The following is a 72,089-nucleotide window of genomic DNA, read 5'->3' as shown; positions in this document are numbered from 1 at the left end:
ATGGCCTGACTTAACCTAGCTGACACCATGGATAAAATTTAACCCATCTGGCCGCGTTATATCAAAGCCCAGTAAGGCCCAATTCAGTACCATTTTGGATCTTCTGCAATGCAGACTTGGCCAATCCCAAATATTAGAATGATGGATACTCGGGTCCGACCACAGCCCGAAAGTTATACAAACAGGCCAAAATGAGGTTAGTTAGGCCAAACCAAGACAAAATTACTATTAAATGTTTGCAGTGATTAGGGAGATTAGGCCAAAATGTTTGCAAATTAAGCCTAGGTATGTAAATATGTAGAGTGTAAAACTTTGTAATTTGGGAAGAATATAAATACAAATATATATAGTACAAATATATACAAAATAATATAAAATATAAAGTTTTGCACTCTACATATTTATATATATACTCCTTCCAAACTGAGCGTAGGATCAATTTGCAAAGATTATAAATACAAATACAATTACATTTTACATATGTGTATTAGTAATCCTTTCAAACTGAGACTTGGAGGAAGACAATGTGCCAAAACAATAAATTTCTTGAGTGGTCAATAACTGCACCTGAATACACCCGACCCAATAACTAGGAAATGATAGGAAAAGAGAAGCGAAACAAAAGAACAATGGCAGGAAGGAAAGTTTTAATTAAATGTGTGAAATTGAACAAATCGGAGTAGAATGAGATGACACTTTTTGTGACCACCGTTCTGAGTAATCCGGATCTATTCTTCACATCAATATCACAGTATGTCCTGGCCATACATCAGGAATATCTCCCACCTATTATCTATATATTAAAGGAAGGTCATCAGGCTAAAGCTTCTTCCATTCAGACACCTGGCCATACAATATCGTAGCTCAACGGGTGCTCCCACTCTTGAAAAAAAAAAATAGGAGCGGTTACATTTTCAAATACAATGAGTCAATGAATTGATTTAATCCTCAAATCAATAAAAATCTAAAAATGGGCACCAATATTAAAAACTGCCTAAACATCAATTTATTCGGCAATTCAAATGGAACACCCTCTAGCAATGTAGGGGCATTAGTTAAGACTTAAGAGATAAAGACACATTTTTCTATTTTCAAAAAAAAAAAAAGACACGTTTTTCCCACACCAATTAAAGACAAAGTTATGACCCACTAAAATTGAAAGAGACTATAAACCCCCGTCTTCTTCTAATGGAATTATATTCATTTTGAATTGTTTTTCTATTATCCTCTTCTTCTTCTTCTTCTCTGATATTTAAACCGTTCTACTTCTTATCTGATCTTTATTCTGTATGATATTCACATCTTTCTCCAACTCAGTTCATACAACTAGCATTTAATCTAAGCAATTTAGACGGGAGGTTCTATCATGAAGATACATGTTATTGAGGTTAATCTTTATAAATCTTACTGAATTTTACATTCCCGAACCATCCACACCGGTATCATTAGAACATAACTGGTAGGAAGCGATGCACAAGTGAAGGGAGAAGAGGAAAAGACGACAGTGTTGCAGCTAGATAGAGATGTAATGGTACATGAACAGAATATCTATCTTAATCAGCATTATCGTCTCCACAATCAGTGTCCCCGACTACCGTCGAAGGTGGAAGAGAACCAACGCCTCGCTCGGATCTGCTTCTGACAATCATGAGAGGAGGTAATGGATGGTTTTTCTATGATGGGTGGGAGAGCCAAGACCAGAAAATCGAAAGAGATTTTTTCATGTAATCCAGTGAGGTAGGCTTCTAAAATATTTTTTCCCCAAAAATGTTCCTTTTTAGTAATTTTTTTTTTCTTTTCAAAACTGGATTAGTTGGGAATTGGGGTCACTGAAACTTGGAGGAGAAGCTTGAGGCATATCTGAAGACATTGTCTTTAGAATGTATTTGCTTCGACTCAATTCCACTGAATTTGCTGTTGAGTTACAGGCAAATCCATTCTCATGATACAACAGAGCCTTGGCAAGAGTCTGCAACCAACAAAGTTGAAGATTCTTTGAATAAACCTTCTGTGAGACAGTAGCAGATTGAACAGAGAGAGACAAGAGTAATTTTCGAAAAGCTTGTGTGTGCATTTGCTTGATTCACGCTCTATAAATAATTTCTGAAGAGTCATGGAGTAGAGGAAGGTGCTGATTCAGAAAATGTTCCTTGAACAGTCAAAATTTCAAACATTGTGACTGTTAAAAAGGTAATTAACAGTTAATGATTGTTAACTTTGAATAGTGCCTCTTGATCACACTTGATCGAATCTTGATCGTCGAAACTAGGGGTGGCCACAAGCCTTGCTCTTCACGAGCTACTTGAGCTTGGCTAGTGAAAAGCTCAGTTCGGCTCGGTTTCAACCAAGCTTCGAGCCGAGCTCGAGCCCAATTTATAGGCTCGTTTATTAATTGAGCCGAGCTCAAACCTAATAAAGCTAGGCTCGTGAGGCTCGCGAGCCGAGCTCGAATAGCTACATATATACATACATACATATAATAATAATAATAATAATAATAATAATAATAATAATAATAATAATAATAATAATAATAATAAGAAGAAGAAGAAGAAGAAGAAGAAGAAGAAGAAGAAGAAGAAGAAGAAGAATAGTAGTAATAATAATGTTATTATTATTATTATTATTATTGTTATTATTATAACAAAATATAAAATTATAGAAAATAATATATATAATAAAAATATTATATATAATATTTTTAATTTATATATAATAATAACTACTTATTATAATTCTTATTTTTTTAAATATCAAATAAAAATATTTTTTTATTTTTATAAAACATTTTTCTCAAGTCGAACTTGAGCTTACAAGCTTTTGACTCGAGCCGAGCTCGAATAGCGCTATTCGGCTCGGCTCAGTTCGGCTCAAATCCACCCCTAGTTGAAACATCAACGATCAGCCTCCATACTCTCCTCTTTATTTCTGAGTATAAATAAACTCCTATTTAAAAACTCAAAACAAGTTGTAATTGATCAATCAAACCCCATTGGATTTAATCTCTAATGAGATTAAAATCCAACACTATCCACTGGTGCACTTTGTTGGGCCACTCAAACTCAGTTCGTCTCTCTTGTGGGGTCTTTGAAAGAATTGATATGAAGAGCATAAAGAGAAAGGAAAAAGTTAAGACCAAGGACAACAAGCTTAAGTAAAAGAATATTCACTCATTTTCTTTTGTTTTCTTAGCAGTTGTTTGGTATCGCTGTCGTTTCCTGGAGCAACGACGCCACATTAGCGTCACATTGGAAAAAATGGTGCTCCATGAAACAGGCATTTGTTTGGAACCATTTTTCCATAAAAAACGGTGCTCCAAGCCATGCATCGGAAATCGGGAAGCCATGGCTTGGGGCAACGCCAAAGTTGGTGTTTCTTGGAGCTGCAGTTCGTTGCTTCCAATAGGGTAGTGATGTGGCAATGGATAATGGGCACCAGTGCTGAAAACGTTTCCTAGAGCAATGGTACCAAACAGAAAAAAGTTGTTGTTGCTCCAAAAAACGTCTTACCTGATAGCAACGATTCCAAACAAAAATAAAGGCACCGTTTTCTAACTCCAAGCCACACATCAGTAGCACCGTTGATAAAAACGAAAATAAGAAAAAATACGGGAGAAGTGGGGAATTCAATTTACCCTCCCCTTATACCAAAATTGGTAGTACTATTCATGTCTTCTTTCATTATCGGCCATTCATTCTCCCTCTCATTTCCAATATTATGGTTTAGGAAATTGATGGTCTCTTCTTCATCCAATGCACTATCTCCCTATCCAGTGAATATTTATTAAGAACTGCTTCCATCATCGAGCTGTGCAAAACACTTGGGGAGATTTTAAATTACCACCATACCCTGTCCTTTTGCCCTACTATTTAGAGGTGTAAATTGGGCTATATCGCCTACGGCCTAGCACAAACTTTGACTGGCCTGGCATGGTCCAATATGACGGTCCATGGGCCGTGCTAGGCCTGGCACGATCATGCGGGCCGTGTTGGTCCTGGGGTTTTAGGTCCACGGGCCGATATAGCATACCAGCCCACAGCTCGGCCAAGCACGGCCTATATATATTATATATATTTTTATGTATTTTTATATATATTTATATATATTTATATAATATTATATAATAATATATAGTATATAATATATTAATAAAATAAATATTTTTTTTAATTTTATTATACTAATTTATTTAATTATTGTATATATAAGCAATTGTATACACAAAATTCATATAAAATTAAAATTTTAAGTTTTTTGTCAATTTTGTTTAAATAAATAAATTTGGCCCGATGAATGGCCCGACCTGGTCCAAGGCTCAGCCCACGGGCCTGGGCCTTGGACCTTCCAAAATTTTCACCGGAGAGGGCGGCATGGCCCGTAACAACCTGCGGGCTAGCACAGCACGGCCTGCACTTTACACAGGCCACCCATGAGTCGTGCCATGCCGGCCCGGCATGGCCCACTTTACACTTCTACTGCTATTCTTGTATCCCTCTTAATTACAAAATTCCTATAGCTTTCAAGGAATCCTAACCAAAAACATAAGCAAAAACATGAAACATTTCAAACTTGGTGGCCATTAAATTCAAATCCATTTGAAACCAACAAAGTTTAAGATATTTAATGGCTGAAATTAATCACCTTGAAGATTAATTAGTTAATTCAATTTTTATACAAACTAATTAGATCGTTCAGTCATCATCAACCCTTTTTTTAGGTAAAATGCTTTGGATTAATCAATACAAATTGGTGAGAGTATATCACATATGACGAAATGTCAATTTGATGTTTCTATAAATAACCTCACACACGTAAACAGTCTTAAACAATATTTGTATGCCAATTTGTATTGGTCAATCCAAAACGTTTGAAGTAGAAACAATAAAGCAGATCTAATCATTTGAGAAAACCTGCTCATTTTATTTTCTATTCAGAATATATCATATATATATATATATATATAATAACAATTTACAAAGGAATCAACTTCAAATAATTTACTAATATATATCCTCTAAGGTAAAATATTAAATATTATTGAAATTAATTTCAAATTTATATTCTATTTATCAGGACGATGAAAAAACCAAGATTTGGTTGTTGGTGTGTGCATTGATTTGGTATTGACATTCCTTAGAAACCTGAAAGTTGTAGGCAATTAGGTGCAAACAAATGATTAAGTTAATTGCAAATAATATTTTCTGGTATTATCAAACCATCAACAACTAATTTATGAGGTCTACATGTTATTTTTTGTCAATCTCCATAAAGTGTTGGTGGTTAAATCCACTTTATTGAAAAGTGATAAGATAAATGCTACATTAATGAAATCGTTAAATAGTAAAACATGAATAAATATTACATAAATTAATTAAAAATAATAATTTGGTAAAATAAAAATGATTACTTAAATGAAAAACATTAAATATAAATGCATTAAAACATTAGATATGAGACTAACTTAAATAAAGACTTCATATGATTGACTTCCATTTTTAGATAAAATAAGTTGTTAATTGCAAATTAAATTTGATTTAATTATCTAAATTAAATAGGAAACCAAAATCAAATTTATCATATAAGCGTAAGTCATAAATCTCAAATGATTTAATAAATGGTGTGGGCCCATTCTTCTAGACAAATATAGTAAGTCTCTTAAATCAAACAAATCTATAAAAATGAAATAAAAAATCTAACCTAAATTTTTAATATAGATGATTTTAAATGAGTTAACCAATGTTCTCATAATTAAATAATAAAAATTTAAAAATAAATATAAACATTACAAAAATTATAAAAAAATTGTGAAAACATTTAGACACATGTTATCTATTTACCATATCAAACAACAATAAGCGTACTAAATAAAAGTATTTTTATTCAATGGAAATGAAATAAAAGATTTAAAATTGACCCAAAAATGAAACCATTTTCCTATCCAAGTGGTGTGGGTCAACGGTTCAATCTTTTAGGTCAAATGAATCAACCCATGATATAAAAAATAAATAAACAATAAAACTTATAAAAAAGATAGACACAAAAATTATTAAAAGAAATAGTAATTTTGTAAAAAAACATTTGGATGCATCTCTAATATTATGTATTCATCATATTAAACAAAAATAAGTGTGATAGATAAAAGTTATTTTTATTAATGGTAGAAATGGAATAAAGAATTAACTGACATAAAAGGAAAACTATTTTTGCATCTAATTGATTATCAGTGGTCCATAGAGAGGCAAATTACATGGACTTAACTCGAGCTCAAATTGACCCAATTCATAATTTTAGATAAGCTAGCTTTGATTTTTCGTCCTCAACTTGGGCCTAGGCCTAGGTTCAAAAGTTTAGGCTTTTTCATTCTTTAGGTTGGGCCCAAGCCTACCCCTTAGGTAGCTAAATTTAGGCCTAATTATATGCATACAATCATAAATACATATATAGCACAAATTTGCATGCATGCATGTACATGTAATTATACACACACATTTTATGTCGAATTTTGTCATTGAGCTAATTGATAGAACCAAGGCAAATATTAAACCAAGTGCATAAAATTTCAATGCAAGTTGGACTCAAGTTGGATAAGTCAAGCTTGACTTTGTTTTAAAGCCTTAGGTCCAATGCATAGGGTTGGGTTTGGTCTATGTTAAGATTAAATTCAGCCCAACCTACTTGACTTGCAACATAATAGAAATAAAAAATAGATATTATAGAAACAAAAGAAAATAAAAAAATACATAAATTTTATAGAAAATTTTGACACATCTTATATATCATTAACTTATCATATCAAACAAAAATAAAGGTGATAAACAAGAATTATATGGAATAAAAATTTAGAGTTCCCAAAATTGAGATTGCTTTTTTCAAGTCAAATAGGCCACAACATGATGTCATAAATATATAATAAAATTTTAAACATAAATAGAAATAAAAATATTGAAAACACAAAAAGTTGTCTATAAAATGGATATTTATCTGAAATTGCCACGTGCAACAAACATGCATATTTACTAGTAGACAATAGAAAGAGAAAAGAGGGGAGGTGAGGGGTCCTCCCACTAGGAGCTCATAAATACCTCTTCCTCCTTTCATTTTCCATACATGATATTTATTTTTAAAATAAATAACAAGACAAAATTAAAACCCACATGGATCTTTATTGTCTCTCATAAAATCCATATTTACTCTCTAATAAGTCCATTCCTCTCTCTCTCTCCACCCACCTTAATAGTTAATCTCTGTAATATATCCCCTCTCCATTAAATCCCTCTTTTCCTCTTAAATCTCTCTTAATCCTTTTTGGCTCTCTACAATAGAGTAGAATTGTAAATTAGATGGATTGGGCTAGGTTAAGGGCCAACCCTAAATATGAGTCTTTAATTATCTTTGTTAGTTCAATTTTGATTGGGGTGGGGGGGTATCCCATCACCCAAACCCTTAACCCTCTAACCTTAATGGTAGTGAGATTTAATCCTAAGTCTTTGCTACAACTGAGCGACCATCAATTGGTTTCCATGCTAAGTAATTGATTTATGTATTTCTCATAATATATTTAAGCTATATGAAAAGGAATAGGTTTGAAGCTCAATAACTAAAAAAATATTTTTTCTATTATTTTATATGTAAAAACTAGAAATATATAAAAATTTTGACGAATCATTGTTACTTCATTTGTGCCAAGATGGCACTTTCCTACTTTCTAGTTTCTTCAAAGGCATTTGTCTTAATTGAACAAAATAACTCAATTGCCCAAACACCACTAAGACTTTTAAAACTCAAGTGCCACAAATTGAAATTTGAGACCAACAATTATTTATTTATTTATTTATTTATTTATTTTTGTATAGTGGGGCTGCAAATATCGGGAAAAGTTAAAGAAAAGATCATCTCCAATCAAACAACCAAGCACAAAGTTAAATCTTGCAAAAGTTTTCAAAACATTGTATATTGAAACATGTGACCAAATTATTGGGTCAAAAGGGTTATGGTTCAATCACCTAGGTTGAACAAAGCGGGTTCCAATTAGAAATAGGGTCGAGTGATGGTTTGAATGGTTTAATTGTGAGAGTCAACATCAAGTTGAAAACATTGAACAAAACACCATAAAAATTATAATCCATCTATATTCCATTTGAAAATAATAAACATTAATTAACCATAGGAAAAGTAATTTAGTAAGTTACTTAAATAGAATTAATGAAAATAATTATTAATTATTGTTATTGATAAAATATTTTTATTAATATAATAAAATAATTTAATTAATTAAAAGTAATAAGATAAATTGAAAACTAATATCAATTTAAAATTAATACAAAACTATTTAACATTTATTAGTTTATAAATAATTCTTACTAATTTAAAACAAACTTAAGTCCCACTAAAAAAATAAAGACTTGATATAGTTAACTAAATTTAATAAAGATCAACAAAATCAAAACTTAATAAAAATTATTAATTTTTAATATAGTTTAATTAATTTAAAATCAATTTAAATTCCATTTAAAATAGGAAAATTTATAAAAACCTGCTTGGGTTTTCTAACAATCTTGTGAAACTCCCCTGTGTTTTGATTTTAAATAAAACCTCCTCTATTGTTTTGAAAAAAGGTGCAAATACTTTCCTTTCGTTAGCATTTCAAATTAAAAATGCTAATGCAATCCATTAATTTTTTAAATACCAAATTTATCCTTAACCAACTTCATTCACATGTAAAATTACTAAAATACCTTAAAAAAATATTAATTTACTTTCTTTTATTTCACTTCGGCCTTTTCACCTTGGTCAATGAAGAGTAGGGAGAATTACTCTTTGAAAGTTGTCTAGAAAAATAAATTAGTGGAGGGTAAAGTTAAAACTTTAATTTGTGTATGATAGTGCCCTAATAGTGATAAAGATATATTAACTTCAATATCTTTGTTATTGAAAAGCCAGAGGAATAGGATATTTGCATTTTTTTTTTCAAAACTGTAAGGGAGACCTTTTGTTAGAATCAAAACACAAAGGTGGTCCATAAAATTGTTACAAGAAGAAGTTTTTTATAATTTTACCTAAAACTAATACAAAAATAATAACAAACCAATAAAAATTGATGGAAAAAATTAACATTAAGATAGAAAATATAATACAAATCTAAAACATAAAAAAATAGAAAATTGCCCACTCTCACTAGAACAACTTTAGATTATGACCGAATAAATTAGACACAACCCAAATATGCATCGCATGGATTCCACTAGTTACTTTTTAAATCTTAATCCCAAACATCCTCTCTGTGGAGGGTCGGTGTGTGAGAATTTATTTTATCACAAAACTGAGTGGGGACGTAAACCTTTGCTAGTACTTGAACCGCCCCCAAAATAAAAAATAAATAAATAAACAAAATATAATAAAAAAGTTTAAATTCATGGAATTGAATTTGATGGGTTGAATAAGGGAATTAATTTACAAGGACCCCACCGCACCTGTGGACACATATTCCCAAACAAGGGAATGGAATTGGACAACCTCAATATTGTCTCCATGTATACGAAAAACCATATATCCTTCACTTAAACACCATCAAATTATAGACAAATCTATTCATTTGTCGACTGAAAAATCTATATATAAAAATTCAAATAATAAACTAGACTGCATACCATTCGATTCAATAGATCGATTTATCTCGACAGGTTGATGGATATCAACTCCTTGGCGACTGCGGTTGTGGACTGCTGGTGCCCGATCCTCTGAAAACAAATAAGAGACCATTTTCAAACAAAACTCTTCTCAATTCTCCTCTGGAAATTGCTAATGAATTCAACGAATAACTAGGCCCATAATCACTAAAGAAGATTAGAAGAATCTCAACTACTTGCCACTTGAATCAGTACTAGGTCGGAGAGTCACCATTGCAGCAGCTGGTTGATGATTCCCAGCTCCTTCACGGTTGGAGTTCAAAACCAACTTTATTTCACCAGCTTCATCCGACTTGTCGGGTATGCCAGAAGCACCTTTGGGAGGATTTTGAAATGAGAGTTGAACGATTTGGTTGGATACTTTTGAGGACCCAATTGATGGTTTTAGCAGATTCGAATGGTGGTGCTGGTGGTGATGCATGAAAAGTTTTGAGGTTGAAGATATATAGACAAAAATGAAAAGAGAAGTAAGAACAGCCAAGGATGTTGGTACGAAGATTAAGCTTCTAAATGGATCCGACAAGCTTGGGCGAGTGAGATAGTAACACAGAAACCAAGAACGAGCCATGGAGGATATAATATAAGCTCTGTGTGTGCCTGCGTGAGAGAGAGAGAGAGAGAGTTTTAACTTTTTATTTCAGTGCCAACTGCATAGCTACGTTCCAAGTCGTGAGAATGGGTCCTAAAAGAGCTGGCAACTTGTTTTCAGTTTCCAGATTTCTTTTCCTGGCTTCTAAAACAAGTCTGCTTATAACAAGAAAATTTTCAAAAATTTGTAATCAAAGATCCAAGTTTAGGCATTTAATTTGTGGTTGAAATTTGTGACAGGCAACTACTATCACATCAAAAAGAGGAAACAACAACCCTAATTAAGAGACCATATATGCATTCTCTGTGATTCTATGTTTCTGGTTTTTCCTTGAAGACATGCTAAACGCGTTCAATACTTTTGTTTAGCAATTAGGACAAAGTCACAAATCAGGTGGTTTTCCTCTTTTTCCAAGTGTGAGAAAAGGAGTGACTTATCAAGGAATACATGGTGTTGTGCTAATATCATCAGAAACAGACTTTGGAAGAATGAAAAAAGCTACTCCATGTCAATTTCTCTCCTCTCCTCATTTGGGTGGAAAGTGAGAAGGCGTGTAACAGGACTGTCTGTTCAATCTGATCAAAAGAAAAGTAATTAATTTGTTATTTCCTTTTTTTATCCTTCAGCTTGGAGCAGATGGGTGAAAGCAGTTGACTTTTCATTTCCCAGTATCTATCTTTAACATGCATGGAACCTTTATAACCTTGCCACAGGTGAGAATCTCTCTCTCTCACACACACACGGTTAAGCATGATTTCTTAAATTATATGACATTCATGTTCTTCCTTAGATGGTAGTTGGTAAGGTGTCGTTTTCCACTTTTTTTTTATTATTGAAAAGTAATTATAATAAAGAGACACCATTACAAACTGGTTCTGCCAGCTTGTGGAGTGAATCCGCATCCTCTGCATCGAGGATGCAGAAATCATAAGATGACACGTCATTTGCAAATTTAAATTTAATCCACTTAACCGTGGTTTGGACTCAAAAGATTTTAGCTTTTAAAAGGGAAATTCTTTAAAATTTATCATAATTTTTTAACATTTCCCTTAAATTCACCATAACTTCAACGTAAGCCTAAAATATAATTTTCATGATCAAACTGCCCCTATATGGCGAAGCAGCCTTATTAAACATATGTTTATGACTAAAATGCCCTTAAGCACCCAACTACCTTGTCCATTTAGTGTAAAACATTTAGGAAATAATAACAAAATTAAATAAAAATATAAAAGAGAAATAGTAAAAAACATAAAATATTGCACAAAATATAAGAAATTTGCAAGAAATTTCAGGAAAATTCAGAGGAAAATGCAAAAATTAAAGAAAAAGTAAGAATTGCATAAGAAACACGAAAAAATATAGAAATTTTAGAAAATACATTAAATGATAAGAATTGGAGAAAACACACAAAGTTATAAAAAATTAAAGACATATGTTTCAGCCAAAATCAAGGCAAATGGGTAGGTTTGGTTAGGTTGGGTGAGGATTGAATATCAACCCACCCATATTGACCCACCAACCCATTTTCCACCCATAGTTATTGACCCTAATGGGTCACATGTGTCACAACCCATCTTGACCCTCACCCACCCTAACCCATCCATCTGACCCACTAACTCAAACTAGACTTTCTTTTTTACTTTTTTAGTTTTTCTCAATGAAACATAGAAATATATATTTCAATTTTACACACACACACAGAAATATATATATATATATATATATATATATATATATATATATATATATATATAAATTGATTAACATTTTCAAAAATATGTATTTCAACTAAAAAAGCAAAACTTGCAAAAAACAAGTACACAAATACATGTGTGTATATTGCAATAATTGTAGAAAATACAAAAAAAATCATACAAATGTCAAATGATTATATATTGCAATAAAAAGAAACAAAAAAATTATAGAAAAATAAAGAAAATGATAAAATTAAAAAATATATATATTTCAAGTTTCAACTAAAAACAAAATTTTCAAAACAAAAAAAAGGAAATTTGATAAAAGTTGTAGGCATTGTGGACTTCAGTTAGTGGTTGGACTCCAAAAATCCGAAGAGAATGGCAGTGAAGACGAAGAGAATCGGAGATAGGGAGGAAGAAGAGGAGAGTTGGTGTTAGCACCTGATATTTACTCGGTCATACACTTGAACCCCATTTCACCCCCAACACCCATACCAACCTTTCTAATCCCTTTGAAACACCAAATAACCTGAAGAACCCAAATCTCATCCCAAACACCCACATATCCACCATTAGATCTACCCAATGTCAATCTGACGACTCCGATTAAATCCCATCTATACCTCAACCACTATATCAAACACTATGTCTAGACCCAGGACCTCCCAAAATACTGACCCATGAAATTTCATCCCAAGATTTCTTTGTTTTCCCTTCAATCAAATCAAGATTCCCTTTTGAGTCCTCTCGTTAGCCTGAAACACCTGCAACCCAAATCTCCTTGATCCTAACACCTTTGAACAATCTAACCATACGATTGAACCATAGACACACCCAAAGACCTACTAATAAAGTTTCAATCCAAAATTTCTCCATTTAACACTCTACCAAACCAAGATTCCATTTCGTACCCTTTCATAAACCCTAACTCCATGATCTTAACCCTCTAGAACCAATAAGATATAACTATCAGACCCTAGACATCCTAAAGTCCCTACTTAAGAAATTTCAGCCCAAAATACCTTTGTTTACCCCTTCACCACACAAAGATTCAGTTTCAAAGCTCAAGATTGACTAAAGCACTCCACCTCTAAATCTGCCTAACCCAGTTGGGCTAATCTAACTCCACCATTCAGTCAAGAATGCTCAAAAAACCCACACTTGCCAAATTTCAACCAAACACACCCATATTTACACACTCACTCAAAAATATTCTATTTTGACTAATTTTATAGGCCCGTACACCCAAAATCATTGTGTAGGCTCAAACCCATGTCAACCCTCCAATCTTTAACCCAAAACCCCACCATTAGATTGGAATCTCAGTTTGGCCCTCCTTGAAACCGAATTGACCAAAATACCCCAACTTTTTAAAATTACTAAAATACCACTTAAAAGCCCCAAAATTATTAAAAATGCCCTTAGCCCCCCTATTATAAAAAACCAAGCAATCTTCTCATTTAACCCAATCTTTCGATAGCACTGTTCATTGCTACTATTCATCATCTTCCCCTTCAAACAATGACGGTGAATCCCTTTCCCCCCGATTGTTTCTTTTCTTTCTCTTTTTGTTCCCTAATTACTTTTCATTCTTCCTTATCTTATTCCCCTCCCTCCCTTTCATTTTCCCCTTATTTTAGTCACTCTTTCACCACCAAGCAACTATTCACCGTCTCTATCGATGGGAACAAGGAACTTGTAGCAATGAGTCTCTCCCCTTTGTTCCTATTCATGTTAGAATTAAAGAAAGAATAAATGTTCAAAACGTCTCTTTTGTTTTAATGGCCTTGCAAAGGACCATTCTTTAACGGCTCCAATTACTGAGCATTCAAAACCATGACAGGCACCTCGACGGGAAGGTAACCATTCTTTGAGATGGCTATAAAAGGGAGGGTCCCCAACCCCATGCTATCTATCCAAATCGACAAAAAAGCTCTTCCATCGAGCAAATAGTAAAAATGGGATTGAAGTGATCTCCCAAAAGAACAAGTTATGACTTCTTAAAGATCTCCAGTTTCAAGTAAGTTTGCTTTATTTTTCTCAAGCATAAGGTTACATTATTCTATCAATTGGTATCAAAGCATAGGTTGCTCAACCTATGCATGAGAAACTATAGGGTTGAAAAAAAATCAATTTAACATTTTTCAGCAATTTGGCCGAATTCTTGCGAAGTAACCGAAAGGGAGTGGTTAACCTTTGGTTCCCGCGCATTTACGACCAAGATGGTGGCCTGAAATTGCAAGTACAAGCAGCCCAGATGCTACTATTATTCGAGTTATTTAATTCCAAAATGGGCAAAAAAGACAACGGGTTCGAGGATCAACCTGAATAGCCTCACCCGTTTTTTCTGCATTGTCCCGACAAGTTCATCAGTCTTACCCGACGACTTATCCGAGTAATGGGTTAATTCAGTGAGTTCCTATCAGTTCTGACTATCCGGTTCGATCAGACTACTTCACTTGTATTGGAAAATTTGGTCGGCCGATTTATGTCTCTATACATATTGGGTTTTGATGAAATTTTCTACCCTAGAGTTTTTTTACCACCTAAATCCATAAATGTGGGTCCCACACTCTAATTATGATTAAAACCTTATGGTTCAGCCCCGGTTCTATAAAACCTAAAACTTTGACTGGTCGGTTTAGGGGCTATTTGAAATCGTTTTGACCCAAATTTTTTTTCACAAACTTATATTGGTTTTGACTACATTCTAGTAAAATTTCACAAAATTTGGAATTACTTTGATACAATTTTAGTGGATTTAGAATGTATTGATCATGATTTTCATTGATTTATCATTAGTGTTGTTCTATTTTCCTTAATATTTATCCATGTAAATCCAAGTTATGATTGCATGATATATGTCAATTTTCCTCACTATAATTTTAAGTTATCATGAGATTGATTCAAAACCATTCAAATTGGAAAGATCTTGTAACTGCCAAAGTGGTTAGATTTTGAAAATTTGTATGGCATTCAAGTGATTGGTAATTATCCATTCATTTAAATATTGGCAAGTTGCATCATGTTGCATCAAGATGGTGATCGCACCCAAAGGTGGGTCATTATTTTGTGCAATCCAACGGGACAAGATGATTGATATGAATGACATAGATAACAAGGATTTGAACCCAAAGGTGTAAATTCTTGGAAATTTATGATGTTCATATTGATCAATTGTTTGGTGATTTTTGTCACCATAAAGGAAAAAGAGAGAGCATTTGCATGTTATATTTTTGCCCAAAGGTGAGAGTACAATGATACATTAGCTCTTCTTGTCGAACTAGACATTAAACGTTCAGGGTACATTCTTGGTTTTGTCTGATTGATATTATGCATCTTATGACATTATTTTGACTTTAACATAAATAACGAATTGAGATGCAATATAGTGAGCATGCTTTCCTTTTTCTTTTCAGCCTTGAATACTACTACGATCTTAGCAATTTGTCCGGTGTTGAGACTTTGAATGGATCAAACTTCTCTGACTGGAAAGAACAAATAGAGATAGTCTTGGTCATTCTTATGATTGATTTTGTCATGTTAAAGGACAAACATGAAGACTGGGTGAAAGCCAATTGTATTTGTTTGATGATAATGAAATGGAAAATTTCAAAGAATATTAGAGGTGGTATCCTAGAAGAAACAGTCGCGAAAAAATATATGACTAGGGTTCAAGAGCAGTTTGTTGGCTTTACCAAGGCAATTGGAAATGCTTTGATCACACAATTAGTAAATTCGAAGTATGATGATGTGTGTAGTGTAAGAGAACACATACTTAAAAGATGTTATTTATGTACCTAGTATGAGGAGAAATCTTTTGTTAGTTGCAAAACTGGATGCTCTTGGCTTTAAATTTAATTTTGGAAGTGGTGTTTTTTAGTTTAATTTTTTCAATCCCTTATGCGATGGGTTATACAAATTGAATTTTGATACAATATATGCTTCATCTCTCTTATCGATGTATGCATATAATGTTGGTGTAAAATGTTGAATTGTTAATGAAAATTCATCGATGTTATGGCATAAACGGTTGGGTCACATCTCAAGAGAAAGGATTGAAAGGTTAATAAATGAAGGAATGTTAAATAGTGTATGCCTTAGCTCCAATCAGATTGATGTACTTTTTGACATTTATTGTAAATGAATAAAGTTCATATTTGATTTGTGTTATTATGGTGTGTTTCTATGTAATACCCTTCAATTGGACACTTAAGAGACTCGTGTTAGTTTATAATCTTCACAGTTGTTGGATAGACCTGGGAGGTTTATCCTGCCAAGGCTGACACTAATGTGTTGCCAAGTCGGTTGGGGTGACTTGTCTCAGCTACCAGGATGAGACCTAAAGCACATGTAGTGTGGGTTTGCTTGAAACCCTGAACCAGACCATTTTTTAGTTATGCCCTGGACCTAGGAGACAGATGGGCAAAACTGGAAAGTTACACCTAACCCCTATACTCAATTATGATACTGCACAAGGTGTTGGATTTGGTTGTCTTTGATATGTCAATCAGTCAGATCCTTAGTAGGGGTCAAAACCTTGGTATGTTGGGTAGTCTGAGACTTCACCTGATTGGGTGATCATAGTGACAAATTTATAACCTGATCAGGATTAGCTGAAGGATAAGATTAGTCTTATCCATTTAAGAGTCCAGATGCAAATATCAAATTTGGATAAAAAAACTTTCTCCTAATTGGATTTGGAGGCTGATCCAAAGAAGGCTATAAATAGGGGGTGAATTCCTCAGTTTATACACACTCAGCAACCTGCAGAATTCTCCCCAGTTCTTGCCGCCCATACTCAGTTTGATTTTCACCTGTGGAACTGATCAAGAAAGGTTCTTGATATTGTTTCTTACTAAAAGAAACAATCTGAAGTCGTGCTCACCAACCATTGTTCAATTCTTATTGAAGAATTCAGGTTCTTGCTAAAGAACCATCCTACTGATCCTGCTTCACCGTACACTGTGTCATCTTCAGTGGAGGCGGGTTTTGGTCTTCTCTTGGGCATGAACACCTATGTTTGGAGTTACTATTACTTCATATCAGGTATATCTTTCACTTCCCTTTTGGTTTCAGATCTGATCCGGTTTTGATTCAAGAACAAACCTTAAAAATGCAGTTTTCTAAATTAGGGAATACGATTCCCAGATGGGAGAGGAAGAAATTTTTGAAATTTCGCCCAACCTTCCTGCAAGGTTCAGCCATCCATATGATGGATTTCCCATCCCTTCATTATTAACATGGTGATGAGTACTCAACAATCTACATCTAAGTATACATCTTATAAAAATCTGAAGTATGAAGCAAAATATTGTAATTGTGGAAGAAAATGTGTGATTCGGGTTTTACAGACATTTTTTAACCCAAATAGACTGTTTTACTTGTGTCCCGACAATATTGTATGTATTATAATAATTTCGTGTTATAAGTGTACATTGATTAAGAAGACTGTTAGATGTACTGAATTACATTTTCATGTTTGCCGGGGAAAACATCTACGTAAGGGAATTCATAATTGCAAGGGAATCAACAACAAAAGAAGTGCAAATTTTTTCAGTGGGCGGTCCCTGTAAATTTGTCCAATGAAGCTACTTCTTCAGTGAATCATAGTCAAACTATAGAAACCTGCATGGAGGAATTGGAGGCTTTGGGTAGATGTTTGTTATCATTGAAAGATTTGAGATCTTTTCAACAATCACTTGTCGAGGAGTTGAAGACCATGCGGGTTATAATCATTGTATTCATGGTTGGATTTCTTTTGGTATATATATATATAAGAATTAGTTTCTAATTGGGGTCCTTAGTGCATCCATCATTGAATTTTGGTAGAGAAGTTGTTTTGTTGATGTATTATTTAATCATTAACAAACCCTCTTATCAACACTCATATGATGGTGGTAGTCTTGGTGTTATATATGTTATATATGCGCTACTAGCAATCCTGGTGTTGGTAGAAAAGTTATTTTAGTAAACATGGCAAAAAACATTTCACTTGGAACATCCCGACCCTGGATTTTTTTTTTCTTTTTTAATGAAGGTATCAACATTTCAGTTGGAAACCATGTTATCTTCAGGGTAGGAATCTTACCCGGTCCATTTTTCATGTCAATCAATAGAAATGCAAAAGGCAGGCCCCAGGTGCCAAAATAGAATTGTGAAATGTTTACTTGATTGTATTTGCAAGAGATGGGTTAGATTTCTTTGGTGATGGGTAAAGCTCCTTGCTAATTGTTTGTCACATTTGTGATATAAAATGATGAAATATAAACACCACAAGGCACCATTTGGTCCACTATAATCTTGTAACTGCTCCTACTTGAAATAAAAAGACTCAATAAGCTCAGATAAAAACTAATGTCAACAAACTCTTTTAGCAAAATTAACAAAAAATGGACTCTCATAGATTCTTAAATGTTTATTCATGGGTTGCTTTTTGGGGTGTCAACTTCACCAAGAGAGCATTGTTATGATGGTGCTCAGTATCAACAAAGTAGAAATTTCTGTTTGCTTTGAACGTCACAAAAGGCCTATTGGTTTTTGGTGGCCTAACATCAATAAACTTGATTGTTCTTAGTACAACTACGACATCATCTCAACCTCAAAACTGTCAGAACCAGGTTGCCATCTGAATTTGTGAATGTAAGGGCTTACAACCAATGAAGCACTGCAGTGGTGGAAGCACTTAGAAATATGACAAAAGACGCAACAACACCCCTTATGATAGGTCCCTAGTGACATCATGGTGAATCCCACAGTTGAAATATTGTTTGATAATCAAACCTCATACTTCATGGTAGCAGGGAATGATGTATCCTGCCAACCAAATGACAACAATTAAAACATAAAACAAATTCCCATACAATCATTAATGACGTCTAAACCTCACTAAATGAAAAACTTGAAACAAGCAATCACATGTCAAAACCATTTCCTCGTTCAGTGGTGCATTCTCAAATAACCTCATAGCCACAGGTAGAATGCAAACTCATGAGAATGCCAAGAGCATGCAATTATTAACTAACAACAAAAACAAATATCAGTTATAGGAAGCAGCAACGCATGCATTCCTATGATCTTTGTTGGCATGTAATCCTCTTGCAAAGCTATCCACAAAGAACACCTAGTGCACATTCTTATAGATTGAAGAGTTTGGCTTTTCCACACCTTCAAGACCCAAGAACACACTAAAATCCCATTCGGATACTTGAATTGCAAAAAAAAAAAAAATGAATCACAGAAATGAACTCTCAAGCAATATAGGAATGAACTCTCAAGCATGACTTCATATACCATGTAAACCAAGACATCCTTCCACTACTAATGCTTAAAACAATTGGTATGCATATAAGAAACAACCAAAAAATGTAAATTTACATGCATATAATTATATTAGAAATAGTTAAAAATCAAACTGAATTCAATAAAACTTCAAAATAACCAAAGTGATTTTTAGTCCTATATAACTGGTTGATGAACAAGAAATGATATTACTCTTCATTTTTCTTACCTCTTGGGATCACTACTGATTTTGATATGGGCCAAAAAACTAGTGTGGCACATTCATGTTAGATCCTTGACTCATTTGATTATCACCATCAATTGTTCTTATACTTGAAACTATTGAAACCTGCAATGAAATATGATATCTGAATCACAAACGAAGTATGATTGAAATACAACAAATTTCATAAAAATGGTTCAAAACTTACATGTAACACCCCTGCCATAGTTGAAATTCCCATATTAGGTGTGTTAGTATTTATAGCATGTGATGGATATATGGTTAAGAGTTTATTAAGATCAAGAAAATGGCTCATGTTTACATCAATACCATGTAATCCCTATTAAATAAGATTGTAAGAAAAAAATAAATAACTAAAATGTAACAAAACCATGAGAAAATAGCATAAAAAGAGCATGATATAATACCAAAACATGTTGAGATGATTGTTTAGCTTCCATAGTTGTTGTAGATGTGATTTGTGAATGAGGTTAAGATGAAAGTTAACCTTTCATGGCTACAGTAGTTGGGATTTGTGGTTGGGTTTGAGAGTTTTTCTTACTTTTCTTTCTTTTCTCAAAAGGTTGCTTGATTTTACCACCACCACCACTCCCACTAGTTTTACCATCCTTATTCTTCCTTGCAACTCCTTTCACCCTATTTATTTTGCATACATACATACATACATACATACATACATACATACATACATACATATATATATATATATATATATATTTTTGTATACATATTTGCATAAATACATATATACGTATAATTTGAGTGAATTCATTGACCAGCCCAGGCCCAAGCCCAACTAGAGTGCACCAAATTACAATTTGGGCTCAGCTCGGATTGGGAATATCGGGCTTGACCTTGGGCTCGGGCCTTAAATTTTAGGGTCGGGTTTGGGTTGACCATAAACCCAACCCAACCTGCCCAACTTGCACCCCTACATTGCGCTAAATGGATTTAGAAGTAGGTTTCCCTTGTCATACCATAAAAGGATATTTTAGGAATTTTCAAAAATATATCATTTAGAAAAGAGAAAATTCCCAATTAGTACCTTGTACTTTGGCTCGAGTAACAATTTGGTCCCCAAACTTTAAAATACGATAATCCAGTACCCAAACTTTTGAAATGCAACAATCTGCTACCTACCGTTAACCAATTGTTTAAGTGGCATGTGAATTTTCAAGTATCATTTAATTTTCTTTATCAACCATCCGCTAAAATCAAAACCAATCATCAATTTTTTCATCCCTTTTAATTTTTCCCTCTAAGAGATAATCAACGAAATAACAAACAGAATAAGAATGAAGCTTAAAAGTTAAAGTTAATGGGAGAGGAAGAAGCGACGAATTACTACAATGACAACAACCACCCAATCCATGTGTCATGTTACAGAAGGAAGTAAAAGCAAAAATGGGGAAATAAAGTTGGCTCCAGAAGGGTTTCAACTTTCAAGCAGACTGTACAGAGTCCAATTGTGCCTTTCACTTCATAACTTTTTATGAAATTTGATCTTTTCTTATCAGAAAAAACAAAAGGCCATGTACATGCTAAGTACAATCTATAAAAACTGCTGAGAAAAAAAGCTAATGATATAGTTCTCTCCATCATTAGAGTTAGAGATGAACTCTTCCCAAGTTTTAAGCTTGGAAGTCATCCAGTGAAGTTAAAAAAAGCAAGTCAGCTAATGAAACCCAGTTGAGATGGTTGAATTCATAAAAAAAATGGTTTGGCATTTTAGCACAAAATAGAGTAATTAAGGGAAGATAATGATAGAGACACACAGATACAAAGGGAGATACATTGCAGAGCAGAGCTCTATGAAGAAATCAAGCACAGTTGCTTCTTGCTTGCTACAACTGAACATTGCAAAAGAGGAGAGAATATTTTGGGGCAGCAGCAAATGTTGCATATGACATACTGATCACTTGGACTTTGCGTGAATGGATGAGACACTACATGAGGTTGACGCTTTTCACGCACATTGAAGCTATTGTCCATTGACAATCAAGGTGAGGGACAATTGACATCGTCCTTAAGCACTAACGGAGAACAATAAAATGTCAAATTTATCCTTCACTATTCTTCAAATTTTCAAAATAAAACCCATTTGATCTCTGATTTTAGTGCACAGAAACCATTAAAACTTGTCTCAAATTTTCACTCAAATTTTCCCTCATAGTCTCTTTTAATCTCCACCACCCCCTGTTCTTTTTCCACAATCATTGTTGAAATTAAACCAAAGCAGTCACCAATCCCCACCATTACAGCAAAAGCAGCAGTTGCTGGAGAGAACAAAGATGATGGCATCAATGGGGTGTTTGACAAAAGTCCCAATTCTTTTCGTGTCTTGAGAACCACATAGTGGAATAGGGCCTCGGGTCGAAAGGTTAGATGGATAATGTCCTCTCCGTAATCTTGAATGAGAAGTCCCATGGCATTCTTGGGAAGACAATCCTTGTGGCTTCATAGGCGTCCATTAGTGCCCAACCCCTAAACCTTTTTCCAACAACAGTTTCGAATTTGTTGCAATAGTAGTTACTAGTTAGTTGTCTCCAATGCCACCGTTTTAGAAAAATCTCATGTCTTCATTGCCATCCCCTCCTTGTTCGCTCTCTGTTTTAATGCCAGTGAAATCTCGACCTAATTGTTTTTGAACCACCACTTGCACATCCATTTGATCAACATAACAAAATTCTCATTCTAAACATCAACTAGCAAGGACACAACCAATTACAAACCGGTTATTAAACGAAACAAACATAAATGACTATCGTAGTGAGATGAATGGATGGTGTAGTAGTAATGGAGCTTACCTATCAGGATTTCAGCCTTAGACGATGCAACAAATTAAAGGATTTCGATCACTCTTCATTTTGGATCACTTGAGAGGAATGAGCTTCCAGGTGTGAGTTGATGACGACTTCGAATAGTGGTGGCTACCGTCAGTTGTACTTGACCAACAAAGAACTCAAAGAACAAGGAGAGGGTCTGCATTTGGTTGGGGATCAAAGAACGATGAAAGAAAAGAGAGATAGAGAGGGGGAGGAGAGGGAGACGGAAATTGGAATGGAAGTCGGAGATGGAGAAAGAGGTAGAGATAGAGTCGGAGTTGGAGACAGAGACAGAGACGGAGCCGGAATCGGAGTTAGAGATGGAGATTGACATTGAGATAGAGTGGAATCATAAAAGGGTACTTTAGGAATTTAAAAAAATGTATGAGTCACGTGATATCACATATAAACGGAGTGTGATAGAAAGTTAACCACAAGGGAGGTTTTTGACAATTATGAGAAAACTTAAGGATACTTTAAGGTTATATGTAAATAGTAAAGATAGAGTATGTCAATTTCCCAAACCATGGGGTACTTTAAAAAATTTGCCCATTTTTTTTTTCTTTCGATCGAAGAAGAAGATTAACAATATTTTATTTTCAAAGATAATTTTAATATTTTTAAAATTCATAAATTCCACACATGATATTTATAACTCAGGGTTCATTAATGACTAATAATAAATTGTTACATTCCGAAAATTCAAATACTAGATTATCGCATTTTAAATTCGGATAATAGATTATCGCATTTTAAAGTTCGAAACCAAATTATCACTCAAATTTCAATAAATTTGAAAAAAAAATGCCTCGTACCGATAATTAATGATTCTTACAATTTCGTTTTCTTTCTATGCGCAGTACTGAAATATGTCTTTAGTCTCTTGGCCATCTTTCCAAATTCCAACCAGCCGTCCGTTTCAATTCAGTAAAGCGCCTCTTCAGATTTTCATAGCCATTTTCTAATGGAAGCTGAAAAGAACGAGAGAGCGGACTCCATGGTCGAAAAAGACGACGACGACCCACCAATGCTGAGCTCTCATGCTCTTGAAGCCCTGAAAGAGTTTCTGAACGAACAGCATCGGAACCTTGTCGATGGAGTCGAAGCAAACGGAAGCCCCGAAGTTGCTCTAGTGGCGGAGGATTGGAGGCTAAGTCAGTTCTGGTATGACAGAGTTACCGCAGAGACCGTCGCCGAGGAGATTCGGAACCTCAGCATCTCAACAGCTTCGCCGGTGGCTTGCATAGCTTGTCCAACCCTCTACGCGTATCTCAAGGTATTGAAGATTAAAATGCTTCTTGTTCGCTTACCCTTCTGAAATTTTGGAAAATGATTAGCCTTAATCTCCTAAACATAGATTTTTTATGTATTTGTTTACAAATCTCATCTTTGCCCATCAACGGAGAAGCTTCCTCGTTTCCTGTTCATTTCGTTTTCCAATCAAGATTCAAGACAAACGTGCACCGATGCTTTAATTCTGTATTGTTGAAAGTAAATACAAGGGAAGGAGAGAGGGACTGCAAACGTATTTATAGTTATAAAACTCAGACTTGGAAAGCAGTTGGTTAGTTAATTGGCTAACAGCTACTTGGGTTTTCTGTGGTTGGATATGATTCAATGAAGAAGAAAGTGGCATCGTTTAATAGAAAGCCATTTGGGTTTAGAAGGGTTGGATACTGACTCAAATGCTAAAGGATGAATTGCGGACAGATATAATTGTGTTCTGCAATTTCTTGAATGTAGTAAATTTCTTTTCCATTATCAATCAATTTACATCTTAGTTGTCAAAGTCTATTGGTTTTGTGTTTGCATGTCTTAGTGACTTTCAACTAATTGGCCAACAAGATGATGAAGACTCATGTGGTCCACTTTTGATATCCATTGGTTCTTTTGAATTTGTTTGCCTACGAACTCAGGTTTCTTGCTTCATGTAAATTGCAAGTCCATCAGTGTTGATCATTTGCTGAAACGAAGAGAATTCCAGCAGAATCTCACTTTATCCATCTGGAGATAGGAAAGGTCTTGATGTCTTTTTTACCGTTTGGAGTTTTACTTGTAGTTACAGTACATGTACGTTGAACTTGTAAAGCATCATTTATCTCAAGGGAATTAATGAAGAATAAGAAAGCAACTAAATATAAAGAATGAAGATTTAAGTGCTGGATTGAAGCACGATGATTGAACCAAGGAGGGAGATCCAAATCGATTTCAATCAAGTTGGAAAGCTTGATAAGAGGTTGGAGATTCTGAATGCAAAGCTTAATCAGAAGGTTCGTCAGATTGGATTTGGAGAAGGACGTTGAAGCCTGGTCCTCTTTTGAGTGGGGTAAAGAGAAAGTTTTGGGTGTTAGAAGGTTAAATGGAGGACAGTTTCTATTTATGTTCATGGAAGAGAGGAGGTGGAGTGGGTGCTGGAACACGGAGGCAAGATGAAGAGGAGTTGCGATTTACGCTTAAGCTGGTGGTTTCCTGTGGCAGGACATATTCATGAAGGTAAAAGGAGGAGGACAATGTGGATTGGAGTCCTAGAAATCCCCCTGTACGCGTGGAGTGTCGAATCGTTCAAAATGATTGGAGATGCCTGCGGTAAGTTCTTGAACGCCGATGAAAGGAATAGAACTTGGGAGAAAATTGATGTTGCGAGAATTCTGGTGGAGGTCGATGCAGCCTTTGTTATCCCAAGCTCCTTGTCTCTAGCTTTTGCAGGTGAGAAGTACGATCTGAAGATTTTCATTGAGGGGGAAGACAAAATGTTCCTTAGAGCACATACTGAAAAGAAAGTAGAAGGAAGGGTGAGGAGACTGAGTTGGGTTTGGAGTTGCAGGTCGGTGGCTTTGGTGAAGAGGGGGGGGGGATGGAGGGCTGTTCGAATGAGGGAGATGATGGGGGGGGGAGTCAAGGGGTGGCACACTAGTAATTTCATGTGGAGGTAAGACATTGGAACATTGGAAGGGTGACACATGGATGGTTTTGGTAAGGAGAATGTGGAAAGGTGCGACTTAGAGGGTGGGATGTTAAGCGAGATTCCCGAAGGGTCCCGGTATTTGATCGAAGCCTTGGTTTGTGGGAGTGGGGACCACCTTCTAAGATCGAGGTTTAAGAGTGGCAGTAATAGGAGGTCCAAACAAAACAAAACAAAGGATAAAAATGGTTTAGGTGCCAAGTTTAAGCAGTTTAAGAGGAGAAAGAGAAGGAGAAATTCTCACAAGCTTTGCTTCGGCAAGACAGAGGAATGGATTTGGGTCATCACCAAATTCAATAGAGATGGAAGCAAAAGTGTGAGCTTGAAAGAAGGGAGCTGAGTTAGTGTGGATGAGCTTCACTGACTTGAGGTTGTTGGTGGTAAGCTCGCTCACGGGAAGAAGAGTGCTGGGAGTTCAGAGGAGCAGAAAATTCTTAATCTTCTGTTGGGCAAGTCTATCTGTTTTGGTACTTTTGAAGTTGAGATTCCTGTTTATTTATCAAAAAAAAGTTGAGATCCCTGTTGCTCTGCCTCAGGAGTGGCGACTGGTTTCATCTAATAAGGCAGTTGTTAGGTGTGAGGGAGATAGAGGAGGAAAGGAGGCTGGTTTAAAGGAAGGAGAGGAGGAAGGTGTATGGGAGGAAGAAAGTACACAGAAGGGGAGGAGAGAAGGAGAGGATCTTGATGAAGGTGAAATTAAGAACTTAGAACAAAAAAGTCACGTTGAGGATGCAGGCACAGAAAAAGAAAGTGGTTCTTCAGAAGATCTTGAAGGATTTAAGTTTCAAAGTCCCAGTTGGAAGACTTGGGGTTGATTTAGGCCGAAGAAGAACTTCTGATGTCAAGGTTAGAGACGATGTTGCTCCAAAGATTTTAAGGAAAGGAAAAGATGAAAGCAGGTTTCACCTTGGTCATGTCTCTAAAGATTTCTCTCGACTAAAAGATGGGATGGTCGGTGCTGGTCCCACTAACAAATTTAAGAAAGTCTATAAGCGGAGAGATTCAAAGGGTAAAGCTTTGAAGACAAAGAGTTCTGAGCTTCAGGGAGTTAAAGGCCATGATCTAGAGCTGCAGAGGACGTTAGCTTCTGAGGAGGTTTTGGAACCCGGGTCAGAGATGGTGGATAAGGTGGAAAAGGGCGACCAAGATAGTGGGAAAAATTCACATGCGTCTTCTTCAACCATTATAGGTGAGAAGGGGAGAAAAGTGGAGATGAAATGTCTGGTTGACAGAGAGGTTCAGGTGGGTAAGTGCTTAGGTCTGTTTTTTTGGGGAGAGGAGTTTGCTAGAAGGGCTTTCGAAGTTTTTGAAAAAGAAAAGAGGGTTGAAAGCCAAGGAAGATCGTGGATGGGGAAGGAGGAGATGCATGGAATGAGGAAGGCGGACAAGATGATTTCCTTGAAGAAGACTATTAATTTGCTGTTTTTTGGGACTGTCTGCTAGACCCTCTTGTTTTTTGAGCTCTTGTTTTAGTTTCTTCTGTATGTTGGGGGGTGTTATCTTAACACCCGGGAGATGCTTGTATTTGGACTGCTTTTGTTTTTTAGTTCTAATAAAATTTTATTCTCTCTTCAAAAAAAAGAAAAAAAAGAATGAATAAAGAACACAGTTTAGGTTTTGATATCTGATTTGTTTTATATATTAGCATTTGGAGGGTGCTTAGGTTTGTATTAAAAACTTTTGTCCTTTCAAAAGGACCTGGAATTGAATCTACCAGGGTAGAATTATTTGAAAGATAATGGGGGGAACATTGTTAGATCAGAAGATGTGTGTGAGCTTGAGGACTATGAACACATTGGCATCTGTATCATAGAATTTCTCCACTCCTGAACTCCTTGTTGTTATCTACTCTCTTTGAGGGAGAAACTCTGGAGGACTCTGACGAAGCCAAGTTTAGGATTATCTAAAAGTTTACTTTGCAGAGTATTAAGGTTAGAAACTCATTGGCCTGTTGATGTGGAATTTCTCATGAAGAAATATGGTTAATGGTGGGATAAAACTTTGTTAATTGTAATGCTATGTGGCAATAGATTCCCTACTACATAAATTATAGGTAAAGAGTTTATTAGAGAGTCTATAGGAAAATCAATTATTTTAAGAAAACTATGGTGGAATGACTGCTAAAGAACTGATAGAAAATGACTGCTAATCATAAATATTGGCCTAAACTAAGCTTCAAATGTGCATCAACCTTTTTACTGTAAAATGGATATAAAGAAGATGAACAAAATATACTGAAGTAGAGGAATTGGAGAAAAGAAAAACAGATGTTTTGTTTATGTATTTGACTCATCAAAGCGATTATTAAAGAGTGAAGATGGGTATAAGGCTGTGTTTTGTAAGAGTGAAAATGCAGAACCGAGTTTTTTTTTCATTCAAAATAGGAGTAAAGTTTGCTTCCAATAAACTTTTGCACTCAAAGTTGGTCAATATAAAAAAGGTAGATTCCAGTCTTGAAATTTGTGTTTGTACCCATCACAACCAAACACAATACAAAATTTATCAATAAAAAACCAAACCAAGTTTGCATTCTCACTTTTTGACCAAATTTGCATTTATGTTGATAGATATTCTTTTAATCTTTTTGCAATCTTACCAAACATAACCTAAATATCAAGGAGGTTGAGTAATTATTTTCGGAAATCATCAAATGAAACCTTTGTGGTAACTCAGGTTTAAGCGAAATTCATGGTTCAATAGAAATTATAGATCATGTCTTCATTACCCTACATCACTTCCTCGCTGCTAGTGCTTATGTCCCTGGTATTTAGAATCACATTTTTCCTCTTAATTGGTGCCTGGTGGGTAGGGGGCCTTTGGTTGATACCATAATAAAATCTTGGGCTGGCAATCATGAGAACGAAGTTTTGAGTCTGAGGGCCCTCAATTTCTAGTAAAAATGCCAAAGGATAGGTTATCCAATCTAGCCTATCAAGACTCTAGATAGGTGGAACTAGCACTTGGCAACAGCCTTTTTGTTTGGTGTTTGTGTGGCAGATTCTTGTAGATTTACTGAGAATTTTTTAGCCTAGCTTTTTCTTTCCTACAAGATGGGGTAAATCACCACTAGTGCTTATGTCCCTGATATTTAGAATCACGTTTTTCCTCTTAATTGGTGCCTGGTGGGTAGGGGGCCTTTGGTTGATACCATAATAAAATCTTGGGCTGACAATCATGAGAATGAAGTTTTGAGTCTGAGGGCCCTCAATTTCTAGTTAAAATGCCAAAGGATAGGTTATCCAATCTAGCCTATCAAGACTCTGGGTAGGTGGAACTAGCACTTGGCAACAACCTTTTTGTTTGGTGCTTGTGTGGCAGATTCTTGTAGATTTACTGAGAATTTTTTAGCCTAGCTTTTTCTTTCCTACAAGATGGGGTAAATCATGTATATACGTGCAAAGGAACTAAGGAAGAACCTCTATGGCTTTTTCGTCCCTGCCACACAATGGAAAGAAGAATTGGTTATCGAAGCAAAAAAAAAAAAAAAAGAAACTGCTGTTGGAAGAAGGAAGAAGTAGAGGACAAATCTCCTTGAAAGTTAGAGAAGAACGTAAACCTACAATTTTCTTAATCGATGAAGTGACACAATGGCTGAAGGGATTTATCAATGGAGCTCTGTTTTCGGTCAAGAAGGTAGGTTGGAAAAGCTCACTGGATCTACAAAGAAGGAAATACAAAGCTGAGTTAAGGAAAAATCACAAGGGATGGTTTGTGGTGGTCTCATAGTTTTTTTGGGTGCAACAAGAAACAACTGGTATCTTTTCCAGATGGAAAAAAGGGTAGTGAATAGAAATTGATGGGGGAAATGTTGCATACATTCCTGGTTATGAAGAAGGGGATGCAGTCAACCTGTGCAGTTTAGATTGTAAAGATCCTGTGATTAATCATACGCTGCCTCCTGTTAACTCCTTCATACCTGGAACTAGCAAAGAAATTACAGAGGAAAGAGCGCAAGAAGAGAAAGAATAGGGTGTGATTCTAGGCAGTGCCAACAAAGTACAAAAGCTGATTCTTGAAGTAACAGAGAAGGGTGGGAGAGAAATTTGGCTTTTAAAGCAGGTAGGGAGGTTTCGGACTGGGGAATCATTGTGAATGCAGAAGAAACTTCAAGTGGATTTAGGAGTTACTGTCTTCCCCTTTGATGATAGGCAATCCCTTTTGATTGTCAAAGATAAAACAGTGGAGTTCGGCAACTTTGAAACCAATTTGGGTGTTATACACGTACAGAGCTGACCAGTCGGTTGTTACAGCAAGGAACTCCATAACGGAGCCTTTGCTATTGGACTGGTTGGACCTCCATTCTGTCTATGGAAGAAGGCATCACCGGAGAAGGTAGTGGTGGCGATTAGAGGTGTCTTCATCTCTTGTGATAACTGATAAGCCTCAAATCTGCAATGGTTGAAATCATAGTTTTCAAGTTGCCAAGGCGAGGCTAGGCGACAGGGGGGTTCCTAGTCGCCTAGTTGCCTAGGTGGTCGCCTACGCGACGCCTAGGCGATGATTTTTTTTTAAGTAAAACCATATATCCTAGGGTAGTTCCCTAGGTTCCATAACCATCTTTCCTTAATAATTATTCATAATTTTCATAAGAAAAGTATAAGTTTCATGTTTAAGTCTAGAAAATCAACATTTTATGAGAAGAAAAAGAACAAAGTAAAGAAAATTCAAAAAATATAGGGGCTGAACCCCTACTTTTGTTATAGGAAAGAAGAAAAGAAAAGGTGGACGAAGAAGAAGAAGACATGGAAGAAGAAAATGTGTTGATTAGACAAAATTTTAAGTTCTTCCTTTGCTTATAGGTTCAGGTTTTGAAAATTTTGAGGGTTCAATCAAGGATCAAAATTTTGATATGATACGCCCCATATGGGGTGTATTGATTGTATCTTTGGGGTCCCGATACCTGTTTACAGGTGTTTTTGGGGGACCCATTTTTTTAAATAATATATATATATATATATTTAAAAAAGAAATTGAAAACCAAAGAAATAAAAAAAATAGGGGGAGTATTTATAAGTACCGATACACTTCTACCAATACACAGAGGTGTATCAATACTGTGAACCATGGGTTCAATACAGTAGTTAGCAATGTTGCATTGATTAAATCCTAAGAAAATAAGAAAATAATAAAAAGAAATTAGTATATAAGCGCATAAAATGAATATTCTAGTTTAATAATGTCTATTTTATAAAAGTATTTTATAACCCAATGCACAAAACTGCTAGGCGACTGGGCGAGGCGAGCCTCCAAGGGCGCCTTGTTGCCTAGGCGTCGCTTTGACAACTATGGTTGAAATTGTCGGAATGAAGCTATAGGAGTTTCCTCAATCTATTGATGTCTTTTCAAATGGTGTTCGGATCATGATGGAACATGAAGCGTCGCTCTGGGGGGAAGGTCGAGAGGTTGAAGGAGATGCTAAGTCGGGTAATGGTGGTCTACGTGGCCAGAGGAGGCAAATCAGAACTGATTCTGTGTTGGCTAAGGTGTACATGGAAGGTGAACAATTGACTAGTTGGATGCATTTTGAAGGAAGCATGGGAAAGGATAATTCCTCGAATAAAAATGTAATTTCTCCCACTTATGCCAAAGTAGTTAAAGGAGGCGCATTGTTCGAGCCTATGTGGGGCCCATTTAAGGCCCACATGGGCCTAGACAAATGCAAGGTTGTGACTAATCCTGGTGTGAAGAACTTGCCAAATAGTCCCTGTGAGTTGGATACTAGTGGTTCATGTGATAATTTAAAGTGTCACGTGAGCTCGTTTTGGTGAGTAGGGTTGCAAGTGAGTCGGATAGATCTGATCCGAATCCGATACTGATCTATTAAGAGGTGGATTTTGAAATCCCTCCTGATCCTAACAAATCAGATCGGATTGGAAAGTCGATCCGTTAACTTAACGGATTGAATTCGGATATTGGCTGATCCGATCCATTAATTATGAAATATTATATATTATATATTTTAATATATTATTATATTATTAATATCACATAATATAAATATAATTCTAATCGAATTGGATATATATATATATATATTCAAATTTGAATTCGAATCATGCTTTTGAAAATCCAACAGATCCTTATCGGATTTGGATCAATCGGATTTTCTTAATGGATCGGTCTGATATGCCCTTATCGAATCCAATCCGATCCGTTTGCAGCCCTATTGGTGAGTTCATTGAAGAAGCAACTGACTCGAGACCATCAAAACAATCTATTATCTTCCCAAGTCAATGATCAACGTAGTTCAAGTTTGAGCTTGAAGCCAAGGTCTACGATGCAATGGGTGCAACAACAAGAGTTGATGTCGAAGCTTTCAAGTAGGGAAGTTGTTGATCGCCCCAATCCCAGGTATGTAAGGCATCAATCGGAGGATCTAGAAATTGACAATAATGGATGGGAAGTTTGTGATGAGTTAGAGGATGAGGAATGAGTACAGAGGATGTTACAGACGAAGAAAGTGCAAGAGAGGAAGAGGATTCGAGCGATGAACAAGAAATTTTCCTAAATACAAACAATCTATTTCAAGTGGGATATGTTGCAACAGAGAAGGCAACGTCTTCATGTCCAATAACAAGTGGTGGAGGTGTAACATTGATAGACAGACAAAGAATAGGGAGATTGTGGGGATGGGAATGCAAAGCCTAAACATTGAGACTTCGGTACCAAATTCTTCTTCTAGGCAGGGTGTCCGTAAGGGTGTAGAGGAGACTCACTTGAGGCTGAATAGAGACAGCCTCGAGGAGGAAAAACAGGTCAGTGCCAGTGGTCAGGGTGTTAATCTACCCTCAGTAGACTCCCTAGAAAAAATTCCAAATAGGTTAAATAGTTTTGTCCAAACTCTTGCACTTTGGTAGGCTTCAGAGGTCCCCCCTACCATAGAACCAAGTATATTTGTGAATCCAAATTTTTCTACCAGTCATTTTCTTGTCTATAGCTCTTTTTCCAGGTTCTAGAGATATCGCTAAGCCACAATATGATATAAGGGTGACTATTGGAAAGGAAGTTGGGGGTGGAAATATGGGTGAGGAGAGGGAGGGGATAATTTAGGAAATGATTGAAATATCTTTTGAGGATTTTAAGAGAAATGAACTTGAGAAGGAAAGTAGAAACAAGGAAAAGGTGGGTGGGACCAATTTGGCAAGTCCTGTAATGAATTCTAGGGAAGAGTAAATGAATCAAGGAGAAGGTTCGGAGAATTTGGTTGCAGATGCCGGGGGAGGCTTGGGGCTTTAAGTGTAAAAGGGAATATATCTGAGTCGAGTGCGTCGGTTAAAGAGGATATCTATCAATCTATGAGATGAATGAATCTATGGCAGATTTTGTGGAAAAACTTGGATGTAGTTTATAAAATCCTAATGATTTACATATTTATTCAAGAAGAAATAAGGAGGGGAAATTTAGGAAGAGAAAGTTGAGTGAAGTGGGAAGACTAAGAAGAGGGTTATAATGAATTTAGTGGGGGGGGTTAGAAGGAATAGGTAGGTGGAGGAAGAAGGGGTATTAGAGATAGGTAAAATGTAGATAATTAGTTGGGATGTCAGAGGATTAGGAAGGGAAAGAAAGAGATCCATTGTTAAAGATTTATTAAGAAAAGAGAAATCAAACTTGGTGCTAATTCAAGAATCCAAGCTAGCTGAAGTTGATAGGAGATGGATCGGAAGTATTTGGAGAGCAAGGGGGCTAAATTGGGCTGTTTCGCCTTCATGGGGAGCTTTTGTTGGTATTGTGACAGTCTAGAATAGTGAGATCCTTAACGGACTAGAAGTAGTGGGCAAATTCATAGTTTCAATCAAATTTAGACAGGTGTGTGATGGTTTTGATTGGGTGATGACTAATGTTTATGGCCCAAATCTATTATATATATCTATACTACTAATAAAAAGTACGAATAGCTTCTAAAATTTCAGGATTTTTATTGACTAAAAATATCTCCTGTTTTGAAATATGGTCCCTTTGTTGTGAGGGTAGAAAATGTAATTTGAATACTATTATTCAATGAATTCAATTCCTTCTTGTTAAATCTTACATTTAAGGTATTGACTCCCATTCACCCTCATTGAATCATATATTTAAAGCATTAAGTTATTTTCATCACTAAATTCTACTAATTAAATCCATACATAAATTAATAATTCTAATAACATAAAAACTTACACTTTTAAAATCTGCAAGGAAAAATAATGTTTTCATCTAGGTGGTTGTAAGAAATTAGACCCTTTTGGGTCAAATGGGCCAATTCATGTTGCCACAATTAAACAACAAAAATTGAAAAATAGATAAGGGTGTGGACTTGTCTTTTTACTAAACTACCCCTATATTTGAATTTATCCCCTCTTTAATTGTGAGGGGTCAATTGGGTGAATCCATGACGTCAAAGTTAAATAATAAAATATTTAAAATAGAAACAAATTCACAAAATGAAAAATGGGCCATTTCTTTGATATTTTATATGAATCATATTAAATAGTCGTAAAGAATTCTTTTTATTGATAATGGAAATGAAATACAAATTTTAAAACCAACCAAAAAATGAAATCAATTTCCTATTTGGTCGGGGTCAACAATTCAACTTTTAGGTCAAATGTGTCAATATTTGATGTCATAATTAAATAATAAAAATTAAGAAAAAGATAAAAAGAAAAATGAAAAATACATAAATTTTGCAATAAAAACATTTGGGTGCATCTCTAATATTGTATATTCATCATATTAAACAAAAACAAGTATGATAAATACGAATGATTTTTATACATATGGAAATATAAAAATTGTCAAAAATGTAATTTGAACTATTATTTTTCACCTCATTCAAATCCCTCACATTAAGTCATATATTTGAGGTACTAACGTCCATTCTCTCTTATTAAGTCTTATATTCAAGTTATTTTTTCACTAATAAATGCTACTAATTAGATATATGTCCAATAGTTTTAAGAATATAAAACCATAATCCAAGTGATGACTAAGCAATTCAACCATCTGAATCAAATTGGTCAGCCCATGAAGTCATAGTTGGATAATAAAATATTTAAATAGAAATAAATATAGAAAATTACAAAAATTTAGAAAAAATTAGACACATTTATGATATTTTTATTAGTCAAATTAAAAAGTAAGAGTAATAAACAAGAATTATTTTTATTGATGATGAAAATGAAATACATATTCTAAAACTAGCTCAAAATGAAATTATTTTCCTTTTGGACGGAGATCAATAGTTCAACTTTTGGGTCAAATATGTTAACCTTTAATGTCATAATTAAATAATAAAAGTAATGAAATATAAAAACACAGAAATGAAAAAAAAAGATAAGTTTTACAAAAGAGAATATTTGGACACATGTACAATATCATATATCTACATATTAAACAAAGTTTGTGTACACAAAAAAAAAATTACAGAAAAAATTGAAGACATCTATAATTCTATATCTATACTACTACTAAAAACATGAATAAGATTGTAGAACTTTCTTTTAAAGTTACACCATTTTTTTGAATTTAATCTCTATTTAATTGTGAGGTTTAAAATGTAATTTCAATTATTACTTTTCACATCATTAAATTTACTCTCTTTAAATCTCACATTTTTTTTGATAAATGAGCAAACAAGATACACTATGAAGATAAAACATTACAAAAAGAAGAGTCCAACCATGCAACTAGGCCTGTCAATGATACCTAAAACTTTGCAGCCCAATATGAGGTGTTTATATAATCGGATTTGGATTTTGCAATCTACATTCAGTTAATAATAAAAAAACAAAAAATATAAAAACAAAATGAAATACTTGATTTTTATAAAAAATTTGGATACATTATTACTAGATCATCTAGAATTGCCACGTGTAGGAAGGTCGTCAGGCAACAACCCCCCACCATTTAGACACGTGGCAACCTCAATTTTCTGGAAAAAGCATATGAGAAGTGGTTAATAGATGCATGCTCAGCCGAATAAGAAGCATACATGGTGGTACCCATTAAAACTACCACAAACTCAGCCAAATTGTCTCACTTTCTCACCCCCTAAAATCTCTTTATCTCTATCTCATCTTCCCAAGTCCCATCATCTCCTAATGTGTTCGGGTTCGAGCAAGTACATAGAGACCTATGTGCACACACCTCTGCCCACTTACGAATAGGGAATAGGGAATAATTTGAAAAATGCATATTATTGCAAAACGGTGATAGTTGAAAAATATTGAAAATAATTATTCAAAATTTATAGTAAATTGATGTTAGTTGAAAATTGCAGAAAATATTATTGAAAAATGCAATTATTGAACATGGTGGTTAATTGAAAATAATTGATAATTATTCAAAACTGCAGTTATTGAAAATTGCGGTTAATTGAAAATAGATGACAATTACTCAAAATTGCAATTAATTGAAAATAATTGACATAGATCGCTGAAGATAAATTAAACAGGTTTCTTTTTATAGGCAAAACAGGTATTTTTTAAGACACCCATACAATCTACGGGTCCACATAAATTGACCCTTTTGTGTCTAATCTGTAAACTCTACGGGTCATTAAATTCAACTTGACCCGCTTTATTTGATAAGTCACCTTGACCCCTTAATTCAATGAAAAGTTATTACTTTAATTTAACAATTTATAGGTCCACATAAGTTGACTCATTTATGTTTAATCCGTACACCATATAAGGCATTGAATTTAAATTGGCCCCTTAATTCGATTAAAGTTAATTACTTTAACTTAATAATTTAATTCAGTTAATAACTTATCTAATTAAACTGAATTAATAACTTAGTACATAAAATTAATTATTCAATTCATTAGTTCATGTACATAATTAATATATACCATATACATTATTAAGTTTATAAAAAGAAATACAAAATGGTCCAATAATTACTAAAAAGGATTAAATAATTAAAAATTATCATCCAAAAAAAGAAAATGATTGAATAATTACTCAATCACAAATAAAATAATAGTTGCCCTATACTTAGGATTTTTCGATGCCTACTACATAAGTTAAAAAGAAGAAGAAACATAAATTGCTAATCGCAAATTAAACCTCATTTAATTTTCTAAATTAAATAAAAAATCAAAATCAAATTTATCATATAGGCATAAGTTATGAATCTCAACTGAAATAATAAGTGATGCGGACCATTCTTTAGGCGTAGAATCACTCTAATTAAGTCAACATTAGTGATGAAATATGTAATATATGCCACAGAAGGGCATTTTGGTCTTTTCCTTTTTTAATTTTGTCTTGTTTGCCCTAACTTTTAAATAACATTGCTGGGTGCTGCCAGCATTAAGATTTTTGGCTCTCACGTCATTCTTCTTCTTCTTCTTCTTGCTGAAAACATGGTACCAGAGCAGGTTGGTGCTCTGTAAAATCTCCTCAACTGCATTGGCTGAGTGTTCTGTGACTTCTGGACTGAGAACAAAGGAAGCACAGTGATGCTCTGGACCTGAGAACTGTTCGACTGCATCTCCTTCGTCTGTTCTGGGCTTAAACTTGACTGAAGCAATTCCAGGAGTCGTTGATGATTGGCCGAATCTTCCTAAAAGGTCGGCTGTTCTTTCTTTCTCTGTTGTTCCCTACTGTGTTATTGGAAAACCTAGAATTCTCTCGGACTAATCAGGGACACGTTGATTTTTTTTTTTTTTTTTTGGTTCTCGGTGCTGATACCAAGAACAGGTTAAGGTTCTTTTGCCTTGACCGAATGATATAAGGTGGGTTTAATCCCTTTGTGGGTCGGATGATCCAGAAAACCCTTTTTTCTTTGTGAAGAAATCTGTAGGTCATGAGTGACCTGGTTCGGCTGACTGGTACACAACAACTGATTACTGATGTTTGTGGCTAATATTAGCCTTGGAGGACCTATTACACCTGTGAGAGTGTTCAGGTGACCAGTATCGCAGCAGAAGTTGGTTCTTTGATTGTTATTTAATCAGAGTGAGGGTTGTGTCTTCTCTTGTGGTGTGTATAGACTGAAAACATGAACACTGAAGAGTCTGCAACTTCGGGAACCACCATGAATTACAGTGGAATGAGTAGTGGTCATGATTACCCCGTTGGATGGTAGGAATTACCTGGCCTGGTCTAAGGAGATGCGGCTGTATATCACAGCCAGGGGTAAGGCAGGATATATTAATGGGAAAATAAAGGAACCTAGGGCTGGTACCGCAGAATACGATAAGTGGGACCAAGAAAATTGCATGATTATGTCTTGGCTTTTGACATCCATGCTACTAGCTGTCAAACAGAATTTTATGTGGGTCGAGACAGCAAAAGAAATATGGGACCAAGCACAAGCAACTTACTCAAAGCAGAGACATTATGCTAGAATTTACCAGCTACAAGCAGAATCTTTGACATGTAAGCAGGGAGAAAGGAACCTATCAATATATTATTCTGTCCTCACTTCAGTTTGGAAAGAAGTTGACTATTACCAGAACATTGAGTGGGAAAGCGAAAAGGATGCTAAAGCATATAAAAAGTTAGTTTCACAACAAAGGGTGTTCGCTTTCCTTTTAGGTTTGAATCCCTTATATGAACCTGTTCAATGTTCAGATTCTGGGCAGCAAGGATCTTCCGTCTATCCAAGAGGTTTATGCACTTGTTCAGTCTGAAGAGATTAGGAAGTCTGCCATGAATCCTCTTGAGGGGGAGACCATTGCCCTTGCTGTAAGGAGTAACACCGGGGCACCGAGAAAAGGGGAAAATCAGAAAAAGACAGATGATAAAGAAAACATGTGGTGTACTCATTGTCAAAAACCTAGGCACACTCGTGAAACCTGTTGGGAATTGAATGGGAAACCGAAATGGGCATAGGAATTGGGTAGGAAGTCAGCACGAGAACCAAGCAAGAAGGCATACTAGAAGAAGTTTACTTCGGCTCACTTAACATCTCATGAACATCAGAGTACTTCTTAGGGCTTCCCCACTTGTTCTGACCCAAAGGAAGATATTATCAATTCCTTCCATGACCACCTAGAACAATATGGTAGGGCTCTCCACAATGCTGATTCTGGACCCACACCTTCTACTTTTTTTGCCTCTTCCTCAGGTAATTCTGCCTTAGCTTTCCATGTGTTTACTGATAACCCGGAATCCCCATGGATCATTGATTTCGGTGCATCCAACCACATGACTGGTAAGTCAACCTTGTTTCAAACATATTCTCTTCTCTCTAGCAAAGATAAAGTGAGGCTAGCAGATGGATCGTTCTCCTTCATTGCTGGTCAAGGATCTATATCTTTGTCCTTTGGCATCTCCTTATCTAATGTCCTACATGTTCCAAAATTACCTATTAATTTGTTATCCATTAGTAGTGTTATAATTCAGGTCTGCCTTAGAGTTCGGCCTGACTGAGTTCAGTTATGTAGAAGAAGAAAAAGTGATAAAGAAAGAGAGAAAGAGAGAAAGAGAGAAAGAGAGAAGAGAGAATTCTGGTTCGAACTGAAAGAGTCAACATGACTTCTCCCAGTCGGCCAGTAAGTATTTATATTATTATTAAAACATAACTGAAAAGACCTATGTGCCCTTACTTAAGTTAAGAGCACATGTTTCAACACAACATTACAGATCAGCAACATCAATCAAGGTATAAAGACAGAAATACCCCTACGCTAACACTCCCCCTCAAGCTGGGAGTATATGATATATACTCCCAGCTTGTTACATATGTAGTCTACTCTTCCCCGACTCAAGCCTTTTGTAAATAAGTCAGCCCACTGATTTCCTGTATTAACATGTATAGTGTCTAGCTCTCCATTCAGCACCTTCTCCCTCACAAAGTGACAGTCAACCTCAATGTGCTTGGTTCTTTCATGAAACACTGGATTAGAGGAGATATGAACTGCAGCCTGATTATCACAATAGAGCTTCATTGGAGTGTTAATGTTGTACCCTACTTCCTGTAGAAGGTTCCTTAGCCACACTAATTCACAAGCGGTATGCGCCATAGCCCTATATTCTGCTTCTGCACTGCTTCTTGCCACAACCGTCTGCTTCTTACTTTTCCATGTCACCAGGTTACCTCCTAGAAACGTGCAATAGCCTATAGTAGACCGCCTATCAGACATAGAACCGGCTCAATCAGCATCAGAATACCCTTCTATTTCAAGTTTTCCCCCACTCTTGTATATCAGACCGCGACCCGGGGCCCCTTTTAGATACTTCACAATTCTCAGAACCGCATTCCAATGAGGAATCAGAGGTTTTTGCATGAACTGGCTTACCACACTAACTGCAAATGAGATGTCTGGTCTGGTAATGGTTAGGTAGTTCAGTTTGCCCACAAGTCGTCGGTATCTGCCAGGGTCTTCAAACACTTCACCCATATCACTGCTTAGCTTGGTATTTGTGTCCATGGGTGTTTCAGCTGGTTTGGCACCCAACAAGCCTATTTCTTTCACCAAATCAAGCACATACTTCCTCTGGCACAGGTTAATCCCATACTTGGATCTCGCTACCTCTTTCCCCAAGAAGTATTTCAGTTTACCCAGATCCTTTGTCTGAAAGTGATCCTGCAGATAAGTCTTCAGCCTGTCAATACCAATGTTATCATTCTCAGTAATAACAATATCATCTACATACACCACCAACAGTATTTTTCCTCCCGGAGAGTCATGACTAAATACAGAATGGCCAACTTTGCACTGTTTCATGCCAAACTTCTTTACCACCTCACTGAACCTACCAAACCATGCTCGAGGAGACTGTTTAAGCCCATATATAGCCTTCCTTAGTCTGCACACCTTACCATCCTCCCCCTGAGCAACAAACCCTGGAGGTTGCTCCATGTAGACCTCCTCGAGTAAGTCACCATGCAAAAAGGCATTCTTGATATCAAGCTGATATAGTGGCCACTCATACATGGCTGCAAAAGAGATCACAACACGAACTGACCCTATCTTAGCAACCGGTGAGAAAGTCTCTGTGTAGTCAATGCCATAGGTTTGGGAGTACCCTTTTGCAACTAATCGCGCTTTCAGGCATTCAACACTACCATCAGGCAGATACTTAACCGTATAAACCCACTTACAACCAACAACTTGCTTTCCAGGAGGAAGAGCAATGAGGTCCCAAGTATGATTATGATGAAGGGCTGAGAGTTCTTCTTCCATGGCACGACACCACCCTGGAGAGGCAAGGGCTTCCTGGACATCTTTGGGAACAATAACTGATGATAACAAGGTAACAAACTAGCGATGGGAAGCGGAAAGGTGAGTAAGAGAAACATAATTAGAAATGGGATGAAGGGTGTAGGTACGTTTACCTTTCCGCAAAGCAATGGGTAGATCAATCTCAGATGCTAAGTGGGGATCTGGTGCCGGATCCGTCGACGGAGATGTAGTAGCTGGTGCACGTGGGCGATACGTATACACATGACGGATAGGTGGGCGTTCAACAGGTGGTGGCACCGGAGGCAAGGATTTGGTCACGACTGGAACAAAGGGAGGAGGATCGACAACGGGAAGTGGAAGAGGAGGAGGTGATGAGGAGGAAGAAGCATCACCAGACCCCAAAAAGAACGGAGTAGACTCAAAGAAACTAACATCAGCACACACAAAGGACCGTCGAGAACCAGGATGGTAACACCTATACCCTTTCTGGGTCCGAGAATAGCCAAGGAAGATGCACTTGAGAGAACAGGCATCAAACTTGTCGTTCCCGGGACCCAGATTATGGACAAAATAGACACACCCAAAAACTCTCGGCGTAAGAGGGAACGGAGACAAAGTGGGAAACAAGACCTGAAACGGAGACTGACCATCAAGGATGAACGTGGGCATCCGATTAATCAGAAAACAAGAGGTAAGCACTGCATCACTCCAAAAAGGTTTGGGAACATGCATGTGATGCATTAGGGATCTTGCTGTTTCAAGGAGATGGCGATTCTTTCTCTCAGCCACCCCGTTTTGTTGTGGGGTGTAGGTACACGAGGTCTGATGTATAATGCTGTGTTGGTCCAAGTATTTCTGAAATGTTGAGGATAAATATTCGCGGCCATTATCAGAACGAAAAACTTTGATGTGGGTACCAAATTGGTTACGAATCTCAGCATAAAATTTTTGAAAAATGGTAAACAATTCACTTCTTTCTTTCATTAAATAGAGCCACGTCATCCTTGGAAAATCATCCACAAAAATGACAAAATATCTGTATCCATTATATGACATTACTTTATAAGGACCCCAAACATCTGAATGAACTAAAGAAAAAGGACTCGACACACGATTATCCACCCTAGAACTAAAGGGAACACGATGGTGTTTCCCAAACTGACACGACTCACAATCCAAAACAGAAAGCTGACTCAAGGGCGGAACCAAGGACTTCAAGACTTTGAGCGACGGATGACCAAATCGGCAGTGCCACTAGAGAGGAGAAAGAGATGACTGGAGAGCTGTTGAAGTTCTACCACCACCACCGTCAAGATAATACAGTCCACCTGCTTCATGCCCTCCACCAATCTTCATCCCCGTCTTGAGATCCTGAAAGACACACATAGAAGGATAAAAGGTAATAGAGCAGTTAAGTGATTTGGTCAGCTTACTAACAGACATAAGGTTAAAAGGAGTGCACTTACTAACATACAGAATTGATGAGAGGGATACAGGATCTAGGTCAACATTACCAACACCACAAATTGAGGATGTGGAACCATTAGCAAGGGTGATAGATTGTGATGTTGAGCAATGAGATAAGGAGGAAAACACACATTGAGTTCCAGTCATGTGATCGGAGGCTCCAGAGTCAATGATCCAGGGATTGGGTGTAGATGCCAGACAAGCCATACCTGAGTGAGCAAAAGTCGCCGTGTTCTGCTGTGATTGGATAAACCTCTCATATTCATCACGGGGAACACTCACCATCTCCTTCATGGGACCATCTGTGGATGTAGGAGGCAACTGGTCAGATGAATGATTCTCCTGTCTAAAGCTGGAACTTGAGTCACCGGTCGCGGCATGATTGGCCCAGGTTGAGGGAGGACCATGTAAATCATAACAATAGTTGATGGTATGTCCATCCATACCACAATGAGTGCACTTCCTCGGGCCTGAGCTACGTCCTCTACCACGGGTTCCCTCTGAATCTCTGCTCCCAGTACGACCACTACCACGATTATAAGTAGACCCACCATTGCCACTTCGGCCATATGCAGAACCACTACCAACACCACAGCCAGACTGAGCTCTCCGAGCTCCACCTCTACCACCACGGCCTCTCGACGCAACAAAGGCAGATCTATCTGAGATATTAGAGTTCTCAGTAGATCCGATAGAAATCCTCCGAAGTCGAGCAATTATTTCTTCTAGGGACGGAAGAGCTGATCCCCCTAATATCTGAGCCCGTACTGGTTCATATTCAGACTTTAGTCCCACAAAAAATCTAATCACATCAAGCTGCTCTCTCTGTTGTTGCTGAATCTTGACATCAGAAGTGAGAGGATGATAGACATTCAACTCATTATGTATGTTCCTCATGTTGGCATAGTACTCCTCAAGACTCTGATTGCCCTGTTGCAGATTAAAGTACTCTTGATAAAGCTGATAAACTCTGGTTGTATTGTCCTGCCCCGAATACAATTTCTTCGCATGGTCCCACACATCTTTGGCAGTATCAAGGAACATGAAGTTCACACTAATCATGGGTTCCATACTGTTCCACAACCATGTGATGATCTGAGTGTCCTCTTGCTCCCAGTCTTCATACTCGTGAGAGTCGGAGGAGGGTTTCTCCTCTCTGATGTGTTTTACCTTCTTCTTTGCCTTTAGAAAGACTTCAATGGATTTAGCCCAAGGCACATAATTCTCTCCATTTAACTTAATAGAGGTCATCTGAACATTCAGGTAGTCTGTAGGCACCATCACACTAGGTTTATAATCATTATTGTCTCCCATTATGTTATCATCAATTCTGCACACTTGCTGAATTCTATTATCACTGAGATCTGCACACTACACACCACTAGGTCACACTTGTCACACTGATTGCAGCACTAGTTGTTGCTGGAATGTGTGCTCTTTACACCACAAACCCTAAATCACACATGTCACACTGATTTCAGCACTTCTTGTTGCTGAAAAGTGTGCTCACACTACAAACCCTACTCCTACAACTACCTGAAATCTCACCACTATATGATCATATCTCTTCCTTCAAAATGCACAAAGAAACCAGCATAAACCCTATCTCTTACTGGCCGAAACCCTAGCAAATAGTCTGAAACACACCTATTTAATCCATAACAAATATCATGCATTGAAATCTCTTACCTTATTGCTGAAGTAACACCCATGCGAGCAGGAGAGCAGTCCACACACAACAGCTGCTTCACACACAACAGCCACACACAATTCGGCCCTCTATTCTTCCTCTACTAGGAGAGGGCGATCTCAGAAATCACAGCAACCGACCACATACGACCTGACTAAAGGCATAGAGACTCCCAAGGGAAGAGGGCGATCACTCCTTTTCAGTCCTTTCCCTTATCTCCAATCGAACACAGAAAAAAGAGGAAAACCCTAGATAGGGTGCACAGAGAATGAACCCTAGGCAAGCAGAAATCTAGGCAGATTTAACCTAGCTCTGATACCATGTTATAATTCAGGTCTGCCTTGAGTTCGGCCTGACTGAGTTCAGTTATGTAGAAGAAGAAAAAGTGATAAAGAAAGAGAGAAAGAGAGAAGAGAGAATTCTGGTTCGAACTGAAAGAGTCAACATGACTTCTCCCAGTTGGCCAGTAAGTATTTATATTATTATTAAAACATAACTGAAAAGACCCATGTGCCCTTACTTAAGTTAAGAGCACATGTTTTAACACAACATTACAAGTAGTATTACTCATGCTTTGAATTGCTCAGTAACCTTTCTTCCACATTCTTGTGTTTTTCAGGATTGGCTACCGGGAGGATGATTGGTAGAGGGAACATGGTGGATGGTCTCTACGTGCTAGAGAACAAAGTTGGTCTTACAGTCTCGGAGTCTTTGAGTCCGTCGAATAAGAGTCAGATTATTTTGTGGCACCATCGTTTGGGCCATGTTTCTTTTGAGTCTTTGAAGTTTTTGTTTCTAGAGTTGTTTAAGTCTTTGTCTATTAGTGACTTCCAATGTCAAGTGTGCCAATTGAGTAAACATTGTAGAACCTCTTTCCCTTTACGTAATAAAAGATCAGAATTTCCTTTTCAAATTGTGTATTCAGATGTGCGGGGACTTGTTAATATTTCAACTGAGAATGGTTACAAGTATTTTATTTATTTTGTTGATGACTTCTCCCGCTACACTTGGATTTACCCTATGCGTTCACGGGAGGAAGTTCCTAAAATTGTGAAAGACTTTTAGCGTATGGTTTTCACCCAATTTCAATCCGAGATCCGAATCTTCCAATTAGATAATGCTAAGGAATATTTCCATGGAGACCTCATAGATTTCTTTGCTTCCTGTGGCTCTCAACACAGGAGCTCTTATGCCAGAACCCCACAACAAAATGGGGTTGCAGAAAGGAAAAATTGGCATCTCCTTGAAGTTGCTCGAGGATTAATGTTACAGATGCATGCTCTAAAAAGATTTTGGGTGGATGTTGTTCTAACTGTTGCCTATGTCATCAATAGAACACCATCTCGAGTATTGGAATATAGGTCCCCTCATCAGCTCCTTTTCCCTAAAGCTCCTTTGTTTCCTATCCCTATACGAGTCTTTGGATGTAAGTGTTTTGTTCATGATCTCTCTCCTACTCATGGTAAGCTTGACCGCAAATCTATTGTGTATATTTTTCTTGGTTATCCCCTTGCTCAGAAAGGCTATCATTGTTTTGACCCTGTGTCAAAAAAATATTGTGATGTTCCCTACTTCCCTATTTCTCCTCAGGGGGAGAGTAGAGTTGAGGAGAAACAGAGTTAGACTCAAATTTTGTTGCCCTCTATTCCTGAGCCTCCTCCATTTCGTGTCTTTCGGAGATTGCGCCACAAAAATCAAGGCCAACAGAGTTCAATAACCACAGAGCCACCAGAAACCATGCCACCAATGCCATCAGAATCTCAAGGGTTGGATCCTTCACCCCACCCAAGTACTATTGTTCCAACTGATGTTCCTGAACCTAGTGATATTGACACTTCAAGTTGTGATCTGAACCTCCCTATTACAAAAAGGAAGGGTGTCAGATCATGCACCATACACCACCCTATATCTCATTTTTTATCTTATGAGAATGTCTCATCTTCCTTTCGTGCTTTTCTAACCTCCATTGATAGTATTCCCCTTCCCAAGAGTGTTGTGGAGGCCTTACTTATTCTTGAGTGATAGATGCAATGAAAGAAGAGATCAATGCTCTCCACAAGAATGGCATGTGGGAAATAGTAGATCTTCCTAAGGGAAAGGAACTTGTAGGGTGTAAATGGGTCTTCTCTATAAAACATAAGGCAGATGGGTCTGTGGAAAGGTACAAGGCTCGACTAGTTGCGAAAGGTTTCCCACAGGTGCATGGAGTTGATTATGCTGAGACTTTTGCTCCAGTTGCAAAAATGAGCTCTATCCGGATTCTCCTATCTTTAGCTGCAAATGTTTAATGGGAGTTTCACCAACTTGACATAAAGAATGCCTTCCTGAATGGTGATTTGGAAGAGGAAGTGTATATGACTCAACCCTCTAGTTTTGTGCTAAGGGAAGTGAATAGAAAGTCTGCAAATTGAGAAATCTTTGTATGGTCTAAAGCAATCTCCGAGAGCTTGGTTTAGTAGGTTTTATCAAGAAGTTCAACAGATGGGTTTTAAGCAGTGCCAATCTGATCACACACTTTTTGTAAAGAGGGAACAAGGAAAAACAATAGCCTTGATTGTCTATGTAGATGATATTGTCATCACTGGAGACTGGGTCTCAGAGATTGGAGGTTAAAAAAATATCTCGCTATACAATTTGAGGTAAAGGACCTGGGGCACTTGTGTTACTTCCTTGGTATTGAAGTTGCTCGTTCTCAGCAAGGCATCTTCACTTCCCAAAGGAAATACACCCTAGATCTCCTAAAGGATATAGGGAAGCTAGGAGCTAAACCAGCTGACACACCTATAGATGTTAATCACAAACTTGGGGATTGCAGTGGTGAATTCTTGAAAGATCCAAGGCAGTACCAAAGACTTGTAGGCAAGCTTCTCTACCTATCCATGACCAGGCCTGACATAGAATATGCTATGGGTGCCCTCTGTCAGTTCATGCATGCACCCAAGGAGGCACACCTAGAGGCAACATACAGAGTTCTTAGGTACCTAAAGAAATTTCCAGGGATAGGTTTACTCTTTAAGAAACATGGGCACATGAGAGTAGAGGTGTATATTGACGTAGATTGGGCCGTTTCAGTCACATGGAGTCACATGGTGTATACTGACAGAAAATCCACCAGCGGATCTTGCACCTTTGTTGGTGGAAACCTTGTGACTTGGAGAAGCAAAAAACAGAGTGTGGTGGCCAGGTCAAGTGCAGAGGTGGAATACAGGGCCATGTTACATGGAGTTGTAGAGGTACTGTGGATAAAGAACCTACTGAGTGAGTTAGGATTTCCCTTTGATGATCCTATGTCACTCTATTGTGATAACAAAGCTGCCATCAACATCGCAGCCAACCCAGTTCTCCATGATAGAACCAAGCATATTGAAGTGGACAAACATTTCATCAGAGAGAAAATTGAGAAGGGGCAAGTGTGCACTCCCTACATTAGGTCTGATGAACAACTTGCAGGTGTTCTTACTAAAGGATTATGCTCACTACGACATTATGATCTTTGTGACAAGTTGGCGATGATTGACATCTATGCCCCAACTTGAGGGGGAGTGATGAAATATGTAATATATGCCGCAGAAGGGCATTTTGGTCTTTTTCCTTTTTTTTTTAATTTTTGTCTTGTTCGCACTAACATTTAAATAACATTGCTGGGTGCCACCAACATTAAGATTTTTGGCTCTCACGGCATTCTTCCTCTTCTCCTTCTTTTTCCTCTTCTACTCTTCTTTTTCTTCTTCTTGCTGAAAACAATTAGCAAATTTGCCAGTGTATTTTTTGTCTACCTTCAAATTGCCTGTTAAGATTGCAAACTAGGTTGAAAAAATAATGAGAGATTTTTTGTGGGAACCTGGAGATACTAAAAAGGATCATAGGGTAAAATGGGAAGTGGTGTCTAGAAAGAAAGACAAAGGGGGCATTAGGATTGGAAATATTAGAATAAGAAACACAACTTTGTTAGGTAAGTGGCTACGGAGGTTTCCTAAGGAGCACGAGAGTCTATGGCACAAGGTGATAAGTATTCATGCAATGGTAGCAAATGGTTGGGACGTTGGACTCGACCCAAGGGCTTCGTGCTTTTCCCTGTGGAAAGATATTGTTGGTATCTTGCCTATCTTCTCTCCTTTCATCATGTATGAGGCTTGTGTGGGTAATAAGGTTCTTTTCGTGTTTTTGGGGATTCTTGGGATCTGGGACTAAGGAGAGGTTTAAGGGATTCAGAAGTGGACTCGGCAATTGATATTTTTTCTCTTCTAAGTTCAGTTTTTCTAGATCATTTTCTCCTGAGAGTAGAATTTAGACTGAAACTTCTACAGGTAGTTTTTCTTGTTCTTCGTTTTCCAATGCTTGGTCCTTCCTTCTAACCCGGTATCTTCCTTTCCTGTTAAAGAAGTATGGAGCACTCTGGTCCCCCCAAAAGTAAGGGTTTTTTGTTGGGAAGTGGTTCTCCAAAAAATCAATACCTTGGAAATGCTTCAAAGAACGAGACCAAATTGGTGCTTGTCACCTCATGTCTGTAGCCTTTGCTTGAGGAATGGTGAGATGGTACCTATTAATTTCTTGTCCTTTTAGTGCTCTAATTTGGGATTCGTTCTCCTCTCTCTTTGATTGTAGGTGGACTCCTCCCACAAGCGTAGCGGATTTATTTGACCCTTGCTTTTTTTGACAACCAAAAAAGAAAGAAAGGATGATGTGGAGAACAACAAGGGCAGCTATCTTGTGGGCAGTATGGGAAGAGAGAAATAATAGAGTTTTCCAAGGGAAAGAAAAATCGGCTCTTGAAGTTATTGAAGGGATCACCATCAAGGCAGTACATTGGCTGAAAACTCGAACTGTTCAAGGATATCTCTATAGATGATTTGTTTAAAGGCTTGAGTATTTTAGCAAGGTCTTCTACTTCATCACCTACCATACAAGCAGTTTGGTCCCCTCCTATGAAGTGTAATGTCAAACTGGACTTTGATGGCAGCTCTATTGGGAACCCCAGACCTTTTGGAATAGGGGGTGTGTTCAGAGATGCGGAAGGAAAAATCCTAGCTTTGTATTCTGGTCCAATAGGTTTGGGGGACTCGCTTAGAGCTAAAGTTTTGGCTCTCCTCCAGGGGCTCAGATGGGCCAAGAAATTGGGTTTTCAACAGTTAGAAGTGGGGGGGGATTCCAAATTAGTAGTAGGTTGGCTGCAATCAAATAGTTTGGGAACGTGGTCCCTTATACAACATGTAAGGGAATTATTGAGCCTCACAAGGGAACTGGGTGCACAAGTGTATTGGTCTAGGAGGTCTGCAAATGCTTTAGCTGACAACCTAGCAAAACATGGGGTGAATTGGGAGGTTTTGTTGTGTGCAGTGTTGTTAGTTATTTGTTATACAGGGGTCACCTTTTACTTTAGAAGGTGACAGTTGTTCCTCTGGTTTCATCTAATGAAAGTTACCGTTTTCTATAAAAGAAAATCTATAAAAATGAAGTAAAAAACTTAATCTAAATTTCTAATATAGATGATTTTAAAAAATTGAAATAATTTAGATCATGGACCCGTACTTAGTACGAGGGTCATGCCTAGTGGTTATAGAGAAAGAAACAAATTTTGGGAGGAACTGGAAGATATTAGAGGTTTATGGGATGGACTTTGGTGTTTGGGAGGTGATTTCAATGTTATAAGATTTATGGAAGAGACTAACAATCCTAGACATAGAATCAATCTGAACATGGTCCAATATGTAGGTTAACCCAATTTGTTCCAAATTGGATAGATTCTTATTTTTAATGGATTGGGAGGAGCATTGGGGAAGCCTTGGTGTTTAAAACCCTTCTTAGAGTGACTTCGGGCCACTAGTCGATTTCCATCTCTAAGGTTGATATGGAGGATGGAGGTCCGAATCTTTTTATATTTGAGAATATGTGGCTGAAATCTAATGGTTTTATTGGGGAAGTTAAGGATTGGTAGGAAGGTAGCAACCTAAGAGCAAATTGGGAAGGGATGAAGTTCCACTAAAAGCTGAAGGAATTAAAAATCAAGATTAAAAAGTGGAATATTCAACATTTTGGAAGATTAGAAGCAAGTAAGCAAGTGTTTATAAATAGAATAGAGAATTTGGATGCAAAAGAAAGCTAAGGTTCATTTGAGGAAAGAGACAAGAAAGAGAGATGGGCTTTGAGGAAGCAATTGGAGGACATTTTGTCATACAACCAGTTCGTACAAGAGAAGAGAATACAGTTCTAGGGTGTAAAACTGAATCAATCGACCCCACTCCAAGAGCCAACATATATATATATATATTTATAAAGAAGTCCTTATAGGACTAAAGAAGAAAATAAATATTTACGTAAAAGCCCTCATAAGACTAAATAAGAAAATAACAAGGAAAATACAGTACAACAGGGACTACAGAGTATGATCCATCAATGGGACTCTTCACACTCCCCCTCAAATTGATGCAAACGCATTAGCATCAATTTTCTCACAAGGAATAAATGTTTGGATCTCGTCATGGCCTTTGTGAAGATATCAACAACTTGCACATTGGAGGCATCACGAAGGAGAGAGATAGAGCTAGCAAGAAACAAGTCTTGGATAAAGTGGCAATCCACCTCAATGTGCTTCGTCCTTTCATGAAAGATAGGGTTTGAAGCAATCTTTATAGCACTAGTGTTGTCAACATATAAAGGGATAGGAGTAGAGGAGTGACCCAATTCCCTAAATAGAGATTGAAGCCAAACAATTTCACTGCATATAAATGACATTGCCCTTTATACTCTGCTTCCACAGACGATTTGGAGACAATTATTTCTTGCATTTCCATGAGATAAGAGAATCACCCATGAAGACACACCATCCAGTAGTGGAATGATGTGCTCTGGGGCAGCCTGCCCAATCTGCATTAGCATAGGCCCTCAATTGGATAGGGGAGGATGAAGAGAAGAATAGTCCCTGTGATAAAGACATAAAGTGCCCCGAACATAGCTAATAATCCGATGTACAACAGTTAAATGGGGTTGACGGGGAGCAGAGACAAATTGACTTACAACCTGAACTGCATGTGAGATGTCAAGACAAGTCATACTGAGATAGATGAGTGACCCCACAGGTTGTCGATAGAGGGAGGCATCAATAATTAAGGAACCTTCTGACTTGGACAATTTGACATTCAGTTCCAAGGGACTATCAACCTGTTTATCGTTAGTAAGGCTGGTCAACAAGATCAGAGGCGTACTTGTGTTGGCAAATGAAATATCCTTGGTGACTCCTTTGAACTTCAAGTCCTAAGAAATAGGTAGGAGGACCCAAATCCTTCATGTGAAAGGAACTATGAAGGAGAGACTTGAGGTCCTGAATTCCCTCTATTATCATCTCTAGTCTACATGCCATCCACATACAAGAGAAGAATCATAATACCCAAGGATATTTTTTCAAACAAAGAGAGAGTAACCAGAAGCACTTTGGTTTTACCCAACTTTCACAACAATGTCTCTAAATTTTTCAAACCATGCTCGAGGAGCTTGCTTCAGCCCATAAAGAGATTTCTTCAACCGACAAACGAGGGAAGAATCACTACAGTACCCTGGAGGGGTTTTCATATATACTATCTCTTTGAGATGCCCATGTAGAAAAGCATTTTTCACATCCAATTGAGAGATAGTCCAAGAGTGTGCTGTAGAAAGGGGTAAAAGAACACGAACTATAGTAATCTTGGCCACAGGAGCAAATGTCTCCTAATAGTAAGAGAGAGTTTCTTTTTTTTTTTTAGAAAGGATGTTATTGAGTACCTCAAGGGAGAAATTATTCCCTTGAAAAAGGGAGGCTTCAAAAGTTGCATTGACATGGTCAAGGTCAAGGATATATATATATGTATGTATGTATGTATGTATGTATGTATTATAGAATAGTTATGAGAACATTTATGAAGAAGTTGGAGTCTCAGGCCAACCCAAATTGTGCCCCTATTGAAAGTGGAGGGAATTTGCTAATTTTTCTTTCATGTTGAAGATTTGCTTGATGAGGCGTTATTGCAACTGAATTTTGATTGTGAAGAAAGATATTTTAGTTTTCTTTTTTTTTTGGTATTTTCTATTGTTTGAAGGGCTGATATGGGTGTTGGAATTTCATGTAGTATTTTCTTTATGGTCTTTGTTTGGGTGTTTTCTCAAAACTCCAGTTTTTTCTATTCCTTCTCTTCTTTTTGTACATCACCTACTTTTCTATGGTGAAAAGACTACTTTTGTTTTGCTGTGATTAATATATGTGCTTTATGATTTTCAGAAAATGGATGCTAGCCTTTCTGTGCAACTACTTGAGTATGACAAGCGCTTTGAGCAATATGGGAGTGACTTCACATTTTATGATTACAACCAACCAGAAGAGATGCCAATGGAAATGAAACATGCTTACCAAGTTGTTGTTGCAGATCCTCCTTACCTGGTGAGAATGCAGTTTTAGGCTACCTGGCTTTCTTCTGGTAGAGTAATTATTATATGTTCATCCATTTACATTTTGTTCTCCTTTTCAACTGTTGTTATCATTGTCCTTTGTTTAGAAACTATTCAGCAACCCAATGACATATTTTGGTTTTCTTAATATTTTGTATTTTTCTGCAAATGCACAAAAGAAGTTGTTAGAATTAGTTGACAAGGGTATACATGTCTTTTCCCTTGTTATTATTCTCTATTATACCTGTTTTAACTTATCTAGGGCATTGTTGTAATTTCAGCAGTCAGTAAAATGTTAATACATGTTGGGTGACAATGAGGAGGTTGGGTTCGACTTCTCCTTGCTGAAGTTGTCACAGAAAAGAATTTTATTATCTTAGGAGTGCTATTGGTCATGATTTGAAGAAGCCTAGCAAACAAACAGATATCCATCATTATATAGTCCTCCAAGATGCCTCTGAATATTAGCATGGTTTAATGGGTTAAAAATGGTTCATGGACTTCGTTGGGACATTTGTAGGATCCTTTTTATAGGTCCTAGGATTTTGATTATTTTTTGATAAGTAAACTTACAAAATTTCATTAAAAAGAAAAAAGTACAAACAGGGTAGGTGTTAAGGCAACACCTACAAACATAACAACAAAAAGAGAAACACCAATTTAGAACAGATCATCCAAGTTACAAATTTGTAACCCCAAGACTTTCCCCAAAAGATGTCCCGTAGATCCTCCTTATTTACTTAATTCAATTCTAGCATTACAGGACCCAAATTGACCCAGATTTACCAATGGCCGCACCAAAACCTTTCCTTCTTCCAAGCTTTATTGTTGTAACCATCAACTGCCCTATGGCTCTCCATGTTCATCTCCACCCACTTCCCATTTCTAAAACCCCAGATTTCAATCTTCATGCTAAAGTCATAATTTCCACTTTCGTTTTTTGAAACAAACAAAGCCTGACTTATGTATCTCAGCAAAAACCTCACTAGAACTCTTCTCCCTCCTTTCAATTCCCTTACATTCCAAGAAATTAATTTCATTTTCACCTTCAAACATCCACCCCTCCCTTATTAGCTTTCAGGCAACTCCATTCACTCTTCCTCGACAAAGTCCTCTTCCTGCCTTCTCCTTCCTCCCACACCTCTCCCCCTTCCCCCCTGCTTTCTTTTTTAATATATTGTTCCCTCTATTCCTTTCGAATTGTTCACTTGCTTTTCTGACCACCTTCTCCCCACCCAAAAAGAATAGTCCAAGTGATTTTCCTAGACCTGTCTTTCCACCAATTGTTCAATCTCCACCCTCCCTTCACCAAGTTTTTCTTTGTTAGAACATTCTCCTTGACACCCACTTCTCCCTTTGCAGCTCCAATCCCTCCACTTCCCTATAATGAAAATTTTCTCTTTCAGTTGTACACTCTATGTTGTTGCTCAAGTCTGTCACACTCCCCATGTGACTTCCTCTTCAAATTGTTTCTCCGACCAGCCCCTTCAACTCCCCTTCTCCGAAAATCCTCCTCAACATTGGAGACTGTCGGCCCAGACAAAGAGGGAAGAGGAACCGACCTTACATTAGCATTTAGTTGTTCAAATATCTCAAGGGTCTTTGATCCAAGAGGTGATCTTTTTGCACCCTCCATCTCAGCTTCCAAACTTCCTTGAGTCGCACCGACTAAGATATCATCACCGCCAGAAGAAATGTTCTCAACTTTGACTTGATTTTCCAGTGGTTGGGCTTCGATTGGTGATCCTCCCTACTGCGGTGTGAAAATACCTTTATTCTGGATCTCTTCTTGAGCCGCATGAACAACCTCTTGTTGAGTTTCTTCTTTTTAATGAGAATCATTCTCTGTTGCCTTCATCTTTCTTCCCTTAGTTAGGATTTTGATTATTCAATGACAACGAGGTCAATTTTGGTACAATTAGAAACCTAAGATGGACCATTCCCCAATTTTCATTGTGTTGGTGTTTGTGTGGCATGAGATGGAAGACTCTTGCTACTATAGATCGAACAATTGTGAACAATGTAGTGATATGGTGACCCAACTAATGATTTTAATTGACTTACCTTTATGATGTAGAGCAAGGAGTGCTTGGAGAAAGTTGTTCGGACAATGGAATTTCTTGCAGAACCAGGGAAATCTTATTTGCTTTTACTCACAGGTAGATATTTATTTCTACTTCTGAACTGTCGTTTTTGTATTTTTTGGAAGGTTAATATCGATATCTATGTTCGTCACATATATGAGTTACTGGAAATTTTATTAAAAATCTCAAAAGTTTTAGAAACATTACAAATAACCCTTGTGTAGGCTAATGATTACTCACTTTAAGAACAAACATATTATAAACAAGCTCAATACAGTTGATTTCTGATAATCCCTTGCTTAGGTAGTGTAAATACATAGATTTAGGCATCATGAGATTTGCGATGGAGGTCATACAAACACATCACCACAGTGTGTCCACATCATAGCATAAGGTAAAACACATCACAGTGCAGTCCTGCCTTACAATCACTACTAAATTGCAACAAACGCTTTCACCCTGCGATATAAGATAACAATTTGTCATCGTAGTGCAAAGCGTGTTGGTCTTAACTTAGAGTAGAAATCACTAATTGCAGATTTAGTCGAGTTTCTTGTGAATGGAAAGAGGGGGAAGATGAAGATTTCAGCAGTAGAGAAGAAAGGAGAAGAAGAAAAGAGTAGGAAGTCAACCAGGATTGTAAAAATTAACCCTAGCTGAACAGTAGGAAGCTTACCTCTCATTATATTTATACTTAACTTAAAGGATGAGATATTACAAGGATGCCTTTAGTAGGGTGGCTACTAATATAGCTGAATAGTCGCAACTTAAAAAAACATAAACTAATGGGCCTAAAGTCCAACAACTTCCTAACTAAATAAAAAACAACTCGGACCAACTCAACACTCCCCATCAAGTTGGGAGTAAATGTCATACATTCCCAACTTGCGTAGATCATGCTCTAGCTTGTTCTTTGCAACACCTTTTGTGAGAACATCAGTGAGCTGTAGATCAGAAGCAACGTATGGAAGACAAACTTCTCCAGAAGTTACCGTTTCTCTGATAAAATGTCTATCCACTTCAATGTGCTTAGTTCGGTCATGCTGGATTGGGTTATGGGCAATGTTAATTGTTGTTTGGTTATCACAGTATAGCATCATAGGTTCTTCTGCCTGTACACCAATTTATTCTAACAGAGAACGGATCCAGAGAAGTTCCGAAACTTCATGTGCCATGGCCCTGTATTAGGCTTCAGTACTTGATCTTGCCACCACTGTTTGTTTCTTACTCTTTCATGAGACAAGGTTACCCCCAACAAGGGTGCACACTCTTGAAGTTGATCTCCTTTCATCAAGGCATCCTGCCCAGTCTGCATCTGTATAAGCCTCTAGTTTCAACTGTCCATGATCAGTAAACAATATGCCTCTGCCCGGGTGTCCCTTTAGATAAGCAAAAATCTTGTCAACTGCCTCCCAATGCTGGACTCGTGGAGCATGCATGTATTGACTTACTACACTTACTGCATAGGAAATGTCTGGTCTTGTCATACACAAGTATAGCAGCCGACCCACAAGTCTCTAATATCTCCTAATGTCCTTTACTGGTTCACCTTCTGATGCATTGATTTTATGGTTCTGATCAATAGGGGTGCTGATTGCCTTTGTTCCAAGCTTCCCTGTCTCTTGAAGAAGATCCAAGACATACTTCCTTTGAGAGATAAAAAATTTCATGTTTTGATCTTGCAACTTCAATGCCTAAGAAGTATCTTACTTCTCCAAGATCCTTAATATCAAATTCTTTATGTAGGTTCCTTTTCAGACCATCAATCTCACTCGGGTCATTCCCGGTGACAACAATATCATCCACATAAACAATTAGGACTGACACCAAAGATCCCCTTTGCTTCACAAACAAGGTGTGATCGGATTGAGTCTGAGTGTAGCCAAAAGCAATCAAGGCCTTTCTGAATCTGTCAAATCATGCTCTGGGAGATTGTTTCAAGCCATAAAGTGACTTTTTAAGCCTGCATACCTTTCCCTTTTCAGTATCATTGTAAAAGCCAACAGGAAGATCCATATACACTTCTTCTTGTAGATCCCCATTTAGGAAAGCATTCTTCACATCAAGTTGAAACAAGGGCCAAGAGTATGAGGCAGAAAGAGAAAGAAGTATCCAAACAGAGGTCATTTTTGCAACTGGTGCAAAGATCTCTAAGTAATCAATGCCATAGGTTTGTGTGTACCCTTTTGCAACAAGTCTTGCCTTGTACCTCTCTATACTTCCGTCTGCCTTATATTTTACTGTGTAAACCCATCTGCATCCAACTGTCTCCTTGCCTTCTAGTAGATTCACAATGTCCGATGTCTGATTCTTAATCAAAGCTGCCATCTCTTCCTGTATAGCTGTCTTCCACTCAGGTTTGGAGAGAGCCTCACTAACACCCTTGGGTATAGACACTGAATCAAGAGGAAAGAAAAGCATGGTAGGAAGGATAAAGTCCATTGTAGGATAAGTATAGTGAAATACAATGAGCAATACACTTTCTCTTCCCTTTTCTGAGAGCAATAGGGAGATCAAGGTTATCTGTAATAGTGTTAGTAGAATCAATGGGAACTGAAACAGTAGCGGGACCAAGAGGAATACCTGAATCCATTTTAGTCGAATTTGGAGTCTCCAAGGAATCGACAGGAAGTGATGTGAGTTCTGCTGTAGTGGAATCAACCTCCTTGTGAAGTCTCTGTTGTAAGTAATGCTGAGAAGCAGAACGCAAAGGAGGTGGCAAGGTAGGTGACACAGGGTGGTGGTCAAGCACAGGAGTAGACACAGGGATTGGAACTAGGAGAGGAAGACTGCTGACTCACTTCCCCAAAACACTCCCCCTGAGAAGGATTCTTTGAGAAGAAGTACGTGGATTCAAAAAATGTGACATCCATGGTAACATATTGGCTCTCAAAGACTGGATCATAGCAGCAGTACCCTTTCTGATCTCTGCAAATCCAAGGAATACACACTTCTTTGCCTTGGGGTCAAGCTTCGAGCAGTGAGGACCAAGGATATGTGCAAAGCAAACACACCCAAACACCCTGAGAGGAATATGAAACATCTTCCCCCGAGGAAAAAGGAGACTGAATGGGGTGCTGAATCCAAGTATATGAGAGGGCACCCTGTTAACCAGATATACTGCTGTGAGAACTGTATCACCCCAAAACCGAATTGGAACTGTAGATGTGATCATCATGCTTCTTGCAATCTCAACAATGTCTGTTCTTCCTTTCTGCAACACCATTCTGTTGTGGACTGTAGGGACAATTGCTCAGATGGACAACACCATATTCTAACAGATATGAGGCAAGGTGTCTTTCAAAATATTCCCTGACATTGTCGGATCTGAACACCTTTATTCTTGTTCCAAACTGTGTTAGTACCATTTGATGAAATTGCCTCACTAAGGACGGTACTTCATCATAGGATCTCATCATGTAAATCCAAGAGTATCGTGAGAAATCATCCACAAAAAAGAGAAAATATCGATAGGCTCCCATAGAAGGGAACATGGTAAGGGCCCCACACATCCGAATGAATAACATCAAAAGAAGAACATCTTTTATTACTATGTTTAAATGAATGTCTACAATGCTTCCAAGTTGACAACCTTTACACTCCAGACTTGGCAAATTAATAGACTCAAAATGTTTTGGAAACAAAAAACTCAAAGAAGAGAAAGGTAAATGGCCCAAACGATTATGCCAAAGCATAATTTGACCCACAGACCCTGACTGACTATCCCTGTTGACATGATGACTCTGATGAGGAGGAAGTACATCTAGGAGGTAGATTCCATTCACTTCACGACCACTCCCAATCGTCCTCTTTGAATCCAGATCCTGCGAAATACAATGACCAGGAGAAAAAATTACTGAGTAGTTCAGGTTCTTAGTCAAACTACTAACAGGTAACAAATTAGTGCTCAATCTGGGAACATGAAGGACAGAGGGTAGAGCAATAGAATCACTAATCTTGATAGATCCCTTCCCAGCAATAGGAACATGGGATTCCATCAGCTGTGGAGACCCTATCACTGCCAGAACAAAGCTGGTAAGTTGAAAAATTAGTAGAGCTCTGGGTCATGTGCTATGAGGCTCCAGAATCTATATTCCAAGGAGGTCCCTCCTTACCTGAAGTAGAAACATAATTTGCAGTGACGTGTGAACCACCTGTGTGAGCAAAAGAAGTAGAGTGGACTCCACCAGTGCCACCTGTACCTTGCTGTCCGCTTGCAGCTGAACTAGAACTGGCTGTATCCCACTGGTTCAGAAGTAGCCCATACCTCTCAAGCTCGGCCCTTACTGCAGCAGCTGCAATAGACTCCAGAGCAGCTGTAGTAGGAGGGGTCGGAATGTCACCAGTAACTGCCATGTGTGCATTTCCCTTCATATTTTTCAATCTAGTCGGCACAAGATGTGGGTGAAGCTCCCAGCAAGTATCTCTTGTGTGTTTAGGCTTCTTACAGTAGTCACAGATCAAATCTCTTTTATCTTCCTTCTTGATTTCACTGCCACCCCGATCTTCACTTTGTTTAGGTTTCACAGCACTTACCATGGCAGACTGATCATGAATAAGGTTTTTCATCATCACATCTCTCCTACACTCCTCCCTTGAGACAAAGGCATATGCCTGGGAGAGAGTAACACTGTCCCTGGAAAGAAGGTGATGTCGTGCAATATCATACTCAGGATTAAGGCCAAAAAGAAATTCAAACACCCTATACTTCTCTAGATGTTTCTGATAGGTAGCTGGTGGGTGTCGAATCCAACCAAAGATAAATGTCCAGCTCAAATTAAATATTTTTGTAGAGAGTGATGAGTAAGGTCGTCTCCACAGGGATTGGGTGGATTTATTTCCAAGAGAAAAGAAAATAGAGGGGTCGTTATAAAAGCATGGAAAATAAAATAAAATAGAGCAAGGATTAAATCGATGGTAGATAGCTTCTGGTTGAAGGGATAGGTTCAACCTTGATTCTTATCATTGATCATCGATCATATGTTTATGAATAAATTGGTTATAGCCATTAAGAAGGTCTAACAGCCAGCCTCTACTCGTATTTCTCGACAACCAAAACATTGCTTCTCTTATTAATAGACAGTCCTAAACAATTTTGTAGATAGTGATGAGCAAGGTCGTCTCCATAGGGATTGGGTGGATTTATTTCCAAGAGAAAAGAAAATAGAGGGGTCGTTATAAAAGCATGGAAAAGAAAATAAAATAAAATAAAGCAAGGATTAAATCGATGGTAGATAGCTTCTAGTTGAAGGGACAGGTTCAGCCTTGATTCTTATCATTGATCATCGATCATATGTTTATGAATAAATTGGTTATAGCCATTAACAAGCTCTAATAGTCAGTCTCTACTCGTATTTCTCGACAACCAAAACAAGTTGTTTGATTGCTTCTCTTATTAATAGACAGTCCTAAACAAGCTCTTAGGATTTAATCTATTAATAGCATTAAGAGGGGAGAGACCCAATTTGGTCAGCGATCTCACAAGCTTGGACCGTTTAAACCAAATCATATATCCTCCTAACATAAATCGAAAACTTGTCCATAATCAATTTATGTTAGTTGCCACAATGATTAAACCTACCAATCATATACGAAATTGGAGGTTCAATCGGCCATAGATTATTCTCATTGAATGAGCAAGGGATCCTTTTTACTTAATCAATAAAAATAATCCTCATAGGAAATCGTAAAAAAACATATGAATACCTATAAACAATGAACTGAAATAAAAATCAATTAGATCTCACAATGTTTAAGAATCAAAGCTTCCCTAACCTTTCAACCAGAAATCAAAAGCTTACACACACTTCATGTAGAAATCGCAACTTCCAGATGAGGAGGGCGTATTCTGCTTTCTTTCTCCCTTGCTTGCTGAACTCTTGTCTCCAAGATTTGGTGATCCCTGGGTGCTAGTCCCCCCCCCCTTTATATAGCCTTAGGAGGGAGCAGTTTTCAGCTCCTCTTAGGAGTTCTCTTTCTCAAAAAATATAAAGTCCTATTTCCTAATTCAGATCTAATCTTATCCTTATCTCTAAATAGAAACTCTTAACTAAGTTGGACTCGAACTCTTTTCTTTCTTTAAGATTACAATAAAAATCAGATCTGATTAAGACTCTTAGCCAAATTCTATTAGGAATGATGAGTGGGCCCTATTATTGCATGCTGAATTGGGCTGGTTTTCTCCAGCGAACTGGGGCTTCTCTGCGAATTGGGCTTTGTTGCAATCTGGGGCTTTCTACGAATTGGGCTTTGCTGCGAATTGCAGAGACTTCGGGCCCGATTTTGACCTCGATGCAGTCCGAATCTATCAAAACTCAAAACATGAAAGTTGTAGAGCTTTTCCTTATCTTTCCAATGCATCTTGAATCATCTCAATCGGAATCCGGATGGGAGAGTTATGCCCAAATTACCACGTGGTGCCGAAACTGTGCAAAATTACCCGATTTGCCTTGTTTTTCACCTAACACCTCCTTTCATGCCCTAAATCGAAATATAAGAATAGTGAGTCCGATTAGGCACTAAATAAGTTTAAATGACTAAATATTAAGGTATAAAGATATGATAATTTTCATTCTCATCAGTAGCTGCATCCTTAGTGGTTTCCCAAGCAAATGTCTCTAAATGGTCAATCTCCTGCCACAGGGATTTAAGGGCTGAAAAATAGGCTGCAACAGGTCTATTTCCCTGCTTTGTAGAAATAATCTGATTTCTCAACTGATAAGCCCTAGCAACATTCTCCCTCTGTGAATAGGTGTCTGCAACCCCATCCCATATTTCCTTAGCTGTATTTGCCCATAAAAAATTTTTACTTATATGGGGCAACATGGAATTACACAACAAAGTCATCACCATATAATTCTGCTGTACCCACCGGGAGTTGCTAGTTTCGGGTTTCACCTCTTCACTAGTGATATAGCCTAATTTTCCACGAGCACCAATGGCCATCTTTGCAGATTGTGACCATTCTAAGTAATTTGCACCATCCAACCTAACTGTATTAATGGTCCCAGCTCCGAAAGGGTCTCCAACACCTCCTCCTACTGGTCCCATTTCACTCCCGAGCTTATTTTCAACTCCATGGCACTCCATGCTTCTCAAAAAATGTAAAGAAAATAATTGAAATTTGCAACAAGATCAAACAAAACACTTTTTGGAACCAACAACACCTTTCTGGTGTCTTAGACTTTCTTTCCACATAAGATTCATTTTCTGTGGGATGGGAGAAGAGAGAGAAGAGGCATCCGCTCTCTCTAGAAGCCTTCAAATCAGGCAGGACTTGAATCTCCCCTTGCAAAAAACTCCAAGGAACCCTAAAAAATTAGGGCACCACTTCCTAGGTCAAAATTGAAGAGTCCAACAGAAACAAGACTCTTTCTTTTTCTCTAGTTTTTCCTGATTTTGATGAGAAACCCTAGACCAGCTACAGGGCACACAGATCCACCAAAAAAATCCAAAACCTGGGCTTACCTGAGAGCTCCGATCAACCTCTTAAATCACCATGCAATCGGCCAATCTAGGGCTGCATGAGAGAACAACTTCAAGGAACCTTCGGCCCGCTCTGATACCAAGTAGAAATCACTAATTGCAGATTTAGTCGAGTTTCTTGTGAAAGGAAAGAGGGGGAAGATGAAGATGAAGATTTCAGCAGTAGAGAAGAAAGGAGAAGAAAAGATTAGGAAGTCAACCAGGATTGTAAAAATTAACCCTAGCCGCCTACTTCTCATTATATTTTTACTTAACTTAAAGGATGAGATACTACAAGGATGCCCTTAGTAGGGCGGCTACTAATATAGCTGAACAGCCACAACTTAAAAAAACATAAACTAATGGGCCTAAAGCCCAACAACTTCCTAACTAAATTAAAAACAACTCAGACCAACTCAACACTTAGGAACCTTGTCACCACAGTTTTTCCCTGCAATTTAGTACAACATCGCAGTGACCTCTTGTGTTGTGATGGCACTCGACATTCGCTCCACATTGCAACACCATGACAACACAACTCACCGATACTCTTTTTGCGATGTCATTCATGCCAACAGTTAAGTGTTTCCAAGAAATTTCAAAGGCACAATCAGACATGTTTCTAGGAGGAAGTAGCTGCATTGGTGCCATACGGATCTCCACATGGACATGTGGCGAAACCCCACTCAGCCTACCTGTTTTAGATCTAACAGAATAACAAATGTTTTTGTTTGGGAAAGTTCACTCGAATCCAAAATAGAGGAGGCTCAAGGCCCTCACCTTTGTCTTTCAGAACCTTTGCGTAAGCTTTGTCCTCAAATTCTCTGCAACTCCTCTCCCTCCTTTCTCCTTTCACATAGCCATCTACCATCTTTTAGGTAGATCCCTCTGTTGCCTTACCTTACCTTGCTTATATTAGAATCTTTGGTTTAATCCTAATCACGGAGATGGCTGCTAGAAGAATCAATTTGATCACCATCCCCGAGAACCTTGGCGAAGACCCATTGAAGAATGAGACAACGGAGATTTAGTTTGACTTTAAGGATGGTGGTGAGCTCAAGATCCTCATTGGCAAAGTTTACACGCTTACTGATTGTGTCAGAGGTAATGAAAACCGACTAGGCATAACCCAAGCCAGCCTTCAGAAGGTAGACCACATCGACACCCTTGAATAACAATAGGTTGAAATGAAAGAACTTCAATGCTCTCAAACCCATCCCCAATTATCAGTCCACCCTCATCCTCAGACCACAAGCTAGTGTTCTCAAACTTAGCCCTAAGGTCAGAGCGGATCTGATATAGGACCAGCTCAATTCTAGTCATAGGGAATGTAGAATATTATTCTTTGATTAGAAATTTATGGCTGTTGATGGTTGTAATGGCTTCTTGGAGGAACAAGAAAGAAAATACGAGTAGAAAGAGGAGAGGAAATACTTGGGATCACTCACGAGGTGCTTAGAATCACTCTAGGGTATGTCAACCACTCCCATAATTAGCATAAGCTGAAGAGAACTCAATAAACTTCATTACTCTTTGTGTAAAACATCCATACATATATATAGATTCTAAACTCATAATAACCTTAGGAGTAAAACTATTAGACTCATAATAGTCCTAGGAGTCAAACTGTTAGACTCAATAACTCTAATCCTATTTGTGCAATGACTCTGAAATTTTAAACATAAACAGACTATAAATAGACAATCAACCCTATAATTGGACCCTGCAAAAAAGTATAAAATAACAAAAATACCCTTGGTGTCCAATTCAGTCCAAACCCAAAGTATCATCACTATGCCATATCAGGACCTGTTATAAGGCATTCTTCTTTCTAGAATAAGTCTTCAAGGGTACTGATCAATTCCTATCATCTCTCCCTGGCTTGAAAGAACTCGACCCCAGTTAATTAAAAGCATGGTATCTTTCATAAAGATCTAGGTTGAGACGATGAAAGTCTTTAGCAGTGATCCAAGAACACTCAGACATAAGCTTGCCTTCCACCTGACAAGGAATTTCTGATACCCTCCTGTATTAGTAGATATTGTTTCATCATCTAAAACATACTTTGGAATGTCATTTGGAGCTGCAATAGTTGGAACTTAGGTATAGGAGTATTAAAAGAATCCACATGTCATGGTAAAGAGTCAAGTCCTCAACTTTGAAGATAGGACTGATTCTCATGTCATCTGGAAACTCTAGAACATAGGCGTTAGAACTTATGTTCTTGATGATTTTGTAAGGACCTGCACTCTTGGAGTGGAGCTTCTTGTACACACCTTTAGGAAAATGTTCTAGTCGTATACGTACCATAACCATGTCTCCCTCTTGATAATTTGCTAACAGTCGATGAATATCAACTCTAGCCTTGTATAAATCATTGCTCCATGCAATTTTTCTCTTAACATCATCATGTATCTCTCTTATCTGCCTAACAAATGCTTATGCTTCAATGCTAGTACGTGTATCTAGTGGTAAGGTAACCAAGTCAATTGGCCACTTAGGCTGAATACCAGTCAACACTTCTAATGGACTTTTTCCTATGGATCTATTTATTGAGTTGTTATAATAAAACTCAGCTATTGGAAGCACTAGATCCCATCTACAAGTATATCACCAACTGGACACCGTAAAAGATCTCCCAAGCTTCTATTCACTACCTCGGTTTGACCATCTGTTTGGGGGTGAAATGATGTCCCGATCTGATACAATAGTAGAAGGCACTCCATGAAGTTGAACCACTTTGAAAAATATAGAAGCAATATGTGAATCATCATGTGTTTTGTTGCAAGGTAAGAAATGCCATCTTGGAGAAATGATCCACTACAACATAGATTGCATCATGATCCCTAGCAGTCTTGGGCAATTCAAGGACAAAATCCATGGACAAATCTTGCCACAGTTCTACTTTCGTCCTTTGGCAAGATGGCATCTTTTGCATTGCTATATTATACAAGCAACATCGTTCTTCATACTAGGCTAATAAAACCTATCTTCCACCATAGCAGTGGTTTTATCTCTACCAAAGTGACCTCCTACACCTCTAGCATGCAACTCCCAAATAACAAAGCCCTATAAAGAGGTATTTTGTAGACATAAGCGGGTATCATAAAACAGATGACCATTATGTAGTGAAAAGGAAGGATACTCATCTTGCTTCACATCTTATAAGTCAGTATAGATGATGCTGAAATCCTTGCAACCAGCATAGTCTTGCTTTATTTGATCAAAACCAATGACTTGAAGTCTTAAACATTCATGGAATGAAGTATGTAAGCCATCCGACTTAGCGCATCTACCACTTTATTCTCATTTCCAGCTTGGTTCTTAAGAACAAAGGTGTATTCTTGTAGGAATGAGATTCACTTCCCATGCCTACAGTTTAATTTCTTTTTGGAATTCAAGTACTTTAAAGCTTCATGATCAAAATAGAGCACAAACTCCTTAAATATCAAGTAGTGTTGCCAATGTCATAGAGTTTGCACTGCTATATACTTGCGGTAAGTTGAATACTTTTGCTTGGCTTCATTTAGTTTCTCACTATGAAATGCATTGGGATGATGGCCTTCTTACATGAGAATCCCACCAATTCCTACACCAAATGCATCACATGCCACTTCAAAGACTAGAGAAGTTTAGAAGTCGTAAAATAGGTGCCTCTATCATTTTCTTCTTTATAGTCTCAAACACTTTTGTTGCTGTCTTGGTCCTATTAAACTCACCTCATTTCATTGCATCAGTAATTGGAGCAATGATAGTGTTGAACCCCTTAATAAATCTCCTATAAAAGTTGCTAGGCCATGAATGCTTCTAATCTCTTCAAGATTGATAGGGAGGGACCATTCTGAGATAACCTATACTTTTCTTTGGATCAACACTAATGCCTTTAGCAGAAACAACAAACCCAAGCATATAACTTTGAGTGCCATGAAAGCGCATTTCTTTAAGTTGATGTAGAGTTTCTCTTGGTGTATAGCTCTCATCACTTGACGTAGATGACCAATATACTCTTCTAAACTATGATTATATATATAAGAAATTAAGAATCTCATCAAAATAAACTAGGAAATGACCAATGAAGGATTGGAGTACCTGGCTCATCATCCTCATGAAAGTACTAGGGGCATTGATTAATCTAAATGGCATAACTAACCATTCATATGAGCCATCTTTTGCCTTAAATGCTGTCTTCCACTCATCATCAGGCCTAACTCGTATTTGATGATAGTCACTCCTTAGATCAATCTTAGAAAAAAATGGTCGCTCCAGTCATCATATCAAGCATGTCACCAAGCCTAGAAATTGGGAATCTATACTTGATAGTAATCTTGTTGATTGTTCTACTATCAACGCACATACAACATGTATTTGATACTTCTATGGTTGTCTAACCCTTCTGTCATTTCATCCATGAGATTTCTGAGTCAAATAAGAAAAATAAAGAATAGGTCATGATAATTGTCTAATTCTTCTGCATTATCAAACTTATTATTTTCATTGCTCCCATCTGTAGGTTTTATATATGGTTCATTCTAACAGGTTGTATTGTGATTCTTTATAGGGGAGGTACAGAAGGAGAGTGCTGCTGAGCTTTTAAACTTGTATCCATGTGGCTTTAGGCCTCAGCACTCTAGCAAGCTTGGAAATGAATTCCGTCTCTTCATTAACTATGACCCAGGGGAGAGATTAGGTGGATGGGAGCAAGGAAAATAATTTGTTCCCTTTCTACAACAAGATGCCTATAGTCAAAATTATCTGATCGGGATGAAGTTTGGGCAATGCATTTTCTCCATTGAATGTGCCACATGACCATGCCAAGGGCAAAACTAAGTGCAAACTAATGAAGATTCAATCTGAATGCTTATATGGCCAATACTTTACCTGGTTCACAATTGGGATGAATTTGTATGGTTACAATAGGCCAAACTAAACTAGGTGCACAATTTAGCTTGTATTAATCACTAAGTTGTGGGTGTCTGAATTTGGTAACTATAATTTTGTATGCGCGGAGAACATGTAGTTAAACGGATTCACTGTTGCAATGATGAATACCTTTTATTAGAGACAAAATACCCTTTATTGTTAGGCAACTAAGAATCAAGGTATTGGTATCACAATTTCGGAAAGGCAATTTTTTATGATACGTTGCTGGTTATGCTTGAAAAAATGCATGGGTACAATGGAATAATTAAGACGCTTAAGAATAAATTGGGACTCGTATAAAGCCCACAAATGCATCTATAAAACTAATTTTAGGCTTAAATAATTATAAATAAGGTGCCAAAAGAATGTTTATAAAGAATGTATAATCACACAAGGAACACAAATTTTATTAGTTTATGTGAATCAAGAATTATTAGATATACTAGTTGGGAAATGGAAGAGTTGCAATAGGCATGATTCAAAGTATGGATATTGCAAAGGAAGCTGATTCTTCATTTCAAGGCTCTGTTAACCTAAATCTTTGTAAGCTTCTTTGGATTTTGGTTTTTATGAGTTCTTGAGACTTGTGGGGAGAATGTGCTACTCCCCTAGGGCTGTAATTGGATTGACTTTGATCGGATTCAACGAAATCCGTATCGATCTGACTACTGAAAACTTGCATTTGAATCCGATCAGATTTGAAGATCTTGAATTTGAATTTGAATCCCAACAGACTTGGATTGGATTTAGATTTAATCTGATTTTGCTTTAATTTTTAAAAATATCAAAAAAATTAAAAATTTTGTTGAGAATAGTTAGACATGGGTGTTTTTGGTCTTTTTCTCCTTTCTTATGCTCTTAGTATTTGGGCTCCTAGATAGGGGCCTTCTTGTAATTATTATTTTCTCAAATTATAAAGTAATCTTTTGAGGGTGTGAACAGTGAATAACTCACACCTCTCGACACTTGCTCTCTTCTTCCTCTTCTTCTTCTCCTCTTCTCTTCTTCCTCTCTTGAAACCCTAATTTCTGCAACTTGGTATCAGAGAGGGTTAGGGGTGGACACGAGCCTAGCCGAGTTGAGCCGAGCCGAATAATAGTATTTAAGCTCGGTTCGGTAGAAAAATGTAAGGCTTGAGCTCAGGCTTGAGCTCGATTCGAATTAGAAATTGAACCTTGAGTTTGGCTCGATTATAGGATGTATGTGTTCGAGCTCGATTCAGCTTGAGCTCGAATTTGAGCTCTGAAACACAGTTTTCTCCATTTCAAGCAAACTATTCAAGATATGGCATCCTAAACCCAGTAGGGTTTTGTTTCAGGATCAAATTACTTCACACCCAGAACAGAAACTAAAATGTGAACATTTGCTAATTTGAAATCCCAATAAACTATAAAAACTAAGACTAAGAAAGCTAAAAAAACCCAAACCTAGAACATAATGAAAAGAAGATGAAAGAAAACCTAGATCTGTCCATGTCTTTGTCTCGCCTCCGACGTCCATAGTGAGTTGTGATTCGTGACCGATTGACTATGAGTTTGTGAGTGTGCGTGAGACGGTGAGAGGCTGGACTGCGAAAGGCTGGAGAGGTTGTGGCTTGCGGCTGAGAGTTTGCGACCTACGGTCTACGGCTACGACTTGCGAGTCTAGAGTCTCTGGAGTGACTGTGAGCTTGATAGTTAAGAGCTGAGTGGAGAAGAGAGATGAGAGAGGAGAGCTTGAGAGGAGAGTAGAGGAGAGACGAGAGGCGGAGCTGTAGTGGTGGTGACTAGTGAGAGACTGAAGCCTAACCGCTTGTGAGCTTGAGAGTTGAGAGTTGAGAGGAGATTCGGAGAGGAGAGACGAGAGAGCAGAGGACAGAGAGGAGAGGAGACTGAACTTTCGAAGCGTTAGGTTAGGTTGAAGGGTTTTTGATTTCTGAAATTGCACCGTGTATAAGGGACTATCACTATAAAATAGTATCACAAATAAAATTTCTTGAAAAGGTATATATATATATATTATATAATTATGCTTGTTAGGCTTGCGAGCCTAATAAACCAAACTTCAGAATGCTCAGGCTCAGCTTGATTACTATATGAATATAATATAAAGCTTGAATTCAGCTTGAAGCTCGATTTGAGCCGAGCTCGAATGGCTCATGAAAAACTCGACTCGTGTCCACCCCTAGAGCAGGTAGATGTATCTAGGAGTTGTTCTCTATTGATCTCCTACCTAGAGGTGAACTGTTGACGCCAGACCGCCACCGGATGACGTTAGCAGTCCGTACAGGTGCCAATAGTAGTCTATGAAACCAACACAACATAATTCGCCCTGATTTTAGAAAAATTCTGGTATAACTCTTTTCATCATATGAAGATTCTGTGATTTTTGGTGGATTTTTCAAAGAAAAAATCGTAGAAATTCCAGATCGGATGTCGAACCATGTACAACAGGTTTAATGATATTTTTTTTGCTGTAAAACGTTGACCGTTCAGGTCGTTTTTCAATTTGGGATTGATGGGAAGTGGTCCCGTAATTTTCTGGGCAATGTGATTTTTGGGTGTTTTTTTCTCCCTCTATTTTGCCGCCAACCTAGTTTTTTGGGTCTTCATTTGGTTCTTAACCATGCTGTAACCTAGTTTTTGGGTCTAGAACCTCGGTTAAAGTGTCAGGGGTCCTTTTTGGTTGGTGAGAAGGTGTCTTGTTAGAATACGGAATCATCTAAGGATTTTCAGATGGTTCCCAGTGTGCTCCCGAGAACTATAGATATTTCTAGTGGTATGATAAATACTGTTAAATTGGATGAACTAATTTTTTAGAGTGGTCTCAGTCTGCTAAACTTACCATTACTAGGAGGGGTAAAATGTGATTCATCAGAAGAAAGTTAATGAAGCCGAGTCCTGAAGACCCAAAATTTGCATGGTGGGAGCATGGCAACTCCCTTGTTATGTCATGGCTAATTTGCTCAATGCAATCTCATATTGACCAAAATTACATGTTTCTTCCATCTACCAAGGCTATCTGGGATAGGGTAGTTGCTACTTATTCCCAAGTTAACAATACTACTAGAGTGTATCAGCTTCGAAGGGAAGCTTGCAGTATGCATCAAGGGGAGGGATCTGTTGCTATGTATTTCTCTTCTCTATAGTCTATTTGGGAAGAAATGGATCATTTGAAATCTCAAGTATGGAAGGACTCTAACCCTAATTCGATTTAGGCCAGAGAGCTGATGGCCCACTTCAAGTTTTAATTCGGCCCACCTCTGTAAAACCTAAATTTAATATGATAAAACTGAATCAGCCCTAATTTAGCTACATGGGCCGAACTGCTTTTTGCAGTACAGCCCATGCACCTAGATAATGTTATATGATAACATTATGGGCTCTGTTGGGCTGATACCGATTTAATCTAATTAATTAAGGATTTTACAAAAATTTTAATTGATTGGATCAATTTATTTCATGCATGTGATGTATGGATGTGTGATGTGTTACGTACATGGACCATAAGTACTTGGCCCATGATCATTTTGATAGTGGCTCTTACGCATGCCATGGCTGAATGCACATCATTGCCATGGTGTCCATAAGATCATTGGATAATCTCCCCATTTGGTGGGCCCCATATCAGTTTCCTCCCCAAGAGGAACTGTGCAGAACCCTAGCCGTTTAGGGCCCATTTAAATCTAGCTTTGAGAAAGTCAGTGGAGACACTTCGCTTTGACCTAAATAAAACTAGGGCGTAATATTTCGTTCCCTCCACTGAAATATGAGTGCATGTGATAGGGAGATTCATATGATGAACTCTCTAAAGGCCTTACATCATTAACATGAAGATGGGTCATTTAGTAATGAGGAAATGCACCATAAAATTGGGCAATCCATTTGTTGTTGGATCTGTTGGATTGTTTCATATGATGATAGGGGCATCATAGACCGATGTGGGAGGGACCTATCCTAAAATGGAAGACTCTCTCACGGTACCTTGGCGTTCACGAATATGATGGGTAAGCATTCACTGGACAAAAAGGTTTAACCTAAAATGGCAATGCACCTTGTCTGACAGAGGCCAAAGGAAAAACTCATGAGATGAGTGGATGTGATCATTCACAAAAGGTGGTGGGGTTATGCAGCTGAAACAATTGGCTCCATGCACCCTATGTGGTTTCCCACATTTCCAAAGACAGATCATAGTCTCCATCACTGAGATAGGAGGGAAATTTCAGAGATGAATAAATGGAAATGGAACATATATTAAAAGCCATATCTATGTAGATAACATGAATCAAATCAGGTTGTGGATTAATATATGCTTTGCCTTTTATCAGAAATGGCAAACAGAAAATTTGGCAAACTGTTGGACAACAATAAGTTTAAGGGCCCAAATTACGCTGACTAGTATCGTAACCTTATGCTGGTCCTGACGTTTGAGAAATTGGACAAGGTTGCTAAGAACCCTACTCCGGATCGTCCGGGTGATAGGGCTTCTGAGGCCTGCAGGAGGGAATATCAAGAATAGGAAGAGAAAAACTCTTTTGTCCGGTGGAAAATAAAGAAGGATAAACCCATTGCCATGCTTGTTGAAGGTGGAAAACCAGGCAAGAAGAAGAGGAAGGCAAAGAAAAAACTTTAGAAGAAAACTAGCAAGCCTAAAAAGCAGAGGAAGGACAAGGCATCTGATGCTTGTCACTTCTGCAAACAGGCCGGCCACTAGAAGAGGAACTGTCCTTAGTACTTGGAGACCAAGAAATAAGGTAATTTCGAATCATTTGTCGTAGAAACCAATATGTTGGTGACTTCTACTTCCTGGTGTATTGACTTCGGGGCTTCTACTCATGCATGTAACACATTGCAGGGGTTTGGGACAAGTAGAAGACTGAGTGACGGTGAAGTGATTATTTACTTGGGGACTTCTGCAAGTGTTGCAGCTACAGCCATAGGAACTGTAGAATTATATTTCAGAGAAGGAATAATTACATTAAAAGATTGTCTTTATTACCAAATTTGAGAAGAAATTTAATTTCTGTTTCAAAATTGTGTGCGGATGGTTATTCTGTTATCTTTAGTAATGTGATTACTATCAAAAGAAATAACAAATTCCTCGCATATGGAGAACTTGAGAATGAACTCTATGTTCTCCATCCTTATCTGGAAACAAATATAACTGAAACTACGTCAGATAATAACCCCAAGAAAAGAACCCGTGATATAGTTAATCTCACATGCCTATGGCATTACCGACTTGGCCACATTAACATAGATCGTATCACATGGTTGGTAAAGGATGGTCCTTTGGATTTTCTAATTGTAGAAGATCTTCCAACCTGTGAACTTTGCCTTCAAGGTAAGATGACAAAACGACCATTTAACGGTAAGCCTAAAAGTTCAACAGACACACTTGACCTTATACATACTGATGTATGTGGTCCCCTGAATGTTAGGACACATAACCAGCATATTTCTTTTATAACATTCACCGATGATCACTTTCGGTATGGTTACGTGTACCTAATGAGACACAAATCTAAATCCTTTAAAAAGTTCAAAGAGTTCAGGCAAGATGTCGTGTAACAGTTGGGGAGACACATTAAGGCCCTTCGATCAGATCGAAGAGGCAAATATCTCTCTGACGAATTCAGGGACTACTTAAAGGAAAATGGGATAGT

The 72,089-nt window shown here is 37.5% G+C and overlaps 2 protein-coding genes and 1 long non-coding RNA gene across 5 annotated transcripts in view; 1 reads left to right on the top strand and 2 right to left on the bottom strand.

Moving 5' to 3' along the window:
- Positions 1-10,373, bottom strand: part of LOC104613067 (putative glycosyltransferase At5g11130) — a 12,935-nt gene extending 2,562 nt beyond the window's left edge. For 2 of the 3 annotated variants that reach the window (XR_016077164.1, XM_088889330.1), the window contains exons 1-2: positions 9,867-10,373; positions 9,648-9,737 (exon numbers count right to left, since the gene is read on the bottom strand). Coding sequence is in view for 2 of the 3 variants with exons in the window: in XM_088889330.1 (XP_088745456.1) it covers positions 9,648-9,737; positions 9,867-10,254 (478 nt within the window). In the remaining variant the exon portion in view is untranslated. The remainder of the gene's footprint in view (positions 1-9,647; positions 9,738-9,866) is intronic. The other variant, XM_010280762.3, reaches the window with a different exon arrangement.
- Positions 10,374-18,281: 7,908 nt separating this feature from the next.
- LOC148791024 (uncharacterized) lies at positions 18,282-22,622 on the bottom strand. The gene is made up of 3 exons (XR_016077981.1): positions 22,308-22,622; positions 19,486-19,605; positions 18,282-18,791 (listed from the first exon to the last, which is right to left on the bottom strand). It is a non-coding gene; the product is annotated as an uncharacterized LOC148791024 (long non-coding RNA).
- A 507-nt stretch (positions 22,623-23,129) lies between these two features.
- On the top strand, positions 23,130-66,592 carry LOC104613043 (nucleic acid binding / methyltransferase). Its single transcript, XM_010280729.3, has 4 exons — positions 23,130-23,601; positions 51,811-51,969; positions 54,055-54,136; positions 66,084-66,592. Exons 1-4 carry the CDS (start codon positions 23,290-23,292, stop codon positions 66,233-66,235), a joined length of 705 nt encoding a protein of 234 aa, XP_010279031.1. The 5' UTR covers positions 23,130-23,289; the 3' UTR covers positions 66,236-66,592.
- Positions 66,593-72,089: the final 5,497 nt, after the last annotated feature.

The sequence above is a fragment of the Nelumbo nucifera genome, chromosome 6, assembly GCF_055504915.1.
Source record: "Nelumbo nucifera cultivar China Antique chromosome 6, China Antique-T2T, whole genome shotgun sequence".
Classification (NCBI taxonomy): Eukaryota; Viridiplantae; Streptophyta; class Magnoliopsida; order Proteales; family Nelumbonaceae; genus Nelumbo; species Nelumbo nucifera.
The sequence above is the reverse complement of the archived record's forward strand: the minus strand, read 5'-3'. Positions and strand labels throughout refer to the sequence as shown.

What these genes read in the sequence shown, in the direction of transcription:
- LOC104613043 (XM_010280729.3), top strand. Translation starts at nt 23,290, where the DNA reads ATGGAAGCTGAAAAGAACGAGAGAGCGGACTCCATGGTCGAAAAAGAC. An exon ending in TTGCAGATCCTCCTTACCTG is followed by an intron (nt 51,970 to 54,054) that starts GTGAGAATGCAG and finishes TTTATGATGTAG; the next exon opens with AGCAAGGAGTGCTTGGAGAA. An exon ending in TTATTTGCTTTTACTCACAG is followed by an intron (nt 54,137 to 66,083) that starts GTAGATATTTAT and finishes GATTCTTTATAG; the next exon opens with GGGAGGTACAGAAGGAGAGT.